Source organism: Fringilla coelebs (genome assembly GCF_963513975.1).
Source record: "Fringilla coelebs genome assembly, chromosome: 10".
NCBI classification, from domain to species: domain Eukaryota; kingdom Metazoa; phylum Chordata; class Aves; order Passeriformes; family Fringillidae; genus Fringilla; species Fringilla coelebs.
The window spans coordinates 12,051,398-12,122,314 of record NC_140036.1 but is presented as its reverse complement, the minus strand read 5'-3'; the positions used below and the strand labels follow the sequence as shown (position 1 = coordinate 12,122,314).

At 41.1% G+C, this 70,917-nt stretch overlaps 2 protein-coding genes across 4 annotated transcripts in view; both read left to right on the top strand.

Annotated features, from left to right (window-relative positions):
- The window catches only part of LOC311157513 (phospholipid scramblase 1-like), an 11,638-nt gene extending 7,464 nt beyond the window's left edge, over positions 1-4,174 (top strand). The window contains exons 8-10 of the mRNA XM_084212243.1: positions 597-758; positions 1,775-1,936; positions 3,131-4,174. Coding sequence (XP_084068369.1) covers positions 597-758; positions 1,775-1,936; positions 3,131-3,163 — 357 coding nt within the window. The 3' untranslated portion in view covers positions 3,164-4,174. The remainder of the gene's footprint in view (positions 1-596; positions 759-1,774; positions 1,937-3,130) is intronic.
- Positions 4,175-22,720: 18,546 nt separating this feature from the next.
- PLOD2 (procollagen-lysine,2-oxoglutarate 5-dioxygenase 2) lies at positions 22,721-67,369 on the top strand. 3 transcript variants are annotated; one of them, XM_084212365.1, is made up of 21 exons: positions 22,721-23,017; positions 37,746-37,837; positions 39,277-39,413; positions 43,974-44,137; positions 45,206-45,318; positions 47,202-47,265; positions 48,001-48,098; positions 48,619-48,720; positions 53,002-53,127; positions 54,295-54,416; positions 57,786-57,890; positions 58,150-58,275; positions 59,464-59,605; positions 60,807-60,871; positions 61,343-61,379; positions 62,166-62,279; positions 62,679-62,744; positions 63,218-63,322; positions 64,658-64,804; positions 65,029-65,154; positions 66,178-67,369. In XM_084212365.1, exons 1-21 carry the CDS (start codon positions 22,921-22,923, stop codon positions 66,331-66,333), a joined length of 2,304 nt encoding a protein of 767 aa, XP_084068491.1. In that variant the 5' UTR covers positions 22,721-22,920; the 3' UTR covers positions 66,334-67,369. The 3 variants fall into 3 exon arrangements, with proteins under 3 accessions (XP_084068491.1, XP_084068492.1, XP_084068493.1); XM_084212366.1 differs by lacking the exon at positions 61,343-61,379 and having other exon boundaries at positions 22,722-23,017; positions 60,807-60,869; XM_084212367.1 differs by lacking the exons at positions 60,807-60,871; positions 61,343-61,379 and having other exon boundaries at positions 22,723-23,017.
- Positions 67,370-70,917: the final 3,548 nt, after the last annotated feature.

The following is a 70,917-nucleotide window of genomic DNA, read 5'->3' as shown; positions in this document are numbered from 1 at the left end:
GGTCTGGGCAGGAGGGAGCGTGCTGCAGCTCTGATGGTGGGAATGGAAAACCTGATGGAGCAGCATGTCCGGGAACTTGTGGCTGGTGCTGGAATCTGCACTTGGAATGGAAGAGTAAGGCAGCAGCTTTCACAGAGTTACAGCCAGAGTTTTCATTTTACTGCTCTGAATGCTATAGTGGAATTCAACATAGGAGATCATGAGGTTTTTTAAATATTAACATAATTCTGGAATGATAAAACTTCTGAAACTCTACATCTTACTCCTGCTGAGGCATTTCTAGTAGCTGCACCCTATAATGCCTTCACTGAATATTCACTGCCTTTCTTTCACTGGACTTTGGTCTTTATATTGTAGATGCATAGTTTGTGTGCTCCAGAGCCTTAGCAGTCATTACTGTTTTCTTGAAGGCAGAAGCTGAATAAGAGGTCTTCAGTCTGAGTGGTCTTCTGAAAACACTCACAGCAAAATGCTTTGTAAGGCCAGATTGTTGTGAAAAAATAGGTTGTTTTTCATTTGTGTGCTGGTGTGGGTTTTGTCTCACTAGCATATGAAAGCGTGCTCATTCATTTGGAGGTTTTCTCTTCCCTGTGAAGCTGGAAGTCCAGGCACCTCCAGGAACAACGGTTGGTTATGTTGTCCAGAACTGGCATGTGTGCCTGCCAAAGTTTACCATTCAAGATGAGAAAAGAAGGGACATTCTGAAAATCAATGGCCCGTGTGTTGTGTGCCGGTGTTGTGAGGACGTTCATTTTGAGGTAGGCAATGTAAATATTGTTTGCATGTTTCTGTTTTCAGATGTAGTTTGGTATTAGTTTGTTGTTCAACTTACTACCTATCAATTGAATTGTATATATTAGGTAATTTCTACATCGTCTTTTAATGCTGGTATAATCAAATGACTTCTCTAGATACCTAAATGTCTCTAGATAAACCAGAGAAATTTCCAGAAATTACATGTTAAAGCAATCATCAGCTGAGAATTCTGTGTGGCTGCACACAAATAACTTAATTGATATATTTAGCAGCAAAATCTTTTTGAATCTGTTATGTCAGGCTCTAAGGAAAATATAGTAAACCGTATCAGGTATTTATTAAAATGACTTCCTTCAACCCTTCATTTAATCATCTATTAATCATTCAATGAACTAGTAAGTTAATTTAGACTTGAAATACAGAGTTGAATGAAGAGTTACAACTTTCCTTTTAAAATAATATTGGTTAATGCAACATTGTTTTTGTGGACATTAAGTAAAAGATATATAAGGCTACAATTTAATGTTTAAAATGATGTTGCAAATAGTTACTACAGAGAATTTTTATAATTTTATTTTGGAAACTAATCTTGCACATGACCCAGAAGACTGGCTCTAACTTAAAAAACGTAATGTTGCCAGAGGGCTAACCTCTGCTTTTGAGCAAAAGAATGTAATTTGTTTAATTTTCACTTGAGCAGCTCCTGATGCGTGGCAGGAGAAACTAATTCACTGTCTTGGCTAAAAGACACCACTTCCAGCAGAGAGTGTATCCCAGCACATCAAGGAACTGATTCAGAATTCAGAATCAAGTTTCAGATTCAGAATCAAGTTCATGCCTCTAATACTTTAGACCAGCTTTCTGATAGTCCGATTGCCTTTCGGTACAAACCCTTGCACTAAAAACTGTATTCATTAAAATAACAGTCTGAAGCTTTTAAATGGATCTATTCCAAAATGGATTTGGGAATGTCATGAATGTTTGATGATGCTTTAAAAAATTTTCTATTAAACTCTAGGTGACGTCTCTGGATGAGACTTGTCCTGTTGGGAGGATTTCTAAGCAGTGGACTGGACTTGTGCGGGAAATGTTTACAGATACAGATAACTTTGGAATCTCATTCCCAATGGACCTTGATGTGAAAATGAAAGCTGTCATGATTGGGGCTTGCTTCCTGATTGTAAGTTGTTCACTAATACATCACCATAAACTAACTTTTTCATCTCCATGTTTAAATTGTGATGGTAAAGGAGTTAATTTTGAGCTCCTTCAAGTGGGCAACAGCTTGTGAACTTCTGTGTGTGAAACTGACCACAAAAGGCAACACAGAAGTATTTTGGACAATAAGCTTACTGTAGACTACATGCAGTGCTAATTGTATTTAATAAGAGTTTCATATTTGGTGGGACTGAAAAAAGGAAAAGGGAAGACTTCTTACAGACTCATTGGCAGAGGAAAGCAAATTTATGGATGGTGAAACCAGAAAAATGCAGATTAGCAATAGCCAAGAGGCCCATCCAAAGCCTGAGCAGCCCCCTGGGCTGGTGGACAGCTGAATGCTGCAGCCACTGCCTCCCAGCTGTCTTTGGGAGCATGTGAGGCACTGAGCTGAGCAGGATTGATGCTCTCAGAGCAGTAATTTCCAAATGGAGGGACTGCTGTGGAGGCTAAGCTCATTGAACTTGTCAGAGCCCTTCTCAGCAATAGCCAACAGTGCAGAGCAGCTCCGTGTCCTGTTTGAAAACAGTGTGGGACACGCTCCTGTTTCCACCTGAGTGTGCAATTCTGCATCAAGGTGCTGTTTCAGAGCACTGCTACTGTGCTGGCTGGGCTGCTGAGGGGCAGGAGAGGGGCATGTGAAGCACCTTAAGTTTGGAAAGGTCTCTCCAACCTCTGAGAGCCCTGAGCATGAGCAGGGTTTTGTTTAGCTGTGTGTGTTCCTGGGCTCCCGAGTGCTTCAAGTGCAGCATTGGTGAGTGGGAGCAACCTGGGCTTTCAGGCACAGAAATGGGCCCCACCAGTAACTAAAGATAGCCATTATTGTGATGGACTCCAGTCTGAGAGGGAATAGGTCAGGTTGAACAAAGTCAGGCAGAAATCCAGAGTAAAGGAAGCATAGCTTTGGCTAGTGATAAATTATAAGTTCCCAAGTTGGTCTTTCGCTGTCTTTCTGTCTCTGTGGATGTGCCATTCTGAGAGACCCAGGTGGTGAGGGCATGGCAAATGTGCCTCCCCCTTCCTCTCACCCTTTCAGGTTTGTGAGAGGAAGGTGTGCATCAGGTGCAATGCAGCCAGGGGATCTCGGGACTAAGAACCACATTTAAGAATTGTAATTATTTGTTTTGTTTGCCTTTTTTTTTTTTTGTCCCCTTAGGACTTCATGTTTTTTGAGCATAGTGGTAATTAAGCATCAGCAAGCAGAAGTTTGGTAATGAAATCTAGATGCTCTCTATGGGAGGAAGAAGAACATGGATCTCCCAACTTTCCAATGAATTGCAGACCTCCAGTAAGAATATGAGAAATGTACATGTTATAGTTACATTTCTGTAAGCTGAAAGATTCATGGTCTTATCTATTATTTTTTAATATGGTGAAATAATTTGTAATATTCAAATAAGGGCTCTTTATCTGCAGAGATCAATAATATCATTTAGAGAAATATATAGCTACCTTTTTTTTCCCCAAGAACTCAGTAATTTTAAAGTAACTACTCATAGTAGTTATTTATAACTACTATAATAATACTTTGCTTCCTAAAAAAGAGGACTACTTCTATATTCAATATTAATAATAACCTAAGCCTAATAAGGAGCCACTGATATTTTTCCTGGGTATTCTTCATTGGTAGTTTTGCCTCGTTCACCTTCTGTTTCCCTCTTCCTATCAAATGCATCAAATGTATCCATTGAGAGCAAAGGATTGCATTTGAACAGAACTATCTGAAATGAGTGTAAAATGTTGTTACTCTCTGTGCTGCTGGCTGTGTGTGAGCTGGAGCTCCTTTCCCCAGCAGCCCTCCCAGAGCTGTGCTTTGCCCTGCTAGAGCCCAGCAGTGTTTTGGTGCAGCTGAGCAGTGCTGGCCCAGCAGCAGCTCTGTCTCTCCAGCATCCCACCTGCCTTGAGTAGCTGGGGGTGGGCAGGGTGCTGGCAGGGGACACAGCCAGGCCAGCTGGCACAACTTCACCATATGGACATTCCACCCCGTATGCCATCAGCTCAGATCTCAGAGATAGGAAAGGGAGGAAGGTGTTGCATTCAGTTTTACAGTGTCTGCCTTCCCATGCTGATGCCCTGCTTCCCAGGAAGTGGCTGGGCATTGCCTGCTCATGGGAAGTGCAGAATTAAATTTCTCTTTTTTTTTACTCATTTATGCACGCGCAAACTTTTGCTTTTCTTTTAGTAAACTGCTTTATCTTAACCTATAAGTTGTTTTGTGTCTTATTTTATCTCCCCTGTCCCTCTGGGAAGGGGAGGCATGGAGTGGCTTGGTGGGCACCTGGCACCCAGCCAGGGTCACCCACCACATCTAGTGATGGGCATGTTCTCAAATATGACTCCTCCCGAGGGTGACCTAGTTTTCTTGTTTGGGCTGCTCTGAAACTGAAGGCTTGCATGTTCATCAACAGAAGTGTAGAGGTGACAGGAAATAAAACTGTGCCTACTTCTGTTTCGTAATCCTCTAGTTATTGCCTTGTGCAGGAGTGTGCCCTGAGGCAAGGAAAAAACTCTTTAGTTACTTCTCAGTTTCTCCAGTCGTCTTTGCTCCTCGTTTACTCCACAGTTTTCACAGACTGGGAGTCTGTCTGTTGTTTTGAGGGCAGGGAATAAACAGAAGTGTTCTGCATAAACAGAGCAGTTTCACTTCAAAAGCAGACACATGGAATGGCAGGTCAACTTCTTAGCATTTATAGCTTTATTAAAATATTTTATTTAAATGTCCAAGCAATGGATGAGTTGCAGTTTCTTACCCCTGCACACAAGCACCTGCACAATATGGTTCTGGGCATCCAGCTATGGGGAGAAGTCCTTGCCAGTATTTTCAGTTGCATTCTAGTCCTGCTGAAGAGTCCTTCTGTTCAGTATTTTCAATTTATTGGTTGCTTCTGGCCAGGAAAGAAGCAAAAGAAAAGGGAAATGCCATTGCTGCTGTCTACCTGGATTCTCTTTGATGTTGGAATAATTGTGCAAATTTGGGACAACAGTCCAGACTGTTCTGAAAGTCTTTAAATTGTATATTATTCCGTGTTAAATTTGCTTCTGCTGCTAAATTTCCTTGTATATGGAGTTGCTGGAGGTGCATTTTTGATTCATCAGCACTATTCTTAGGGAATTAATTTAATTAATTGTTATAAATGAGAAAAAATATTTTGTGCTTTACTGACCATCTGTTAATGAGAAAATCCAATCTTGCTAAAATCTGCTAAAAGCTTCTGGCTAGTTGAGTTAAGAGTAGAAGGTACACGTGTTAGACACCAGACCTGTCCTCTAGGGATTCACATGGCCAAGTCCATCATTATTATTTTTCCTGCAAGGGGTGGCACACAGCTTCATTTCTGCCTGTAGCTCCTAAGTCCCAGGCTCAAGCATATTTGATCCCTGCATTTCAGCAGTTATTCAAATATTTTTATAAACGTTGTTTGGGAGTATTTGAAAATACTTATTTACTTCCATGGCAGGTGCTGCATGGAATTTAAATTTGCAATTTGCATTAGAGTGAGGTCCATGGCTGTTTGAGGGATGGATGGAATAACATTTTGCAAGTAGACAAAACAGGGATACCTTTGCCTTTGGTGAAAAGGATCTTGTATTATAAATTCACCTGCTGACAATAAACTGGGGAGGGTATGCAAATTTAAGTGAGGTGTTAGGAGATTGGCCTAATAGGACATAACCAGGAGACTGTTTTCATTCCTCCAAGTAATTAAAATTTTTTCATTCAATTTTTTTTCTTAGTTATTTGCCCTAAGTCCTGGAAGCATCATTGCTCCAATAACCTTGCATACAAAATTACAGGAAAAAATTAATGTACATCTCTGTAGGGCAGTAAGGGAAGAATGATAGAATGCAAATCATTAAGAATGACCAACTTCACATCAAGATGTGTAGGAAAACAAGGAGAATTTCAGTTGCAAGAAGTAACAATTGTGTGAAGACTAATCAAAGCAAAACACAGGTTTCTCAAATACAGTGAAATCCAACAGTGAAGTTGTCTAAGTTTTCCTGTTGCCCATTTAGTTTTTTTTGATTTTATGCTGCTCAGGTTTAGTGGTCAGATTGCTGCAGTTTATTCCTTTGCCATGTATTTAGCAAAATTAGTAAATAAGGTGAAAATTTAGATAGCCTGAGAGAATAAGTGAATCCAGCTAAAGAGTAAGAAGTGGCATTTAAGTATCTTAGATTTGCCAGAGTTGTGGTAAGAACTGGAAAGAAGTTCTGCAGCCTCAGATCATAAAACAACAGAGAGAGCATTGGACTTGGAGGAGCTTCCCTTCAGCTGGGGAACTGGATAACTGACACTGGTTACACAGCTCATAAACTTTTGTCTTGTGGAGCAGTTCACACTCTCTCATGAGGGCAAAAATATTGCATGGGAATCCTAACTAAAGCTGTCCAGGGCTAACTCTCTAGTTACCCAACCAGTATCTCATTGCCTTTCTCAGCTCACTTTTTTTCTGTTACTGTTTAATTGAAAAATGGTTAATCCTTAAATTTTTCAAGAACTTCTAGAGACTTGCTCATTTCTGAAACTGTATTAAATGAGAATAAATCATTCTTTGAGCTTTTTTTTTTCATTTTGAAAGAATCATAACAGCATCCATATTTAATGAATCACCAGTCCAGAACTCTCTACTCTTCATCCTTCAGACAATAAGCAATACAATGATTTAACCCCCTGCCCATAAATCCAGGCTGTGCAAAGCATTAGAAGATTTCCAGCATGCTGCCTGTTATTCAATAGCATCTCAGTGAGATTGAGCTGTTACATAAAACCCTTCACAGAGTGAGATTTGCAGATGGATTTCTCTACCTCTGTTAATGACCTTTCCATCTGTGCCATCCTGGTAAGTTTTTCATCTCTAGTTGCAGAGGAGATGGAGATGCAGTTGCAGTTGAAACCCTGGGGTCCATGTAGCACACAAACCCATCATTTATATGATGTTTCTCAATAGAAAAGGGTAATTCTACTTTCCATAAAACAAAGTTATAAATGTTTAAAAAAAGTGATTTACCACTTAAGCAAGGTTGGGTTTTTGCTAGCAACCTAGCTAATTGGAAAGAGGAAGGAGCATTGTTTTACAGTATTAAAGTGTAACAGTTTGCCTTTTAAAATCATTTTAATTCATGTCTGCAAAGTTCATAAAAAGCTCTCCTTGGGTCGTTTTGTTGGCCCAAGGACAGCCTTTACATCCCTCATGTGCCTCGTGCTGGCTTTACTAACAAGAATAACTTTGCCCAGAAGGTGAGAGTGGGAGCAGGGCTGCACAGCCAAAGGGAGTTAGGGAAGGAGAGAGCAGCTGGTTTCCTGAGCTGAATTAACTCTCTCTACTGTTGGTGCAGGGGTAACTCTTGGGAAATGCAAGAGATAATAAAGGAAATCAAATCTTTGTGCAAGGGAATTTATTGTAAAACTGCATGGTTCAAGTGTCTCACTGCTAATGGCCGTTGTATGATATGGATGTTAATTATTTGCAAGAGGAAATGGTGGAAGCGTGATTCGGGGAAGAAGTTGTGAAACCAGAGACACTTGAAGATAAGGAAACCCACAAGCAAGGCAAGGAAACAACCATGGGTGTCACCAAGGGGAAACCACCACTCCACCACAAGGTAAAGAGCCATGTTAAGGAAAAAGCAGCCATGGGGTTTGGTCTTAACATCAGCGAGGCAGGAGATAACAAAGGTACGAGAACTGCAGAGAAAATAGCAAGAGGTCAGAGGGAGATTCTCCCTCTAACAAAGGAAACTCTGCCAGGGTGGAGGGAAGAGCCCAGCTGGTGGAATTCTGTTGGGTCAGGGCTCTATATGTACTCTCATGATGTATATGGTTACACATGTCATGTTTGTGTGCTGGGGTTCAGTAGCTCCCTGTCCCCATTCACAGGGAGACTTCTGTGTGTTACTGGGTTTGCTCTGGAGAGGATTTATCTTCTGGTTTATAGCTACGTTTGACCTACCACTTAGGTTTAGTTTATTTACAATTTTTACCTGATGACATTACATTATTAAAGACAGCAATGAGGAGAAAATATCCATGAAAACACTGCAGCATACCAAAGAGGAAGAAGAGAGGAAAACAGGGACATACAATGACTCTGCCTCTTATTTTTCGATGGGTGGCAGTGTTAGCACAGAAATTATCTTTCCACTGCTTAAACCTGGCTTTGAGATCTACAGGCAGTTTCCTTAGATGTCAATCTGATTTTCTCAGTGGAGGAATTTCACATTACACTATCTCCAAAGTATGTATTCCCTACATGAGTGTGGAAAGCTAGATGTGTCTTTCCCACCAAAGCAGCAAAATCCTAAGCTTCAAATGAAATTACACACCACTAGGAAAATTAAAAAATGTGCATGGGCATGTTAAACCATAATTGATTTAAAATACTAAAACAAAGTTCTGTGTAATGTCCTTAAAGTTGCATTGGTAAATGGTATGATTTGGAATTGGGCTATGATTTCTTTCAGAATTTACTACAGAAAGCAAAAAGTTATTAATATATCACAGCAGGGTACATCAAGGAAACAGGCTGATTTCATTGCTGGTTTGAAGTCACAGATTTATGTCTAAGGTGCATTTAGCCTCCTAAATATGAGATGGCTCACTGTGAATGGCTGTGACGTGGATTGCTGACTCCCTCAGCTTTGGTTTTGTTTTTGTCTCTTTTTTTTTTTTTTTTTTAATTTTGTTAAATTTAAACTGGCTGCTTATGCCTGAGCTGGTTTAACCTTTAGCTGGCCTAGTTATTGAACCAGGGCAGCTGGTGGCATCCGAGGCAGTCGATATTTCTCCTTTGCTGCTTGCCTTTTCCAAGGAGCAGGCAGACAGTGGTGGGAGGCTGAGCACCAGCACGGAGCTGTGAGCACCAGGATCTTGTACCTCCCACTGCCCCAATGCACAACCACCCTCAGTCCCAAGGGCTAATGCATGCAAAAAAGAGATGGGGCAGTGTGCTAGTGCAGGGCAGGTGCCCCTGGTCAGGAGCCTCCAGCTCCCTGACTCACGTGCTGCAGAGGGAATGCCATGGAGGTGCTCAGCCTCAGGAAAATTCCCGTGCCACTGCACTCACTGCATGGACAGAGGAGCAGTTCAAAGGTAAGTGTGCAGCCCTGCCGTGGGGCTGGCAGGAGGGCTGGCACCGTGGTGCTTCACTGAGCTGGCAGGAGCCCCAGGACAGAGCTGTGGGCAGCAATGCTGCATGGAAACTCCCAGGCTAACTGAGGCTTGTGCTGAAGGCTGTAATTAAAGCTATTCATAAAAAGAGAAGTATAAACAAAAGGTAACTTGCTAATTTAAATGACCCAGTCATATGTTTTGGCCCTGAAGACACTCAGGACTTTGGGGCTGCTTTGACCTTGAGCATTTTGCTGGAATTGTGTATGACCAGCTCATCAGTACAGTAGTGTTTTCTAATTGAGGTCCTGGCTGCACGTTCCTGCTCTGAAGTGTAATCCTGCTCTTGTGGAAGTGTACAGTTTCTCCTGAACGTGGGGATTTTTGTGCACAATTTGAACAGCAGAACCTCCCAGGGTATCTGACCTTGCACAAGCATTTCTTTGTGCTGCTCTGCTTTCTGTTTGGTTGTAGCCTGCTGTACAACCGAGCTGTCGTGTACATCGTCGAGGAGCTCCCTCCAGCAGTCTGTACGTGCTGCAAGTTGTTCCTGTGGTTCTTTATGATCTTTCCCAAGCTCAGGCAGAATTTCAGCTCCAGTTCAGTCTCCTGCTCTTACTGTGGCTCTCTCCAGCCACACATAACCACACAGAGCAACACTTGCTCTGGGGAATTTCAACAAAATGAATCCTCATACTGCAAGAGTGTGTATGTCTGGCAAAGTCCTATGCATGAACACCTAAATCCTGCTTTCCTTTGCTCCTGCAGCCAATCTTGCTTTTTAACTGGTATAAAACTTTTTTTTTTTCTTGATCCCACTGCATATGACTGTAGGAAGGGACTGAGGCACACTGTTTTATAATCTATTTTTCTGAGAGCAGAATTTGTGGCTCGTGGAAAATATAGGTCTTTCAGCAGACTGAAGCTGAGCTTCCCGACACTGTTTATGCCTGTATTCTGCTTGGTGCCAGACTGGGACAGAAAAGAAATACAAGCAAAGTTGTTCAGCACAGACAAGGGCTCACTGTGCCCTGTCCTTTCCACTGAGCAAACTTTGGAAGGGCTATTAGAGGTGGTAAGCTAATATTAGGTTCCACCAAGAATTAAAGGCAGCCATTGAAATGAACAAGAACTTACCTATGTTGCAGAACATAAAAAAAAAAAAAGAAAAGAAAGGAAAATAAAAGAAAAAGAGAATTAGTTAATGTGGTAGAGAAGAGAGCAAGACACAGGAGGGCAAAATCTGTTGAATAAAGCAACCAAATTTTTGTACAGTGCTTGTGCTCCATTTATAGTGTTCAACTTCTTAAGCAATATGCATAGCTGAATAAAATATTTGTGCAAAATTGCATATTAATGAAAAGGAATGAAAATAAATTTTAAAAATTCAGTGGTTATGCATGCTCTAAGGAAGATACTACAATTTGATGCCAGAGTAAAACACCAACTAATCAGCATCTCTTAAGCTGCAAATATGAAATCTTTTTGGCAAATTGTTTTTCCTGGGGATTTGCACTTCAGTAATTATGTGGTGAACTTTAGCAAAAGTTCTCACTATCAGAGGAACTCCAACCAAATTTGCAGAGAGAAGTGTGCACAGGTGAAGTTTTTATCTTTTCAGAAAGAGGTATTGAGGTGTAAACATCTACAAAACATGTTTGACTTCAAAATCCTTTGATCCAAGATTTGACTTCAAAGTCCTTTGAGCCAAATCCTTTGCCTTTTGGGCAAAGTCAAAGGCAAGGAGCTACCTGGTCTGGAGGCCACCTAACACCACTGATAAATCTCTGCATCCCAGCTCAGATCCAGCCAGAGCAGTATTTCTATCCAGGTACATTTTGGGGGATTTTTCACTAATCTACATTTATTATTAGAATTTGACTACTTAAAAATGCAAATATACCTGCTGACAAAGAGAAAAAGCAAGAAAATGATGCTAAAAATATCAAGGCTTGAAATCTCAGCTGAGTAATCGAGCTGCAGTCTGGAGTGACTGGATAAAAGAGCATGATGAGAGCTTTCTGTGGAGGTGTGCTGCCTGATTACAGGTAAAAATGGGAAAACTCTTGGAATTCCTGAGGCTTCATTCCTTCCCTGAGACTGTTAGCTTCCACCCCAGACAGTTCCTGAGCTGCCTCCCTGCAATTCATTTTGATTCAGGTGCTTTTTCTTTGGCTAGGAGGAAGAATAAGGCATTTTGCACCCAGGCTGCAACAAGTGGTGCTGTCTGTCCTTTTGCTGCTGAGGTAAATGTGTATTGATAAAGCATTTGCAGATGCCTTCCTGCAGGCTCCCACTGCAATTCTGGTGATAGCTGATGGCTGTTAAGGGGCTGTCAGCATGGCATCCACAGTTTACTCTGCTGAGGAGCAAAATGTTTTAATCTAACACATGTTTGTGTTTGGATGCAATGAGTGTAAGAAAGAGAAATGCAGTGAGTGTGGCATTCTGATCAGAACACCTGATCAAGTTTTTCTTCTCATGTTAAAATATAAGAACTATATTTCTTTTTATTCCCCCCAAAGAAAGAAAAAAAAAAGCAGCGAGGTAGAATAATGAGGATACTCCTGTTAATCTAGCAATTTTGTGTTTAATGTTTTTGTATGTGATGGAATTCTCTAAATAATGATCCTTGAATTAATGATTATATTAGATTTAGTTAGACAGTGCCCTGTTTGTTGGAGATTTCTGTGACTGTGGGGCAGTAGCTGAGTTTCTTCCAAGTCCCATCAGTGCCATGCTATTAATGGAACAGATCACAAGTGCAAAAGATTACTTTGGTTTGAAAGTTTACATATGCAGCTCCCAAAGGTGTTTTGGTGCAAGATTAAGAATTCATTCAATAAATTTAAAACCTGTAGAAGTCTGGAAAGCATTTAAATCCTTAAGAGTAGCATTCTCTTCCTCATCACCCCAGGAAAGGCACAGGGTCCCCTGCAGCACTGCTCTAGGGCGGTGCAGGGGGGCTGGGGTCCCATTGCCAGGGACCCCTGCTGTCCCCCAGGGAGCTGCCACCAACAGGCACCTCAGGCACAGCACACATGCAGAAACAAAGCATATTTGCTGCTACCTGCTTTCTGCATCTTTGCTTGCTGCCAAATATTTTCCAGTGGGTTGTGGGGAGACCACGCCACAGAGCAGTGTTGCTTCCTTGCTCTCGTCCACCCACCATCTAAATTAGGTGTTTTATAAATATTTAATGGCCAAAGTACCCAAGTCTTTGCCCAGTCATGCTCTCTGGTGATGGAACCCCAAAATGATGGGAATCACAGGCTGAAGTTTGCCTGGAGTTAGAAGTGAATGGACAAATTCAGGATGAAGCCTCCTCCATAATGACAGATTGATAAATCACGTCTGTTTTCTTTTACGATACAAAGAGGGAAAAAGCAAAAGAATGACCTAATTTAGTCATGGAGATGAATGGTGTGACAGGAGAGTGTTCCTAAAAACACACATGAAATGTAAATCCTCCTTTCCTGTGAGTGCCTGGGCAGCAGTTGACTTCTGTGACTCACTTTAAAGAAATTCCATGGGAAAAGGTTTGGCTTTCTCTGGGATGAAAAGAACAAGAGTAAGTGATATAAACGGTGATTGTAAAGAAAATTCCTGCCTAATATCCCCTGTCTGCACTATATGGAAAATAAACACAGCCAGTGAAGTTTTGATTGCTGCAGCAAGTTCCTTGTCTTTGGAGAGGTGAGGAGGACAGGCTCCTCAAACAGAGCTGCAAGGCTTTGAAGGTTGCCTGGAGAGGGCAGATCTCTTTCAGAAGAGAAAAGGAGTGCAGATCTCACCTGAGATTCCTGGTGTGCTGACATTGAGCCAGTAGCTTTTTCCTCACTCCAGTTGGCCATTGGTGTGACGTGGAATCAGCCACAGGGGAGTCACAGCCAAAACAACTTCCCCAACTGGATGCAGGGAGAAAGAGTCAGAGTGGAAAAAGTGTGTGGATGGCCTACGTGCAGCTGAGCTCCAACTCACAGCGTCTGTTTATGGAAGTTTATATTTTATTCAGCTACATACATCATCAGCTGTCTCAATTGCACTCATAGGGCAGAGGGGGAATAAAAAGCTAGAATTGTGTTTGAGAACTGGAGAGTTATTTGTAATAACTCAGCAGAACAAATGTATATTGATAAACAGCAATGCTTCTGCTCATGAACAGCAGAAGGGAGAGATGAAGAGCAGGATTAAATGGCCTGGACTTAATACAAGAACAAGAATCTTCATTCTCTCTGATACTCATTTGGAAAAAAACACAAGAGGTAACAGGAACAAAACAAGGCTCCCACTGAGATTTTGCAGAAGCCTGACTTCAGCAGTGTAAAAATTTTCTTGCATATCTGTTATTTAGAGGGGAATTTTTTTCTGCCTTTATATTGTCTTCGATAGGTGTTGGAAATGGTGTCTTAGAGCTCTCTCTGGCTTTGGTAGCTATTTGAGCAGGGTCCAATTTAAAGATTCTATTTTGTTTTGGAAGCAAGTGATTCCCATTCTTTAGACTGGAAAGCTGGGGATGTTATCACTATTACTCTTGGGGAGGGGTGAACCTTTAAATTGGGTAGTATGAATAGCCTGTAGCAATAAGAATACCTCACAATAGCTTTATACAGTGATTTGAGGAGTCCTGATGCTCAGTAAATATCTAGCAACAGTCTCATCATCATTCAAACTGCTAGCCCCCTGCTAGCCCAGGTGGTGCTCAGTAGGCTTTTGCAGTACAATACTGTGCACAATGACCCCTCTCTGGAGCCAAACTGATACCCATAGTAAAATCTAATTAATGATAATCTGCTAAGATTACCTAATGTTCCTGCTGAGGAAAGATGTTTACTAAATACTTTTTATCTTCAAAAAACTTCTATCAAGAAGCATCTTGAAAATGAGGATACATGGAAGGGAAAGAATATGGTAATAGCTGATATAAAGGTAATTTTTTGTTTATAATTTATATCACATATCTCTGGTTAGGAAGAATTTAGTGGGTTAACACAAATGTCTATGTATCTTTTCCAAGCAGAGTAACAGAAGCAGTATTACTGACCTCAGTATTTCCTGAATCACATGTACAAATCCCGCTCTAGGAACCTGAATGCAAGTAATAATCAGTATTCTCACTACATGTGGGGAGCATTATAGCTGAGCCACAGTGAGTTCTGCAGTCACATTTTCAGCTAAATTCTAAATTGTAGCAGGCAGAATGTAAGCACAATGGGACAGCCACATTAATAAGACTTTCCTGTACGTAAGGGTTTTGGAGATGTGATAATTTGCTAGATAGCTGCCTGCCAGAGTTAGAGACAGGGGCTAGAGGTTTTTCTTTATTTCATTCTGGCTTTATCAAAGAACACTGTTACTGTGTAAATGTCTCAAAGGCCAGCATAGCCTTACATTGGTACAGGGATACAAGGAAAAGGAACTTGTGTCAACCCCTTTTCTTTGCCATGACAACAGTTTGGCTTTTTCCTGGCCATTTAGTGGGAGCCTCCTGGGGATGTGTGCTCTGTGCCTGCTGAGTCTCCCTCCTCCTTGAGTACCTTGGAGCAGAGGCTGCCTGCACAGTTTGTCTGAGGGTACTTGAGTACTGTAATTTTCAATCCTCTAAACTCCACAAAAGTGATTTTGGCTACAGCATTTTATACTGCACATATCCTCTTGATGGAGTGAAAAAAGACCAAGAAAGAGGGAAAAGCAGAGCAAGATAGAGACCCAGGTAGGTCAGCACCTGATATTCAGTTTATGTGCCATTTTTTCCACTTTCTTAATTCTGCCTGGAACTTTATGAGCAGCCATTCAGAATGCTGGGGCACTGCAGGGCTACCTGGGACTTCTGCTGTTTATCCATCATAATTTTCTCCCCACTCTGGAGGATAATGCTGCCTTCCAATACATACAGTTAGTTTAGTTTTCTTTAAAGAGAAAGGAATTTCTTTCCATCATGTTCCCTAATGCAGAATCAATCTGTATGTTGCCTTGAACACCACAGGCTTAGGATTGTCTGGATGTGAAGAGTCAGATCACCCCTGAAACTACCCTCCTAGAGCCAGAACCAAATGTACTGCCAATGTCAGGTTTTGCCAATCTTGACAAGTCATCAGAATTATTTTAGTTAGAGACTTCATCTTCTTGAGCATCCAAACTAAATAAGCACAAATTGCAGTCTCTGAATGCAAAGCAGCCATCCTCCTGGATTCTGTTGAGTGATGTGCTAAAAAATAATTAAATTTCAAAATCTCTTGAAAAGAGTTCCTTGAGGTTCTGTGGGAAGTTCTGAATTTATTTCAGTCTCTCTGTGTACAGTAGACAGGTGAGTTGTCTTGAACACAGAGTGGATGACATTCATCAGAACTGTGCTGCTATTCACAGTTTGCCTCCTCTGTGCCCCTTCCTGTGTAAGCTGAGAACAGTGAAGCTCCCAGCCTTAAAAAAAAAAAAGGATTTGTGCTTTTACTCACTGGCCTAAAAGATACAACAGAGAAGAACCATTCAGGCTGGATGCATTTCCCTTTCCCAGCACACAGACTGTAACCTAACACTTTTTTTCATCCCCTCAGTAACTCCTGGCCATTTCAGTGCTAAAGCTCTGAATCTGTTTTGCTCTCACACTTGCCCTCTCAGCCACTGAGTGAAGTGATGGAGTAGACAAGTGTGAGCTAACAGCTGGGATGCCTGCTCTGCAGAGAGAGCTTTTAGGAGTGATCTGAACCTAACACCCTTCATATCCCCTCTTAACAAAAAAAGCTATGTACACACACAGTGCAAGATGGGAGAAGAGGATGAGAAAGAACCCTCAAAGGTGTAAAGCTCCTAAATGTTTCTAAGTTTGAAAGCACACTCCCCTACTGATTGAGTCATGAGATTTTCTTGCTTCCTTGCTTGTGCCAGGGACAGTGCTCACAACCTCAGCTTTCCTGGTAACTGTATTTAACTGTTCACTTAAATATGCTATTTTTGCTCTCCTTGTTTTTATTGGCTGCCACCTTTTTTCCCTGTCAAAGGTTTTTTTTGTCAAGAGGCAAAATAGTTGGGTATTGAAAAGCCATATAATATTTTGACCTGCCACTAAATTAAGAAAAATCTGTGGTTTTTAGCTTTCCTTCACCTTTCCTGAGGCTGCTCTTTTGCACACTGCCTGCTGAAAAGTGGGAGCTGAAAGGCTCAATGGAATGGGACTCTGCAGCAGCCAAATAATGGCCAGTCCATCTCCTTTCTTTTCTGTCTTGAATCTAGTGCTCCAGAAATGCTGCCAGAAGTTGTTTTCGAGCCATCTGGGATTCCTCATTTGCATCATACAGGAAGTAGGAATAAGACTAATTTAATGGCAGTTGTGTTATAAATCAAACTAAATTACTAAAAAAAACTACCTGTCAAAATTAGGACAGCAGTTTCTATTTACCTCAAACAACTCAGCTGGAGAGAATGAGATCATTGTGGATAGACAGAACAGACATAAAACTCCCAGAGCAGGGGAAGGAGGAAAAGAAATTTTGACCAAAACCATTTCAGTAACAGAGGGTATGAAATCTGATGTCTTCCCAGAGGGGAATACGTGTGGGACATGGTTCTCTGCTCCAGCGGTTTTCCCAAATTGCCACTAGAACCCTCCTCTGGGATTCTGAAATCACAAAAGTAGCCAGTTTTAGGGGAACTGTTGTAAAACCCATGGTGAGCTCCCCTCCCCTATGGAACACACGTGTGACACCCCTCAGCCTGCTCACCACCACAGGCTCCCTTCACTGGAACGCCTCTTCAGGGATGGGGCTTGGACAGACACAAAACTCCAATCGCTTCCCAGCTCCAGAAAATTTCTTAAAGGCATTTTTTCTACTGGTTTCTATTAATTCCACACAGCAAATGTTTAAAATTATTTTTCTTTTGCCAGTTTTCTTGAATGTTGCTTCCTTTTCTATTATATTCTTTTCTGCATCCCCAAACTAGAACAAAAGCAACACTGTAGTCATGTTGATGAATTGTGCATTTCAGCACCTCTCATTTGAGGCTCTGGGAAGTATTTTATAGTTTATTGGGTGATGGGAGTGAAATCTTTACGAGATCAACCATGATCAGCAGGGATTACTCTGCAGGATTTAATTCTCAGTTTCTTTGCTTATATAAATCACATAAAAAGGAATGCAATGGAAGTGAAACATGAGGATCAGACCTTTGTGTCCACTAGAAGCAGTACCAGAGGACTAATGCATCCAGGCCAGATCAGCAGGATTAACACTCTCATGGTGCTCACTGACTTCTGTACCACAGGATGGGCCCTTGAGGCTGGAGCAACCATGTCCTAAATGCTAAAGGGTGGACCACAGACAAAAACTTAGCAGGGCTTTTCATGGGTATTCATGTTTTTCTGCTCCCATCTCAGTAAAAGAATGCAACTCTCCTTGTAATTTCAAAGCCACTCGTTCAATCTCTTTGAGTAATTATGGGATGACAGCCGATTATACCCTGGAAATGCTTGCTAGCCCTATTAATCTTTTGCTCCTATGAGCTGTTTATAGCTAAAATTACAAACAAGTGAATGAAATGAAGTCATTTCTGATTGGGTGGTTTGGGAAAGAAACCCTGACTACAAGCCAAAGGTTTGGAGTCTGCTCCACAGTGAAAGGTGCTGAGCATCCCTGGGAATCAGCGGGGGCTCAGCATCCCCCAGGAGCACTCGGCAGCTCTTGGCCATGGTGGGATCACACCCATACTCACACCACTGGGGCAGCACCTCAGAGAAATATTCTGGTTGAAATTGAGGTTAAATTAAAGGGAGGCAACCAAAGAGAAAGTATTTTCAGAGAGCAAGACTAGAATTTCAGTGCCATTGAGCCTGATTCTTAGGAAATAATTTGTCTACAGAAGAGTTCTTATTAGGGTTGAAGTACTTAATAGGCCTTATTACAGGCTTGCACCACATACTCAGTCAGACAGTGTGATCCACAGTTTAATGCCATCTTCTTGCCAGATGGACTTTCACATCCCTGTTGATATCTTTTTTGAAAAAGAAGAAAAGTTAATTATAATTTAATGCTAGTGTTTCATTGGCTTGTGGTCAAATTTAAACAGCTTCAGGCACCAAAACTAAATATACCTGAAGAAATTTTTTTCCTATGACTGACAAGGGGTTTTTATTTTTTTAAATTAATTTGGAATGTCAATTCCTATTAGTATTATTCTCTAATAGCAAACATCTATTTTCAGCTACCTCCAACTCATGTGAAATACTGATATGTGTTTAATTTATAATTCAAAACTAGTATTTTCTTTTTAGAAATTCCACTAGGTAAATAATCTAACTGGAAAAATTGGTATGACTCAAAGGTCATACCAATCTCAAAGGTCTTTTACAAATCTAGTTTCAAAAATGAACTCATGTAACTGCTTTGATTAATAAATTAGATTCATGATATAAGCAAGAAGTCAAAACCTTTTATTTAATTTTATAGTTTATATCCACTTGACCCAGGCAGTGAAATCACTGTTATGGAATTACTGCTGTAACACACAGAGAGGACAAAATTTATGAAACAAGAAAGACATTTGAGAGGAAAATCTGGATTAGGAGATGAATCAATTTGTTCTTTATGGTGAATAACTGCTGCTATTCAAAATACATGGGGAATATCTGATTTTGCCCAGACAAAATTTTATGATCTGTTAGAAAACTATGATCTTTGCTGAGGTTAGGGACTTGGGATCCTTGCATGATTATTTTATTTTATTCTTGGAATGCTGCTGCTGGGGAACTGTTGAAAATTTCTTCTGTCTGTGGCTTTCCACTCATCAATCTTGTTATTTGTCATTTGTTTTAATTAATGTATAATGAATAATTTTAGTGTTACAAGATTAGGGAAGGAAGTTCATGTCACCAACACATCTCCATTTTAGCATTTGTGGAAAAAGGTAATCTAGTGGGGCTCTAGAATAAAAGAATGGTTTTGAGGCCCAGATGCAAGGTGAGGTAAATTCAGGGAGAGGAAAAGCACTGCAGCTGCACACACTGGTTCTTGTTTTAAGGACAGTGAGATGAAGAGTAATTAGAGGATGTGAAAAAGGTCTCCTAAGAAGCTCCTGTGGTTTAGAAGGCTTTCTGCAACAGGACCTCCCTGCCTTTGACTGCAGTGGTGGGCTGGTACTGCAGTGAACTTTGTTTCCATTCCACGTGGCATTGGCTCCATGCGTTTTGAAATAGGACATTGGTGGTGGTTTGGGTAAGATGGGTTTCTAACCTCACAATAACTTCCTACAGACAATTAGGAGACAGGGAAAAGGAGGTGCAGATGGGCAGATACAGACAGAGAGGTACTGGGACTGTAAAAGATCTCTCTAAATATCGAGGAAGAGCTACCGAAGGAATTAGGGTTAGAAACAATTCAGGAAGCTGTTGTCTTCTGCAGAGGTCCTGTAGAATTTTTCCCAAATAGTTACCACCTTTATTTCAGATATTATTGCTGAGCTGTTGAAAATACACAGGGTCTGAAAAATAAATAAATTTGGTAACCGGTTATGAGATTAGGAAATAACTTTACATAGTTAATTTTGGAAGTGAGGACTGCTTGCAGTTGCTCTCATTCTGAGTTTTCCTCACTACTGCTCTAGTTTTAGGACAAAAAAAATATTTGGGCTCCCATGTTCAAGGCCTCACAACTAAAACTCTCTGTCATCCTCCATGTGTACTTAAGAAAATGTATTCATTTCTTATGAAGAAATGCCTTGTTGCAGAGGAAAGGGAAAAAGGCTCAATAAAGTAAAAAATCAAAGGAACAAATAGTGAGAATAGCAAGATTGTGAGCCTGTTTCTTGGAACATCCATAGGAATTGCTTCAGGAGTTAACCTCTGTAGCTTAACAGGCATACTTTGACATTTCACTCAATACTGTCTAAGTTATTCTTTAAAATTGTTTTGGTTTGAGGGTAAGTTTCAGCTTAGGAGCTATAACATTTAAATGTTTCAAGTGTTGCAGGTGCTACACCAGCAATACAGTCCTGAAGCAGCCTGCAAAAGCATCAGGAGAGCCGAAGACCCTGCTAACCACCAGCTGCCAGTTCAGGCCTTGAAGTTGGTATTTGTGCAGAAAAGCAGCATTTCCAACCCAAGTGTCTGTGAAGGCAAGAGAGAGCCCCTGGGCACTGCACAGCTGGTGCAGCTCAGCTCTGGAGTTTCACAAGCATTTTCCTTTCCATCAGCCAATGTCCGAGTGAAGCCTCTGGGGGTAGGAGAAGTCTTGACCACATCTGTCACTCTGAAAGCAGTATTTTGGGCAGCTTTCAGCTCTGTTTTCTCTCTGGGGACAAAGCTTGCATTTTCTAAGAGAAGTCTAAAATTGAAACTAGCCTTCAAGAGACCATGGAAAATAACAAGAATATGCATAAATTTCTAGTCCAAGTCTGGGCTTGCGCTTACAGGTATGAGCTTGTGTTTATATCACAGTCCCCTCAACCCATTTTCCTCCTACTTTAGAAATCTGTCTTTGCCAGCTATTTCCTTTCCTTTCACTCTTGCATATTTACAGAGTTCTTTCACCAATTCTTTTCATTCTTCCCTGCTACTGTTTACTTGTACATTTTGATAACAAAATGCCTCCTAGGATTCCTCTCGGACACTCTCTCCTCTTCCTGCCCATTAGTTTCCACCTAACAGAGTTGTTTCAGGACCTGTGTGTTTTCTCTGGTGACAGGAGCTGCTTTTGGCTGTGATTTCTCAAAGCACTGGGTATGTACGTGACCATCAGCCACTGATTTTACTCTCAAGTCTAGGGGCTGAAGCTTTGTCTGATTTCCATTCCATCCCTGGGAGCCATGACATCATCTCCATGGTATTCTGAAATTATACCCAATGGTCCTGTTTTTTCCTCTCAGACTTTATTGAAGAAATCTGTGATTTCTTTCAGGGTTGATGGTACTAAGTGTGTTCTACATGTCTTTAGTGATTTATTCTCAATTTTTTTTTTCAGCTTTGCAATTACACTTTCTGTCTCTTAGTACAAGTGATGCCATTAAGCTGTACTGGATCAGAGGTGAGATTTGATCTGTGGAGGACCTCTTTTGAAATGCTTGTTTAAACTGTTTTCTACCTTAACACTACAGCTGTGATAGATTAACTATTTTTTCCATCTTCATTTTCCATTAGCCAAATTTCTTGAACTAGTTTATTGAAAAAACAAACCTGAAGATAGATGTACTTGTAGGATTATCCCGGTCATGGCATTGCTGGTTTTCAGCTAATGTGGTGAGGTGATCAGCAGCAGTGGTGCTGCTTCTTGGAGGAATGAGCAGAGGCTGTTCATGGATGTGTGCAGTGATGTGGTCATACTGTCTGCATTCAAAACATATTTGTTCTGTGGTGTGCCTGGAAGAGGTGGGAGGAAAAAGAACATAATGAGTAATTTCCCAAGAACTGGAGGATCGTTTTTGTTTCTCCATCAATTGCATAATTACATTTTTAGTTCCCAGCTGCTGCTTTCATGAGCCTCTACCTTGCAGAAGCTCCTTCAGACCAAGGACCCGGTCTTTTTATTTGGTGTGCTCTCCATCTCTGCTATCTGCACAGTCTGATCCAGAAAGAATGAGCTCTTCCAATCAACCATAAAGGCATCTGGGAGAATAATGCAGGCTGTGATTTCTGCCCTTGGTTCCAAATAACAGCACACACTTAGAGCCATAGTAGCCCAGGGCAAGTTTTCCCTTTCTTTCCCCCTTTTTAAGTTCCCTGTTCTTAATAGGTCCAAAAAAGAACATCTGTTAAGCCCATAGAGACATTTGGGATAAAAATGAGGTGTCTATTTGATGGTTATAGACATGGAACTCAAATACATGAATCTTACTTTCACCACTAATTTTTGTTTTGGATTATGCCTTGGGTCTTCAAATAGTATTTCCAAGGTGTAAATCTACACTGATTCCAATAGGTTGACATCTGCTTTTAAAATTTTATGTCACTTTTAAACATTTATGGTATTGAATATTCTTGGTATGTCACTTTTTAACATTTATGGTATAGAGTATGCTTTTTTAATGTCACTTTTAAACATTTGTGGTATTTATTTGAATATGCTTTGTATCACAATAAGAAAAAGAGTGAAGGTGGGCCAGTACACTTTATCATCACCGATCTTGTCTGCAGTGATTTTTGGGCTATTATTTATTGGTAAAAACGTAGCAGTCTTGTGTGTTTTGATTAGACAAACGAACCAAGTCAGCTGAATGCCGAGGTGATGGAGGTTTTGACAGACGCGTCCTCCTCAAGCAGAGCGGATGGGCAGCGCGCTCCCGGTGCCACCGGGGCACACCGGCGGAAGGCTCGCGTCGTTTCTATGGGCTCACGGCGGAGCGGCTTCAGGTACTCCCGCTCTCCCAACAAAATCACAGCTTTGGGAATACGTGTATCGACCCGTAATGGTCCTGAGCAAGCGTCTGGCGGGGCAGGCGAGTGTAAGCGCTGGCAGGCGCACAGCACCCGGCTGGCCCGGCCGAGCCCCCGGCCCGCCGCCCCATCCCCGGGGCCGCGCCTGTGCAGCGCCGCGCCCGCGGCGGCGGCGGGGCCGAGGCGGGGCTTGGCCGCTCGCCCCTCCCCGGCGGCGGCGGCGGCACCGTGCGCCGACAGCGGCTCCTGTTGCGCCGCCGGTGCCCGGGCTGCGCCGGCCCTCCCACCGCCGTATAAAGCCCGGCGCGGGGGGAGCGGCCGCGGCTGCTGCCCGCCGCGGAGGAGGAGGAGCAGGAGCAGCGCTGTCTGCCCGCCGCGGTCCCCAGGCGCCTTCTCCCCTCTCCTTTTGCACGCCCGCCCCTTTCCCCCGCTGCCGGGGGCTGGTGGCGCGGCCAGGCCGGCGGTGCGGAGGGCGAAGATGGCGAGGAGCGGCGCCCGGTGGCCGCGGCTCCTGCTGCCGGCGCTGCTCGCCCTGGCGCTGCCGGCGGCGGCGGAGCGGCGCCCCGGCCCCGCAGGTGAGCGCGGTGCGGGGGCCGGGATGCGGTGCGGGGGCCGGGATGCGGTGCGGGGGCCGGGATGCGGTGCGGGGGCCGGGATGCGGTGCGGGGGCCGGGATGCGGCGGCCGTGCCCGCGGGAGGTGTGTGTGGGCGGCGGGGATGCGCTGCTGGCCGGGCGACATCGGCCGCTTTGTGCCTGGCGGCTCGGCAACATCCGCCAGGAAGGGAACGCTGGGACCCGCCGCTTGGCCGGGTTATTTATTTGTTTCTTTCTTTATTTCCCACCGGCCCGTCCCTGACCCGCACCGTAACGCGGAGCGGCTCGGCGCTGGAGGAAGGCGCCGCCGGGGCAGCGCTCCCCAGGTTGTTGTCGAGACGAACAGCACGGCTGAAAGTGTCTTAACCCGCCCAGGAGTTCATAGATGCTTAATTCCATTTAAGGAAAAAAAAAAAAAAAAAAAAAAAAAAAAGAAAAGGATTCCTTAAGGGGAATTGGGGAATTGAGACTCCTAAACGTTCTCGTTGCCCGTTCCCCCGCCCTTTTTCTCCCGTCTCCACGAGGCAAGGTGTTGATGAACATATTTTTCCAGTGCTCGGAAAAGCATTAGCATTAAAAGCAGTAGCATCAGTCACTGCTTCTCTGAACTTCAGCAACCGCTGATGAGGTTTCCGACTTCGTGCAAAAGTCAGCCGGAGCCTCCAGCACGCTTTCCCATCCTGCAGAGCCTTCCCTGCCTTTCACTCGTGTAGTGGTGTTTGCTTCAAGGAGCCAGGATGTAAAAAGAAATTTTATCTTCAGCATGTAAAATAAAGAAATGTATACAGGAAATTCCCTCAGAGAGAAGTGTCCAAGCACATGTATATCCAGCCATATGCCAAAACCTATTTTTTGCTCTACTGCTGTTTAGAGTCGGTACTTCTGATTTCTATTCTAGGCATACAAAGGTATTTCATCCCACCACATTATTATCACATGAAATCCAAAATAGTTTCATTTCTTTGCTTGTTTTCTCAAGAGTTATCGAGTTATTTTAATATCTAGCTTAATTTCTTCTGGGGTGAATTAAGGAGGCTTCTTTATTTGAGCAGCAAGTTTTGTCAGCAGGTTCTAATTTTGATATCAAAGCTACTGCTTTAGTTGATAAGTAGTATAAAAAGTTAAAATAATTTTAAAAACCCAAAACTGTTGAAGAATACCAGACCACTCAATGAAGTTCTAACTTCCAGTTTTTGTAATATTTTGCTGCTTTTGGTCATTCAGAGTATTTCTCTGAAGGCTGTGGTGTGGTTGCTGTGTGTTGGGTGTGAGCATTGCCCTTCAGCCTTTGCTGCCCCTTGGAATGCACCCCAAGGGACAGGTTGGAGCAAAAAGCTGAGCTTCTATTCCTATTTTCAGGGTAATGAGATTGTAAGTTGAATTTATTTGGAAATTAGTTATGGTAAACGGTTATTCTCGCAAACATATCTGTTCAAATGATGTTTTGTTTTAACTGCACTTGAAATGTGGGCTCTCAGTGTAAACTAACAGCTGACATGGTAAGGATTCTTCTTTAATCCTTCAGCTTTTTAAATGTGTGCAAAGCAGAGTTCCTATTCCAGACAGCAATGTATGATTCAGCAGCCCAAAAATAGACTGCTTTGTCTATGTCAATAATAAAACTGATTCTACACAAGTTACAGTGCGAGAAAGCACTGGTAGGTTTATATAAGGTGTTCATGCAGGAAGATCTTAATTCTTTTTAATTTAGACACGAGCAGCCTGAGTTGTAGCAATTCTCTGCTGAACTGAAACCACTCTGAGAGCAGTTTCTTGACCTCAGACACTGCCTGCTGTGTTACTTGTTTTTATTCGTTTTAACCCTTAAATGCTTTCCCTAAGTCTGTGCTGTATTACTAGAAGAAGTAATACAGTAAACAGACCTTATGGTGCCTCTATTTCTAGAAATCTGTTTTTCAATTTCTAGTCTCTTGATACTTTGTACAATTCAGCGTAAAACAGCCGGTGAAGGCACAATTTCCATGTCAGTTTTTACTGCAGTCCATTAGTGTTGCTTACTTGCAACAAAAGCTCTAACAAGACTGTCTGGAGCCAACTGCCAAGCTGCGTCTTTATTTCTTAATCAGACCTTCCTCAGAAAGGTTTGGAAAAGTGATTTTGGGAGAGCTGCCTGTTGCACAGCGCTGCTTGCGGGGAGCAGTCAGTGCGGTCCTGTGGCCAAGAGTGTTGCAGAAATCCCTCCGCTCCTTCCTTGGCTGCAGGGTTGTGTTTCAGGCAGTCACAGAGAAGAGCACTGTTGGGCTCTCAAACACTGGCTCCTGTGTGGTGGAGATGCAAAAGCTTCTGTGTTAAAACATCAGCGCTGAAATATTTTCATTGCACCGCGGTTGCCGCTTGCAGATTGCTTATCGTGACGCACAGAAAGTCAGTGGAAACAACATTTGTGATTGTGTGAGAGGCAGACACTCTCTTGGCAGCAGATGTAAATGATGTTCTCACCTAGGATGTTTTATCAATCAGCTGTTTGCAGGAAAATGGCTTTGCAGACTTTGAGTCCGCTCCCCAGAGCGGCTGCGGCGGCTTGGCCGGAGCCGCGCCGAGGCGTCGGGGCCCAGGTTGTGATGGAGGCTGTCAGGAGGAGGTTGAAGTGGGCCCCATGGTTTGTGGCTGTCTGTGTGCCCTCCCAAAGCAGGAGGGGTGGCCTGGGGGGCTCCAGCAGCGTGGGTGGCTTTCCAGAGCAGCCGGGCTGGGAGGTGTGGCGGCTCAGCTGGCTGTGGAGCACTGAGCCACTCACTGGGCTCTCCTCCACCCCAGCATCCCTCAAGTGCTGGTCACAAATGATTCAAGCAGTAACTGCTGGCTGGTCTAGCTCTGCAAGGACTGGCTTTGAGATAGAGCACGTACTGCTGCCATTTCTGTTGATCTGGGCTCAGCCCGAGTGGTCGCAGTGACAGCGATCGATAAGCCTTTCCTTCTGGTCACCTGTGGTGCCCAAACAAGGAAATGTAGTCATTCAACCATCCTGACATACTTAATAGTAACAGGGAGGAGAGGCCATGAGCACAGCTCTCTGTGCCTGCCTCTGTCTCTCTGCCCTGTTTTCTGTCTCTTGCCTCTTTTCTGGTGCCACTTCTGTCTCCCCTTGTCACCAGAGTACCTGAAACTGCTACTTAGACCTGTGCTGTGGAAAAACCTCCTGGAGATCTCTTGGGAGTTCTGTACCCTTTTTGTGAGGGCTGTATGAAAAAGCTGCTCCTCAGAGGAGAAGAGCAGAGGGGGATGAAGGCAGAACTGGCTGTGCAGTCGGCAGTGCTTGGGTTACCTGTGTCTGGGGCACATCACGCAGCTTCCACCAGTGTGTACCACTCAGATGGAATTACCTACCCATGGAGATATCTTTAGCTTCCAGCTTTGAAATAAATAGTGAATGACAAATGAAACTGTGTAGTGGTAGGTTTGGGAGTTTGGAAGTTAGTTAAAAATGAGCAAACATTGCGGTAGAGTTGCAGAGCAGTGAAGTTGTGCTTTCATCATGTATTGTTTCTTGGGAAATACTCATCCTTGAAGATACCCAAGGTTTGCAGTCTGAATTCTCCGTAGCACTTGGGTTAGAGGCTGCACAGTGCCAGTCTCTTTGGCTAAAAACAAACAAAAAAACCCCGTAGATTTATTTCTTTTCATAGGTGAAGGTAATAATTAAGCTGTGGAAGTACACCACAAGGTTGGATGTGTCAAAGCCTTGTTCTGATATACGGTGGGGTTACTGCAACTTTGATTGTAAAATGCATTTTCAGTTAAAGCAAGGAGAAGTGAAGCAGTTGTGACCTTTTTCATCAGCACTGGATGCTGTAAATTGCACTGAAGGGGCACAGTGGAATGACTGCTATATTTATCTGAGCCAGGAGTGGTTTGTGTGAAATGTGTTTGTTTCTGTCAAGGATCTAAACTAACATTATTTCTCGGGGTTTTCTTTAGGTTGGTGGCATATTCTGGGGAGTTTTCATTTATGGGCAAGTTTTTAGCTTTTTCCTTCACTGCTGCTTACTTAAGCATAAGTGACTTTGTCTTTTCATGGGGAAATGTTTAGTTTGTCTGTTGAATTAGCACTATTGCACTGTGTAATCAAAAGCAGTATCTTTCCATTTGTGTAGAGCTGCCAGTCTGAATTACAAATTAATTGACATGCTGTTTAAGTGAATTCCCTTGGCATGGGGAGCAAGCATGCTCACAGTAAGGGCATTTTTTTTTTCATTTGTAATGTTAATTTTTTATTGTTTTTTGAGGGACCAATTGCAAACAGATTGGAAAGGGAAGAATATTTTGATCCCTCTTAATTTGAACAGTAGCAGGATTCTCTCCAGCACAAAAACCAACGTAATCAAAAAGATTAGCAGCAGGTTTGTGTATTATGTGTGGTAATGTAGCTCTAGAGAATAAATGACACTTAACTCTCAAGGAATACATGCTACAAGTAGCTTTAGGATTAATAGAACTGCTTCTCAATTTTTTCCTTAAGGTGAGTTTGATTTTAAAAATATGGATTATAGTAATGATAAGGAGACTAAATACATAAAGTCACAGTTTTATCCCAGATATCTGTTTGTGTAAAGAAAGAGAAAGTTTATTTTTAAAGCTGCAGTATTTGTAATAAATGGAAACATACTGTAAGGAAACAAAGACAAGAAAAAGCTAAACAAAAATAGGCTTGTCATTTAAGTGCCACTCCTCTGAGAATGGATTCTGTACGTGTGGTTCTGCGTTAATGTGCCGAATTAGCCCATTCTTGCTCAAATCAGCTGTGTAGAAACTAGTCAACATCTGATAGCATTTTTAATTTTTTTCTAAGTAAAAATAGATTGTTTAATTTTGTAATTCACATAAAACTTTAATACAGTGTCTTTGTAAGCATTTTATTTAATTTTGCCTTACTTCACTGTAAAGCCATTGCGTTGGATCAGAACCAGGCCCATAACTTTAATATCCAAAGCTGCTAGGTGAAATGTATGATGTTAAAACCACCTTTAAATATACATCATACATGCCATGTCGTGGTGTCTTGTGTCACAGAATTTTTATTTCACGATTTGAAGGACTGAGTTGTACAGGATGGGGCACAAGTGTGGAGGGAGTTAGAATTTCTTGTTCACACAGAAAAGGGAACTTCGAAAAGTATGGGATTTTTTTTTTTTTACTTTATTTCTGGGGTAGTGTAACTTGTGTGTGTGAAGAATTTTATTGTCCAATGTTTGGACACAGGGCCAGATGTGAAGCTGTAGGGCAGCTTTTTCAAATGAGCTGACTGATCTGGGTGGTAGCATCTGCTCACAGCATGAACCACAGTGCAGGCACGAAGGACAGCTCTGGGTCTTCAGGATGGCCCCACTTCCAGCTCAATTCCTCTCTGTTTTCTTGTTTTTAAAGACTAGTTGAAGGAGAAACTATAATTGCAAATCTTAACTGCTGAGTTTCATCAATGGATTGATTAGCTGTCAGAAGACTGACTTCAGCAATGCCTGGGGCTATGCGCGACCGCTCGTGTTTAAACAGCTGGGTTTGTTAAACAGCAGCCCAAGAAGGGAGCGTGCTCTTCTGCAGATACATATTTATGAGAGAGACAAGAGAGGGCAAGGCTGCAAACAGGCAGAAGCTGAGTAAACTTTCTCACTTAGCCAGCTGATGCTAATTGTGTCCTGCTCTCAGCTGCACAGCCCTGATGACAGTTTATAGCGTGGCTGTCCAAGCCGTGCGTTCAGGCAAGACACAGCCTGTGCCATGACTCCATCCACTTCCTCTCAAGATGTTTGTGGTTTCATTTCTCTTTGGGCACCCATAAACAGCTGCAACCTGATCTGTTCCCCATTTGTCAGGAAGTTAGGCAGCTAGGAGTTCCTTCATGCATGGCAGTGATGTCATTTACAAGGAGTGGATTTTAATTTTTTTCTTAGTTTGGGAACTAAGGCGCACGTCTTATCTTTGCTTTACTGCAGAATAGCTGACTCAGTATGCAGAGTCTCATCCAAGTCCTCTGAAGCTGATGGAAAAGCACTTTACTGCTGCTTGTATTTGGCTTTGTCTAACTATCAAAACAAGGAAATCTTGCATTAGAGTGAGTGCAGGCCTGAGCACTGGCCAGGGCTGCGCTCGGGGCTGACGTGCGTGATTGATGAGTGCACATACAGTTCTTAATGAGCTCTTGTTGACTATATATTCAATACCAGTGAATTAAAAGAAAGTAAGTTAAGAGCTGAGATGTAATCAGCTTTCAAATGTTTTCTGAAATCAGTTGTATATTGGGAGTTCCTGCTAACCCCTGAAAGTGCATGTAGGTATGGATAAACATACACAGAAGGAGCTGTGAATTGTTTGTCAAGAATTTTTATTTAATTGGTCTTGAACTGGCTCTGTTCAACATTTGACCATTTTAATGTAACTGTTTAAGCTGCTGTATTGGTGACAGCAGAAACAGTGTGATAGAAGACAGCAGTGAGCAGCAGCTCTGTACACTTGCCATTGGAGTCAATCTGCACGGGAGAGGAAAGTGCCTGCTCACACCACTGCATGCTGTGAATTAAAGCCTGAGGGAATTTCAGTTTGTAGAAAAGAAAAGAAAAAAAAAAATTTGTGGTGTCCTGTCCAGGGGCTGTGTGTTAGCAAGTGCTAATCTGACATAGATTCTCTTCTGTGAGAAAATTGAGAGCAGCTCCTGCTTAGTGCAAGGGTGTGTTTGTTAACTCAGCTTCTCTGTTCCTGTGGAACGCAGGAGAAGAGGGAGAGCCCTGTAACAGGCAGTGTGTGCTGGGGCTGAGGGAGCTGCAACAGTGCCAGCTATTTGGAACTGGGAAATGATACTTGGTACATTTCTTTCCCTAGAGAGCTCCTGTAAGCTTCTCCCCATTATAAGGTCTATTCCCTGTCCTGGCACAGTGTTGGCAGCTTCAATACCAGCAGCTATAAGATTTACAGCTAACATGGAAGAGCACAGGAAGGATTATCCATAGACAGCCCATGCATTGAGTGATCATGATAAATGCCAGTAATGATCATAAATGCCAGTTGTGGTTATAAACTTTTTTTTTCCCTTTTTTTTCTGCAGGTTAAACCAGTATAAAGAGCAGGTGGTAGCAGAGGTGATACCTACCTCTATTAGTTCTATAGATAGCTATAACTTTATGCCATCAAAATAGATTTTTACAAATCTGTTAGTAGCTGGCCAAGAAGAATCTCGTAAGTTTTTGGAAATTACAAAAGTGATGTTTGTGTTACCGTCTGTATTTTGCAGCAAGACCTGTATGCATAGAAGTGCAGTGATTAAAGGGAGGTTTGTCATACAGAGGAAACCAGATCAAACTGAGGTCTCTGCAGTAAGGTCAGTTTCTTCAAATTCTGGCCTTTAAAGGCATCGGTTCCTAGAAAACCTTCTCTCTCACACAAGAATTGCATTGGTATAGAAAATATATCAGTATGTACTGGGTGCTTGGCAATCCATGACTGCTCTTAACTTGCTATCTTTTATTTCTGATTTTATAATTTATTTTAACTTGTACCGTTTTCTGATCTTTCATGAGATTTTCAAGCATATTTTGTCTCCCATCCTAGGATAGTTTTTAGCATCAATCCAACCATGCTACTGAACTGCAGAGAATCCAATCTTATTATGTGACCATGGCTATGGTTAGTGGGCCTTTGAAGCCAGTCTGCCTCTCGAGGAAGCAGTGAAGTGTGGGATGAGTGGAGGCATGCAGCAGTGTTCTGAACTGAGCATTGTATAAAGAGCAGATTAAAAAAAACTTCAGGACTCCCAAGTATGAAGTAGTATTGTTTTATGCCCCAGTCATCTTTCCCCCTCCTGCAGTGTAATGCACATTTATTTCCTGAGAAAAGAAGATGACCATGTTTGCTATTTCAGCACATTGTTGTGTTTCTAAAGAATCCTAGGGGGAAAATAAACAGCTGTTGGATGGCTCTGTCTTTTCTCTCTTTATGCCAAAACTTTTATTTGACCAGAAACTCTTCTGTTGGCTTACTGCTTTATTTGAGCATATGTACATCAGAAGCTCTCACTGGATATGTGTGTGTATATATATGAAAATATATACACACACACACACAGTTTGTGTTTTTCTCATTGTGAACTTAAGATCTTTGTTTGCTGCTGGATTACAGTAACCAAGCATGTGTCTATAGGTATAACTTATAATCATGGTTACATTGTATATGATGGGTTTTTCCCATCTCCAGCTGTTTGACATCTTTACAGAGGATGCGGATTTTCAAATATTTTGACACAGAATCCTAAGTTTAGGCAATAACTCCTATTTATAGTGGAAAATCCAAATTCCTTTTTGTAAAGTCTAATATTGCCTTTGTCAGTGATAAGTGTAAGATTGTATTGTGCTTAAAGATCTGGATTTTGAAAGTGCTCTGTGATATTTTAGCTGTCTTAATGGTTCTTGGGATTTTGAGCATACAGGCTGAGTCCATATCAATGGGGAAGTTGATGTTGGCACCACTGGTGATTCTCTAGTTATCTGTAGAGCTTCAGCTTGAAAGCATGTGGAAAAATTGGGTTTTGTGCTCATCAAGTTCAACAAGAGGAATCCATGCTGAAAACAGTTTTTTAGTTGTGTTGAGCTTTAGTGCATTTCTCCAATGATAAAGAGGCATGCTTCTACGAGTGTCAAGGCATGCTCAATCAAATCTTTGCTATGCTTGGAGTTTGTTTGGGGTTTTTTTCCTTCCTTTTAATTTTTTTTTCTTTTTTTTTTTTTTTTTTTTTTTTTTTTTTTTTTTTTGTTTTTGTTTTTGTTTTTGTGGGAAACTGTATTCTGTTGGTTTCCCGCATTACCAGAGATTCAGGAGACATAGTAGATAATTACACAGTTTATCAATGAGCCTGGATACATCCATGTGCTTCTTCCAGGTATCTGTTCAGCCTATACTTTAGTACTACCAGACCTCCTTTTTCCATTTTGTGTGGGTTTTTTTTTCCTTAAACCAACAGAAATATTCCTAGTATCCTTCCAGTTTCCAAGCTTTTTCTGTGATATCTAGCGACTCACTTATTAATTTGCTGTTGATTTTTTTTTGCATATTGTAATGACTGACTGTGGATATCAGTCTTTCCATTAAATGAGCACTCATTCCTGTGTTGAGCAGCTCAGGGTGGGATGTAATCTGCAAACAGCAAAGTAGGCTGTTTTATGTAGACACTAGAATAGGGATAAAAATGTATTACAAGTACCAAACATCATTTGTTTACCATTATAAGCCACTAGTTTTAAAGATAGAGATAGATTTTAATGTCATAATGTGGTACCATGAACAGATGTCTTTTGATCTTGCAGCTCACTTCTGCTCCAGAGAAGTCTGTAGTAGAATCCAAGGACGAATGTCAGCTTCTGTGTGGCTGTGAGCAATATCCTCAGTTTTGGCTGCTCTGAAGCTACTATACCAGTGCCCACAACCCCTGGTAGAAATTATGTAGTAATCTCTGAGAGTGTTCATTCAAGATAAATAAGAACCATGTGGGTGTGTGAGGAATGACTGTAGTTCTTTGCATGCTTCTTTGCCAGGATAGAGGAGAAAGGTCACCGCTACTTAAAGCGGTCCTGCCCCAGCAATTCCTGGCTTAGACCTGGCCAGGCAATTCACTGAAGGCAAAGCCTCTGGTTTATTGATCTTCTTTCTGGAAATAAATATTTATGATGCAGTCAGGTCTCTGATGGTAGCAGCAGAAAAAGACTAGAAGTGGGTTGTTTTGCTAAACTTTCACTGGATTTCCTAACGCGCTGCGTGTGCTCTGTGTGCAGTGTTGTTGTCTTTCACAACTTGTGTGCTAGAGGGTTTCTAATTTGCATGTGAAAATGAATTCTGTTAGTCACTGGATATACTTTTCTTGGCTAAACTCGTGCCCTCTCAGGCTTGTTTTCAAAACAGAGCAGCTGTTTTGTGGGTGTAACTATCGGAAATCTGTCTGACACAATTTCATCCTAGTAACTGAGCACATACCTGGCATGGAGCTCTTGGGAGATTTTTTTTTCGTGCCTTCCTGTTGAACTTCAGCATAGGGTTTACATTTCCTTTTTACACCAACTGACTCGTGGAAATAAATGCCAAGCTCAGCAATGCCCTGGGTGCGTGCCAGGGTGCCTCTGGCAGGCTGTGTGCGGGGGAGCCGCCAGCCCCTGCCCTCCGTGGCACCTCAGCACCCTGCCAGAGCCAGCAGGGACCCACCTGCTGTGCTCCTGCTCTCATGGAAGCTGTCTTAATGGCTCTTGGGACTTTGAGCATACAGGCTGAGTCCATATCAGTGGGGAAGTTGCTGTTGGCACCACTGGTGATTCTCTGGTTATCTGCAGAGCTTCAGCTTGTCTTGAAAACACGTGGAAAAACTGGGTTTTGTGCTCTTCAGTTTGTGCACTTTGAGGATGCTGTTCCTGTTGGAAGACACTCCCAAGATTGTACTGGTCCCTGTGTGGGGTGGATAGTCAGGCTGAACTGCAGAGCTGGAGCCTGTGTGTAAGCTCACACAGCAGAGCTCCTTGGGGTGCACACCTCAGTGGAGGTGGGGGTTTGTGGAGGGCATGGGGAAGCAGCAATGGTGTCTAGCTGCAGCTGGAATTCCTTGTGGGGATTTTGCAGTTTTGGTACTCCCTGGGGAGTTCCAGGCTGCAGTGGCAGCTTGGGGTCTGAGTAATTGCAGGCATGCTTCCACTGCTGTGTCTGGGTCTTCACTGCACAGCTGGAGACAGGGATGCTGCTGGGGGCTCACTCAGCCTCTGTGCAGCCCTGACCCTCTGCACTCCAGGGCATCCTGGGGCCAGACCTGCACCGTGCTCAGGGACACTGTGAGCGGTAGCAGCTGAAACAGCTGAGCACATCCTGAAATGGAAATGACACTTGGATACACTTACTGCCTTGGGAATGTTGTGCTTCACATTGACACTCCTGTGAGATCATGAAAGTCACTGGATCCATGTATCCACACAACTGGGATAAGTGTTCCAAGAAGTTGTTGAAAATGCAGTAAGTGAGGAATAGATTTTTCAAAGTGAATGAAGTCGAAAAGGTTGAAAAGAAATTAGCAGAAGTGTTTAGTGGTCAGAAGCATTCTCTTCACTCACTTCCCCTGGAAGAAACAAACATCTCCCCTGCTATGTTTAGTGGAAATCTGCCAGCGAAACTGTTCAAGTTGTCGCATCTAAATATAACCACGGCAACCTACAGGAACTAGGTGAATATTTTTATTAGCTGGAGGAGAATGGTTCTGCTTTTCTCATTTGGTTAATAATACCCTCTATAATGTGCCAAGGTAACTATCATTTACTGTAGTTTCCATTGTCTCTCTATTTATACTATATATAGAATAAAAGCATGTTTCTCTGCTCTTTGGTCAGACACAGCTTAAAAAAAACCAAACCACCACAAAAACCAAACAAACCAAAACAAAAGAGGCCCCAGTGAAAACTAAGTAATCTAGAAAGAAACTCTAATTCTAAGGGGACTTCAAATGCTATAATTACAGTTCTGCTGCACTTAAAAAATTATTTAAGTACCACCTGCACTTAAAAGTCACTGGTGCAACAAAGACATAAAATAAAGCCTCTTCTTCAAGTGTAAATAAAAGACCATGGGTAAGCATGTTAAAAGGAAAACATTTTCCATGTAAATAGTACCTTTAAAATAGCTTTCTTTTGTTCTGTGGCCGTTTGCAAACCCCAGTCTGGCAGCCCATTTAGATTGCTTCATTGTCTGGTGGTGCAGTACAGGCTCTTTTACCATTTCATATCAGTATAAACTGTATTATTTGCCTGCTCAGCTTTCTTCATTTTGTATAGTTCAGGTTGAAATCCCTTATGATTTGGCACATTATTCTCTTTCCTCCTGTTCCACAAAAGTCAAGTAACATACCAGACTCCATAGTGAGTCTTGAAATACATGAATAATGTGTATTCCATTAAGAGAGAGTAACAATATCCCATAAAGAACAGTGGATTATTTTTTGCTTGCCAAACCGTGCTTGTATGTTAGTTTAAACTTTCCTTGACTTAGTAACTGTGGAAGGAATCTGGTGCAGCCCACATTCTGTCATTTACATCATGTTGTCAAGTACAGATTTTTGAGATCTTTGCTGTTAGCATTTTGTAGCAATGTGTTGGTGTGAAATATGCCTTCTTCAAACCAAATTCCTTGGTTATATCAGTGAGCTGGTCACCTAGGAAACTTTTAATAATGGATCCAGTTGGCTTAATGATGCAATTCTGCTATGATCAGATTTTTCCAGTTCCCAGTAATTTGAAAATGTAGTGCTTGAACAAAAAGTAGTCTTAATTTCCTTCTTAAAGGAAAACCCTCCTCTGCCTTCAGTTCTGTTTTAGTTACAGTCTAAGACACAATGCTCTTTATTCATTTTGTGGTGATTTCAGTAGAATTACTTGATGATCTTTGTAGTGAACTGTTTGGAAGGTATTGAGCCATTATTGCTCTGTTTCTGTCTCTTTGTGAGTCCATGTGATCTCGTTGCACTGTGAGGTCCTCCTGTTCTGTTGAGATGTATTTGGAGGATTTTCTTTTGATTCTTTGCTACAAAAGTCTGCTAGCACTGAATGGGGGTAAAAAGGTGGAGCAAATTATCTTCCAAATCTGGCTTTCCAAAATTTTTGGATGTTGAAGTTGAGTTGTAGGAAGAATTGACAATATTTTGAGTTTCTTCTTTGCTGCATATTGTATTGCAGGAGTGTCCGGTTTGATAGAGCTGGCAGTTTAAATTGTCTCTAGGACCTGTGAGGAGAAGGATTGTGTCTTGCCCCCTTGTTCACAGACATGCCTCCCAGACCTCCCCACCCAAGGGAAAAAAAAAAAAAAAAAGACAGCAGCAGGATGTGAGAGAAATCCACAGGATTGTGTGGTGGGGAGGGCAGGTAGAGGTGTCATCTGCAGCTGAGGAACTTGGGCAGTGTCAGATAAAATTGCAGGAGCCCAGTTCAAGGCACAGGTTGGTTTTGGTGGTGTAGGTACTGGGCACAGGGGGCTGTCACTGCTTAAAGTTACACTTGTTCAAGGAGTGTCTGGGGAAGGGCAAGGTGACAAAGCAGATCAAGTGTTCTGCAATTTGCAGAAGCACCACCTGAGTCAGGAACACCCTTAAACTGAGAGCAGTAGCAAAAGCAGAGCCAGTATCACGTGTGCTCGTCTTGTCCCTGCTCTACCCCATGAGCACCAGTGGAGCTGCTGGTGAGGATGGAGCAGCCAGACCCCTGTCACACCTGGCAGGATGCTCTGGAGGTGACCAGGGCTGAATCTGAGGTGCATTTCAGTGAAAACAGTACGAGTGCCACCTGAGACTGGTCTGCAGAGTGTGTCTGCTGTGGGTGCTTCAGACAGACTTGAATTTCATTAGAGCAGGGGGTTTTGTTCTGTTCTACAAACTGTATCTGTATTCTGACAGGTATTTCTGCCTGACTGGTCAATACACTGAAGTATTGGCTGCAGAGCATTGCATGAGCGAGCTGCAAGGTGAATTTCTTCTACAGCATGGGAACTGGGTCATCATCTTTTGTGTTAACTTTTGCTGGTGTCACATAAAACAAAATGGGAAGTGGTGAGTGGTTTGAATACACCCAGGATGATGTTCTGGCTGTCTGAGGGCTGCTGGGCCTGTGGTGGTGGACGAGGCTGAAGAAGTAATAGGAATATTTTCTATAGCAGACACTTCTTGCACATGTTACTGGATTAAGGAAGGTAAATCCAGAAGATGTTTTTTTGGCAAGTAATGCAGTAACAGGCACTCGGTCTGGAATACTCATCATAGGTGATTAATTTTATTTTATTGGAAGGATTGATCTCATGGGCTCTGGTTAGAGCACAGCTATTGCCTGAACTTGGTGGGGAAGCTGCCATGTACTCTGACATCCAGGCTGATCTGATTAAATACTTGATTTTAGGTAGGGATGAAACCTTCTCATAGCTTCAAATGATTTAGTTTCGTTATGCAGCATATTGCATAGGGTTCTAAATGTGTTTCAGTAGTTTAATTGGGAAGCTATTTAGGGGAAATTCATGGCCCCATTTGAACTGTGTTAAAAGCTCTGGAATGTAAGGAGGAAAGTGGTTGCATGGTCACTTGCCTTTGTGCAATAAGGGGGCAAAATTAGCAGTGCTCTAATGTACCTATGCTCTGGATTAAAAAAACAACCAAGCAAACTTCTTGATCTTTTGTCTTTTCCCAAGGATTTAAAAGCATTAAACACTGTTTGTTGGGGGATTGGTTTCATTGGTTGGGTTTTGTTTACTTATTTTGATGAAGAGTATGCACTGTTGACTTTCAGGGGAGCTACTGGGGTTGGGTGAAATTCTCTTACCACCACTCAGTCCTGTGATAAGAGCAACAGGATTAGCTCAGACTGAAAAGTACTAAGTTATTTTTGTTTTGAAGATTTCTTCTTGTCCAGTAGTCACACTAGCTTTGTTTTTGTGTCTTGAACTATTTGTTTACAGAGTAGATAGAGTTGTTTGCTTTGTCTTCCAGAGGATAATTTTAAACACAGCACCTTGCCTGTGGCAGTTGTTGTTTGGTGATGTCTCACACCTGTACTGTGGCAGTGTATTTGCCTCCTCTCTTTGAATGAGATGCAGAAAGTCATAGAGCCCCCTGAGCCAGTGCTGCTGTTCATTGCATTTTCTGTCACAAACTGTGCCCTGAAAGCATATTAATATATTAATACCTGTTCTTTCATTTTCTTCCCCAGATAAACTCCTAGTCTTTACTGTAGCAACTAAAGAAACCGATGGCTTTCACCGGTTCATGCGAACTGCGAAGCATTTCAACTACACAGTGAAGGTATTGTGTCTTTTGTACCAAATGTTTGTGCTGTCCATGCTGTCAAACAGGACCAGGAAATGGTAGCTGACCCTGCCTTTGCCCCATTGTGTGCAGGGACAGGGAAACAACGCAGAGCTGGGGGGCAGGAAGGGCACTTGCTGCTCTCCCTGCCGCTTACCTGCCCTCTGAGCCACCATGGGAGGGAGGTGCTCCCACTGCCCTTGGAGCTGCTTCAGGGCTTTGCAGCTATCATGGTCAGCATCCTCCTCCCTCACAGGTTCTGGCACGATTTATCACAGAGCCTTGTTTTGCAGTGTGGCCCATTTTGTTTGTATGAGCACTTCTGGGAGCTGTGCTGCACTCAAGGGCTTTGGATTGTTTTCCTTAAGCAAGGCTGCAACACTGCTGCAAGGGAGGAGGAAGGCTCATGACTGAAAATTTCTCTGTGTTTCCCAGGAGCCTGTAATTTCTGAGAGGACAATGTGTTTCTATCATTCTTTCCAGCCTTTGCTGCCTTGCTCCATGCCTCTATATGTCACGTACTTAGGTTGGCCTCTGCATGACCTTGGGATAAAGGGAGGGCACTAGCCTTCTAAACTTGCCCCAAAATTGGTTCTGCCAAGAGAAAATCCAGGAATTCAGATGCTGTTATGAAATTTTTCTTCTTACTTACCACAGTGCCTGCACTATAAATAGGAAACTATTTGGGTCTTTGACTTCTACCGCTGAATTTAGAGGAGTGAGAGAACCTTTCCTAATATGATAAAGCTGTAGTAGAGCACCTGAGCAGCCTGAGCTCTGGATACATCTTTTAGCTTTGCAGATTTGTCCAAAACATCATGCAATGTAGTTCTTCCAGGCTTTATGTTCCAAAAACCTTATGTTCAAAACACATAAAGAGCTTTTTTACTTTTTTCCTTTTTTGACATGTAATCTGCTATAGTACTTGGCTGGGGAGGAGTTTTATGTTTAACTCAGTTTTAGCAGCAAGCTGTGTACTGGAAAACCTATCCTTTCCTTTTTGTACAAAAAAGCTTGCAATTTGAATTAGTTGTACCCTGATCCACCCAGGTCTTTTGTGCCTCCTGTTCCTAAAGGGATGTTATTGAATTTTAAAGGTCTCATTCAGAATGTTTTTCCAATACAGATTTTGAAACAATCCTTAGCTTTCTTCCTATTTTTTTTTCCTGAAGGAGACACTTCTGAGTAAATGGCAGTAGCAGGCAATTGCTTGATTCTTATTTGGTTGAGAAATGTCTCTCTCATGTTTTTGTAGTGATGTCATTGTGCTGAATGTTGCTTCAGACATGGAAAACCTAGGATGCTGGAAGTGCTGCCTTGCTATGCTTTAATGTGTTGCTTCTGCTTTAGCATCTGTTTTCAATAAGGGTCTGCTTTCAAAAGCCTCATGGGTTTGGGTACCAGCAAAAAGTGCTTTTATTCCCCTCTAATGGCAGGTTCTTGGCAAAGGTGAAGAATGGAAAGGTGGTGAGCTGCCCAACTCTATTGGCGGAGGGCAGAAAGTTCGGCTGCTGAAAGAGGGCATTGAAAGCTACGCTGATCAAGAGGACTTGGTTGTGCTGTTTGTGGAATGGTGAGCAAACCTGGCTTCTTGACTTTGTGTTTTAGTTTGGACAGACATGCAAAACTAGCTCCTGTGACATGCTGAAAGTCGCACGGTGCTTTTTGTTCTTCGCTGTTTTGTTTGAGAGAGTCGGCGTCTTTTTTTCTTCATTCATAAAAATAGTGGATTGCTTCTGAGGCAATCGTTACTTTTTAACAGATTTACAGATGTAAGAGCTGTTCATAGTTCTGCTGCCTCGAGGGGGTAAAAAAATGTGGGAGCTGACAGGCTTTTGGGCAAGCATTTGTCCTCTCCCTGTCCAGCTGCAGTGAGAGCAGGATGTGGCTGCAGGCTGGGAGTGTGGATGGGAGGGGGAGCAAAAGCAGCTCCAGAAATAGTGTCCAGTAGGGACCAGGGACATAATCTTGTTCCATGAAGTAACAGTGATATGGAGGAAGCTGGAAAGTGGCTCCCTGAGGAAAGCATTTAACAGGAGGATGTCTGTGTGTTAGAGAGCTGAAACAAGAGTGTCAGATGTAGCCTGGTGCCTGTGCTCTCTGTGTGATGGAAGCAGGGAGAGACAGTGCTGCTGCAGGTGCCAGATCATAGCTCACAGCACAGCTATGCTTGAGCATCCTCCCTGCAGGCCAGATAGGCTTCTCCTGACACAGAGAGCACAGAGCTCAGACGTGTTCAAAACACACTTTCTCTGATGCTTCCCTCTGCTTTTTCTCTTCCTCTTGTTTTCCTCCTGTGACAGCAGCATGACCAGAGCAGCTCAGAATCCAGCTTGCAGCAGATACCAGGCTCTTCCACATTGATGTTAACCAGAGCAGGGTCACAGCTCTGAAATAATCACTGCAAGGAAGGTTGGGACCAGGTCTGGCATCAGGGACAGGCAGCCTTGGAGAGGGGCAGCTGAGTGTGGGCTTGGAGAGAGGCGTGGATGGGTTCGGCCGTGCTGCTGTAACCGCGTCACGCTGGAATGTCTGCACCAGAATTCTCTGTCAACTTTTAACCTGCTTTGTGCATTTAAAACTTGACAGTTGAAGAAACTTTGGGCACTTCTCTAAGGCTTGTCAGGTTTTGCACAGCAGACATCATCACAAGGCAGGGTGGCTGGACTCTGGCAATTTATGGAAAGTTAATTTGTTTTGCATAAGTTAACTCTTTGGGAAGGTTGGAGTAGCCATTAAACTGATAGTGAATTCAAATATGTTACTGAATTTTCTGTTCCGATTTTACCTCTTGTGATGAGTAAAAGAAATACCTAGAAAGCAAAAAATTAAATAATTGTCACTAATTTATAAAAAAGCATTATAAGGGATGCTTATTATGCTGAATATTTTTTATGCATGCTTAGGTCTGCAAAGTTACCTAGTTTGGCAATACACATCCAGTTTTTGAATTTCTTTTTTTATTGACTTGTTCAATTTTGCATTTGCTCAATGGAAAAACAATCTTTCTAAAAGTAAATACATTATGTGTTTGTTCATAGTGTTGTCCTACTAATCATACAAGAACTGAAACTTTCAAAGGTTAATTTCAAAGATTTTGTTCTGTGCTAAAGCTTGGATAAACCAAGCATTTCCCAAATGTTTTCTACTTGCATTGAATTTCTTTGTTTCTGAATTCATTACCCTAATTCATAACTATTTTCTTCCTGTGTGGTAAAGTATGCAAATTTATTATCACATTGGTACAGAGGTCTAGCTCAAATTTTTCTCCACCATAATTTGCTCTCTGGAGGGGCAGGCTGTCTGCTGGCACAGATGGGAGACTACAGAGGACCATGTGTGTTGAAGTGCAAAAGCCATAATCTTTCTTCCCATGAAAAATCACAAGATTCAAGGCCTCCCAAGTTCCTGAAGTCCAAAATCCCAAGTACATATTTGTTTAAAGCTGGTGGAACTGATTCCAGATAGGAGAGAAAAAAACAGTTTGCTGAGTCTAGCATTATATTTTAATTCTAACGAGCTTTTGCTTTTCCAGGAATGCTGGTTTGCAATTTAAACACTGATCAATGTAGCAGTAAGTTTGGAAAAGACAAATGTCATGAACTTCCTTTCTTCTTCAAGTGTTTTTTATTATATTCATTGTGAAGCATTTGGAATATTAATCTTGGGGGGTGGGGAAAGGAAATGTCTGGTTTTCTTACTGTAACTAGGAAAGTAATTTCTAGGGAGCTGTTTACTTAACAAACTTAGTTCCTTGGCTTGTTTTTTTTTTTTTTTTCAGCAGTTTTTAATATGGCTCAGAATTCTGGAAATAGTTTGATCTTCTTGTGTGTACAGCTTGTGCCTATGTGTAGATAGCAAAATGCCTGCAGATGGAACACTATTTAAATTAGGCTTGTTTCTGCTTGAGCCAGCTTCTGGTTAGTTTTGGACCATTTCAGATTGAACTGGCTAATGGCCAATGTAGACTGGATAAATTGGTTGGTGCTGTGACTGTTCATCCAGAACTCTCACAGACATCTCTTTGTATCATGGAAGAAATTTGAAGCGTCTCAGTTTGTTGTTTGTTTTGTTGTATTTTTTTTTTAACATTCATCAGAAACTAAGGGATAATTGTATTTTCTGTGTATCTCAGAATGGTTCAGGTGTGGTCCTGGTGGGGACACAGTCTAAGTGACAGAATAGTGCCTAGTAGTGACTAGCAATGTCACAAACAGACACGAAACTGTCTTGAATTGAGAGCTCTCACCCTGCAGCTCCATTAGTAGCAAGTTCTGGTTGTTGAAGCTGTGGATGCAAAACTTGCATGGTCAGTTCTAGAGCACCTGGGTCTCTGCTGCAGTTCCCTGTGTTGCTGGGAGTGCAGGGTGCATAGCCAGGATGCTTTGCTGCTGCAAAAGAGAGGGAGGGAGGGAGGGGTGGATTCCAGTCCCAAGCATCTGCCATCTGGGAGCTTCAGGAAATGGGATTAGGTTGTGGAAACTTTCTGGGGTTTTTTTGTTTTTTTTTTTTTTTTTTCTTCATGCTTTCTACCTAATTGAAGGATTTATGAAGAATAAATAAAAGAGTCTCTGAGCTGTTCCTGCTTGCCAGGGAAGCCTGATTTTTCCTGGATATGTCCAGACTGTTTTTCCCTGTCAAATTTTGAAGTCTTGTTTAAACTAAGTCATTGTGTTACCCCTAATAACAGTATAAACTGTCAAGGGTAATCTTGGGACCTGCTTTATGATGGTTTTAGTGGTGTAGAACTGAAGTGAATCCCCCCTCACAGCAGGAGGTGGGGTCTCACTGTGCTGAATGTAATCTGACAGAGCAGGTAAACAAAGCAAATGCTGCATTTACAGGTGTTAAGAAGTTTTCCTTTCCGTGGAGAGGAAAGTGGGAGCCTCATAAAGCAGCTGATGAGGGTGCTGTCAGCAAGGTGGAGGTCCTGCCCAGGAAGAGGTGTGGTGACAGGAAGGACAAGAGGGCCCTGGCCATTAATGGATTAACAGAGCTGCATGATATCCATTGCAGTTTAGCAGCTCAGCTCTGGGTTTAGGATTATAAACTCTGCTCTATTGAGCAGCATATCCCTTTCAGGAGCAGAGCCTGTGGCTGGCCCAGCCTGTTGCTCAACTTTGGCTTTCTTTCACAGGATGACAGACCTTGGCAGCAATGTTCCAGGGGTTTGGTTCCTTCCTGCAGCTGTAAGTCCCTAGCAGCAGCAGCAGCACTCCCCTGATCAGGGAGGAGAAGCACAGCCTGCCGTGAGCTGTTGAGTTCAAGGCTCACACAGATCTCTTTTTGTCCGTCTTCAATGTGTCTCCTGTTTCTTGTGTGCTCTGCAGGCTTGGCCTGGCATTGAGTGAGGCTGCAGACATTGAATGGAAAAGGGAGTGAAATGTATTCCTGTAAATTTGGGCAGAAACAGGCATCTTTTTTAAAACTGGGGAAGGTCCAAAATGTACAATTTCTTTCATGCGTTCTTCTGCCAAAGTTGCAGGAAAACATAACAGTTTTCAGAAAACCACTTACTTATATAGACTACATAACACAGTTCCTCTCCAGGGTTTATACTTTGCTTTGTGGTGAAAGTATTTTTTTACATTTGTGAGCCAGCTGTTGTTCAGTTCTCTTAGGCCAATTTCATGAAATCCTCTTTGAAGAAATGACATCTTGAATAATTTCAGAACTGTAATAAAGGAGGACCATAGGTCAGTAATGGTTGATCTGTTGGCACTATTGCTGGGGAATCCATTGCAATGCAAAATATTTTGTGTACTGCAGGTGGGGATGCTGCTGTCCTAGTTAGCCTAGTCCAGCTAAAAGGCTTTGTTGTTCTTAAAAACATAAGCAAAATACTTGAAATAGGAAATTCAATTTCAGATAAACAAAGAATGAAGAAAAAAAGAATGTCCAAAATGTGGAAGACTAAAATGCAGAAGGAGAAACTGCTTTGGATAAGTAGTACTGATTGAAGTTTCTCTCCTAGAAGGGTATAGAATATTTACATGGTGGTTAAATATGATTTAATTGAGTAATTTTTCAGAATGAAAGGGCTGTTTGATTTTTAAATTTGAATAGTCCAGTTTTGAACACAGAAACATTAAAAGGAAACCAACCTAACGGATGTATTTTCTTTCCTTTGAAGCTATGATGTTATCTTTGCTGGGGGCCCTGAAGAGCTGCTAAAGAAATTTCAGGAAACTAACCACAAAGTGGTGTTTGCAGCAGATGGACTCATTTGGCCAGATAAAAGGCTGGCTGACAAATACCCTGTTGTCCGGAGTGGGAAACGATTCCTGAACTCAGGAGGCAAGTGGGATCCTCAAACACTTGACCTTGAGCATGACCCATCTCTGTTATCTGTTCTGTGTTCTTGCTGCATCTGGAGCTGTTCCTGAATTACCCAAGTACAAAACTGATGACTGCATGTGCTGCCATCTCCCTCCCCTCCCCACCTTGAACAGCTCCTCCTCTCTGCTCAGGCACGGTTTGCATTCAAATTTGCACGGTGTGTGTGTGACAGTAACTTGTGAAAAGCAGATAAATAGGGTCAGGGTCTAGCAAGCAGCTGTGCATGGCAGCTGTGCAAGGATGAGCCCATTGCTGCAGAAACAGTGCAGTGCACAAGCCCAGCAGAGCAGCACGTGCTGTTTATAGCCTGGTGACAGAATTCCCAAACTCTGGAGATCTCTGCACACAGGGTGGATGTGCTGGCAGCTCCGCCTGGCCTGGCTTACACAGCTCCTTCTACAAGGAGTGGGAGCTACTCCCTGTAATCTCAATGACAGATGAATTCTGAAATCCTCCTTGAAATGCCAGCTTTGCTAAGAATTTAGCCCTTGATTAATATGTGCACTGATGCTGTGTAGAAGCCATTGAGTGTGTCATTTCTGTGTCACATTACAGTGTGTACAGCTGGGAGTATCCCTGTTTATTTCCCTCACCTATCTGTCCCATCTTTTTGTATTTTGGTGTATATTGATTTTGAGTTGAATTCTCATTGTATTTCTGGCAGTATTAGATTCAGGCATCTCTGCCAGTAAGAAGTGATTGATGAAAAGGAAACTTTTTCCACAGATGGGCTTCTTGGGAAAGTGATAGTCTGATATCATGCTTTGGTGTTCTCAGAACTATCCTGGGCAGACCTGATTTAGTTTTTTTCCTTAAAATACCATTAGTATAAAAATAGCCAATAATTATTTACTTTTTGAAACAGACCTGTTTCATACCTCAGGAAGAAGATTGGATTTTGAGCCAAGTTTCATAAGTTTCATAGTTTTTCTTTACTGGCAGCACTCAGAATGAAGTCCCTGGTTGCTGGACAGTGTTGGCAGGGTAGTGTTTTTATGGAAATAACCTATGTGTGTGATGTTGCAGGATTTATTGGTTATGCTCCATCCATAAATCGCATTGTGCAGCAATGGAATCTGCAGGATAACGATGATGACCAGCTGTTTTACACCAAAATCTATGTTGACCCATTGGCAAGGGTAGGTAGTAACTCGCTTTCTCTTTTCTTTCTGCTTGAAATAACATGCTGCTCCTCATAAAACACCAGGAGATGAAAAGACAAGGAATGCTGTCTGTACTGGAGTGCCATGTTGACAGTTGTTTGTTCTCCTGAGGTTCCTACTGCTGGAATGATGAACAGGCTCCCAAAGGGTCATGGCTTGATATATCATTTCAGGCTGTCTTCAGCCCCAGGCAGGTTGTGCTTCATTGGTAGAAATAACAGCTCTGAGGTATCTGATCAGACACATTTATCTCAATGAGGGTCCCACGTACTTGGCAGTTTGACGGCCAGAGAATGTGGCATTTTGCCAGGGTGTCACTGAACTGCTTGCTGATCCAGTGTTTTATACTTTGGCTTGCTGCCATTTCAGATCCTGCCTTCAGCTTTCTGTGCAAATAGTTCAATAAAGCTGCATTGTAAATTTTAGGTGAAGCCCTCACTTAACAAAGTTCTCTGCTGAGTTGCAGTGTTGAAGCATGATGGGTGTTAGAGGCGTGTCCCTCATGCTGGAAAAAGAGGAGTAAGGGAAGTTAACAATATACTGATGCAAAAAGACTTTAGAAGCTGATATAGAAGAATTTTGAGAAGGATTTTGGTAATTTGTATGCTCAAGGCAGATGCAAAGTTTTTGAAATATATGCATGTTGTTTCTGGCATAACTCAATGGAAAATCAGGCCTGTTTGGATACAGATTCAGAGACAGAATAGAGTATTTCTGTTGGAAGGGCCCTACAGTGATCTAGTCTGACTGGCTGACCAATATGGGCCTGACCTAAAGCTAAAGTGTGTTGCTAAGCTCGTTGCCCAAATGCTTTTTAAGCACTTGACAGGCTGGAGGTATTGACAACCTCTCTAGGAACTGATCCTGGCTTTGACCACCCTGTTCATAAAGAAATGCTTCCAAAGGTCCAGTCTGAACCTTCCCTGGTGCAGCTTTGAGCCATCCCCACCAGCTCAGCACCTCCCTCTGCCCTTGCCCTCCTCAGGAGGCTGCACAGAGGGGTCCCTCAGCCTGCTCCTCTGAACTGGACACACCTCAGCTGCTCCTCTTGGCAAACTCCCTCCAGCCCCTAGTGACTGAGTTGCTTACATGCAAGTTCAGCAGATGCCAGGCATGCAACTGAAGAGACAGGGTGTAGAGATATTAAAGCTGATTCTGCATCCAAGTCAGAAGGAACATAATTGGTTGTCCAAATGGATTGTGTTCTGGACCAAAGCTGTGTTCTGCAGAGCACTGCTGCACCCTGATTCAAAACAGCTTCATGGTGCTTACTGTGCATCACCACTGACTCTCTGTGCAGCAATAATGTGCCCAGTGCTGAAGAATGTGTAAGAAGATCTTGGAAGACCAAAACAAAGGATGTCATCTGTTTTAAAGTGTGTTTTAAATGTTGCATCCTTGAATCGGCATTTTCAAAATGGTAAAGCATGGTATTTCAAGTAAGCTGGGATTAGTAATACAACATTAGGAACATGCTTTAAAACCACCAGTGTTTTCTATCCTGACATGATACTTAAATTTGACTTTTATATTTTTGTGACTCTGAAACACAGCATGTTTTGTTTCTTGGCCAAGACTAGTTAATTTTTGTTTTTTTTTAAGACACAAATTTTCTTTGGCTTATACTGCAAAATTGCAGTTCCTGTGGAGAGTTATGACCTTTACCCTTCAAGTTTAAAGTTTCTGCATATGCAAAACTGATTGCTGTGGAACTGCCCAACTTGGGAATACAGACAGATATACCAATTTGAAGAACACATTTTCCCTGATTCCTTGCTGCCACTGTGGTATAATTGCAGTGTTGCTGTAAAAACATTGGCTTTTAGAACACCTCAACAGCTTTGGTTCTTTGATTTCAGGAGAGCATTAACATTACTTTGGACCACAAATGTACAATTTTCCAGACCCTAAATGGAGCTGTTGGTAAGTGTAGGATTGGCACATTGTGTGTTTCATTAACTGTTATTAACACTTCTTTTTCTGCTTAACCATGAATGTAGCTCTTTAAACATGTGCTTATTTTAAGGAAGTGTTTGGTATGAGTAAAGCTGATCACCAGATTAGTTACAGGTCTTTTGGGTTGATTGTTCATTGAATTATCTCATTGTAAAATATTTGATTTAAAATGGAAAAAATAGTTTTAAATAAATGAAGTTGTCAGTAAATATAGAGTTAAGGATAATTTTTCTATTTGCCTTTCCAAAACTTAATTACAGCAGTAAGATTAGTAATTAAAATTGCATTTTAGATGTTCTCAAGCAAACAGCTATATTTAATGAAGTTGAATAATGTAGACTTTCCTTTATTTAACTGTCATGAACTTAAATGGAAAAATGCATCTGTGCAAATTTCCTTTCTTACATCTGACTTTTAATTTTGGAACAACTTTTTTGTAGTCAGTTCATATCTGAAATAACTGATTTCTGTATAAATAGCAGTGCTGAAGCTGCTGATGAGAAACTATGAAGTTTGATGTCACCTTTTTTATCATAAGGAGCTTGGAATTCAAGATCTAGTAAAAAAAAGTGAACAAAAGGTTCTGAATTAATAACACTGACAATGATAGCAACAGCAAGGTATATTGTATCATCAAGGATTTAAAAACTCTGAAGTTTTAGCTTTTTAATGAAATTACTGTACTGTTTTGTTGATTTGCAGATGAAGTCCTTTTGAAATTTGAAGAAGGAAAAGTAAGAGCAAGGAATTCAGTGTATGACACCCTGCCAGTCACCATTCATGGAAATGGTCCAACTAAAGTGAGTGACAGTTTGGTTTTATTTTCATGTAAAACCAAGACATCCATGAAGGCAAAAAATAAAATAGTAGAGGAGTATGAAACAGTCATAGCACACTACCAGTGCACATTTGCATTTGATGTTATTAGGAATTGAGAGGATAAAAGCCCCCTTTGAATTCATGTTAGTCTGCTGTCACTGTAACTTGATATTGCTGCTGAAACAACTAATTTTGCTCCCAAATTCACCATAGTATGGGATATTAGAGGCAAGCAAGCTTTAGTTATTTTTTTTCACTAGAACAGAGCTGTTCTTGAAGCCAGGGAAATACTCATTTTTATAGACTTCATGGTACATATGTAATCTGTTTTTTCAACAAAAAGAACGAGATAAACTTTTTACCTGCTATTTTTTATGTTTGTTTCTTGTCAGTTGCCTTCAGTTACAAGTGATTGAATGGGTAAACCTGAATTGTTTGAAATGTACAGAGCATCCTTTGCATGCATCTTTCATTAATTTAAATTCTTCATTTATGCATCAGATTCACCTGAATTATTTGGGAAACTATATTCCCAATGCTTGGACCCGGGAAACTGGCTGCAGTGTTTGTGATTTGGACTTACTGGACCTGTCAGCAGTCAAGGTGAGAGCACTCTGCCCTGGAGCAAGGCCCTTGTGGTGCAGCTGACAGGGTTTCAGTGACTCCTGAGGCCAAGTGGCTTCTTCATGCAATAGGTTTTACCACTTCCAGGAATATTTTTATACATGTATTTTAATATAGGTTTGCACAGTGCTGAAGATGATGCCATACCCAAAAGACCTCCAGATTTCACCTCTGTTCAGTGAGGGTGAATGAAAAATTTCTGAATTGTGCAAGGTTCTAGGGAGTAATTAGAATTTTGGAAGAGGTAGAAAAACTCTAGGTATTTCAGATTTTTTGACTTACTAAACAATCAGTATGCATCATTTGAGCAACCTCTGTTGCAAATAGAGTTTAATAGTTAACTCACATGATTACAATTGCTATTTTCTGAGATTAAGCAGTCCAAAACTGCTTTGCCTCGTAGAAGAAAATGCAAATATTTGTATTATGTCAGCAAATGTGTTTCTGTAGAAGAAGATCTGGATTTCAGTACAGCTTTCAGCATTCTTGGAGGACAAATACACACATACACATGGCACGTGTGTATATCCAGGACTTGGCAGCTTTGGCTCCTCCACTCCAAGCATGATGTGTTTCATGTCTCTGTAAATACTTCAGCTTGTACACAGTAAATTTGAGGCAGAGTAAATACTGACCTCTACCATGTGGAATTGTAAGACTTGGATAAAAAAGTAAATTCTGATTATGTCCAACAGGATCTTTCCAGCAGATGTTTCATTTCTGTTCTGTATTGAAGATTTGAATGAGAAGAGGTCTTTGGAAGATCATGTTAAGGATAGCATGAAAGAAATAGTGGCTTGTTATCTTTGTAATGAAAGGAAAAGGTGAAAGAATTTCCGGGCAATAAGAAGCTAATGGACTGTAATATAAACTAAAAAGGTTTTTGCTGGAATTTTAATAACTTTCAGATTCTTTCTCTGTTTTTAAATTTTATTTTCTCTTTTAAGATAAACATTTGAATGGTGTTATAATTAGATAGTGTTTGCACTCCCATTATAAATTTTACTTGAGGAAAATATGTAGATTTTTTTCCAGTGATGTTGGTGTTTAAGATGGGGTTTTGGAGCAGTGAAATCTGAAAGCCAGTAAGGGGGATGCAATGATTTACTGGATAGCTTCCTATAGTTGATGTACATCTGCTTGGAATGTGTCTTCTTTACTGTAGTGCATTCTTTGGAGTTCATGCCTCACTCACTGCCAGAGGAAATAACAAGGCTTTTCCTTGGCCTCAGTGGAGGTGTTTTCTTCAGGCATTTCTAAGTACCAGCAGGATTTAGTTTTCTGAACGTGCTCTCTGCTCAGGCCAGTCTGGTTGCTGCTTAATAAGAAATTTTCAGTGAAAAGAGCAGTTCCTGTTCTGTGCCTCTAATAATTTTCTCCATATTGTTTTATTTACCTGCCTGCATTTATACATTCATATCTTCTGAGGATTTTGCCTTTTTTCCTTGGGATTGCCTACAAAGGAGCTCAGAGGTACACATGCAAGGTCTTCTGCTCAGTCCTTGTCCTTCTGACAGAAACGGGATCTCCTGGGCTGCAGTCATGACTGAGGTGTGGGAAAACTCAGTAACTGCTCTCTTCTGGTAATGTCAGCAGCCTGTGCCTCCCCCAGTTAGCCACCTCTTCAGGTAGAAGCAGCATAATGGAAAATAAGTTGAAGAGGGCACCTGGACTCAATAAGTGCAAATTGTTGCTACTTTGTTAAGGATTTTCTGGGTGTTTTTTTTTTGTTTTTTTGGCCTTTTTTTTCCCTGAATCCCAAATTAAGTTGTTGCCCAACTTTACCTCCTTAGAAATGCTTTTAAATTCTAAAGCTTCTTACTGGTATGGAGACTTTCCAATGTGGCTGAAAAGGATGATCTCACTCTTCTTCTCATTTCACTGGCAACTCTTGTGGCAAGAGATCCTGGACTTTGCTCTGTGCAATTGTACTGAGACATTGTCCTGTGTTTCTTCCAAAAATTGTCTTACACTCAACTACTGTTTATTAAAAAGGAAACTTTAAAAGTCAAATACATGACCTCACTGAAAATGAGAAAATCTGTCAGAGAAAATGCAACATCTGGGTGCAGACTGGGTATTCCCAAAGAGGTTTACTGAGAGGCAACTTCTGGTTTCACATGCTCAGAATGCTCATTGTGACCTAGATTCAGATCATGCAGTGACAACTCTTTGTGGCAAACCAAGGTCTGAATTGATGACCTCTGTGCTTTGAGGAGATGCAGTTCACAGGAATTTTTCCCCCTAATTTTTTAAACACCATTGTGCTTTGGTCACACTGAGATCTCAGTGTGGAGCCAAGCAGTTCATGTTTCAGTGTAATGAAGCAGTGTCAGTAATTCCTCATTGTCCCCACAGCCTTTGCACATCCAGCCTGAACCTCTGTCTGTTTTCCCTGGAGAACAAGGGGAGAATGGCTCTGAGTCAGGAACATTACAGGGTGCAGTGGCTGCAGAGCTGTAGCTCAGTGGTGGCTCAGCCTGGGCAGCTTTCCTTGTCCCTGGCCATCAGTGGCACTGTGCCAGCTGTAAGACCTCAGCACACCTCTCCTGACATCCAGAGCTACCCAGAGAACCCTTGAGAAGCTGGAAAGCCTTGGAATGTTGCCAAAAGTACCTAGTAGCTCAACTTTAACCCTTTGAGAGATGTACCACCTGTATATAGAGCTAGAAGAATCACTGGTGTTTAAAAGATACAGAAATAGCACAATTACGAGTCAAAGCACGGATTTTAAGATTTTAGTACAGAGAAGTTAGAAAAACAAGATAGAGAGAGTTGAAGCCTGCCACATAGCTCTTCTTCATGTCTTCCATTTTCTGTGTGATGTAGATATTTTTGATAAGTTCTTACTAAAGGTACACTTAGTAATAAAAATGATAAGTATTAGGGACAAAAGATAAATATATTTTATGTAGGTTTTGTTATAAAAAGATGCGACCGCCCTGTGGGCAGTCAGAGTGCCTTTGGCTGCCTTGCTAGTCAGACCCTGGCTGGGCAGAAAAGAAAACTTTGTAGATAAGAAATAATAAACAACCTTGAAGAGCGAACCTGAGAGTCCAGCCTCGTCCTTTGGAGCCTGGGGAGCGAGCCCATCTCCCCCTTGTCTGGGCAGAGACAGACAAACAGCCAGCCCGGACAGCAGCCTCAGCAGTGCCACCAGAGCGGGCACAGCTGTTCTGCAGTCACTGGGTGTCCGTGGGGCTGTGCTGTCCCTGCAGCAGGATGAGGTTTGCAGCTGGCAGGCCAACCCTGGGTGTTTCTGGGCTCCCATGCAGACAGGGATCTGAAACCTCAGCATGTGTTGATGCTTTATCCAGACACTTCTCAAGAGGGTGTTGGCCTGCTTAGAAAGCTAGCTGGCAGCCTTTTATGCTCATATAAGGTTTCTCTCCGAGCCTTGTAATGGATTAGATTTTTATAGTAATTGTCTGGTTTAGAGATGGAAACAATTTTTAGTCAGTGTATTTCTTTGTGTAGGAGTTGAGGCCTTTGAAGGTTAAATTTTTTTTGTCTTGCAAACTGCAGTAACGCACTTCAGGACTACAAAAAGTGCTGTCTGTGTTTCTTTTAGTGGTCATGGTCTCTATTAAACCCATACAAAGCAGCCATATACCATCAAAAAGATGTGAATTCACTTTAAAATAAGGTCCATGAAAGTTCAGTATTCTTGGATGTAAGGATAGCAGCTCTGTGAGTTTATTAAAGATCTTTCTAAAATCAGTGAGTAGGGAAGGAATGCAGGGCCCAGTTAAAATGAATGGGGAGAAATAGTGGACATACATTTATAGAAGGGTATTGCAGTCTTTGGCTAAAAGTACAGCTGAGTGAAATATTTTGTGGTATTTATTCTTTAACTATTTTTAAAAAAACTGCTCTCCTCTGTATTTTCATGTAAATGGAATCTGTGTCTGTACCTTGTTTAAAAAAAAATGAATTTGCCATTCTGTTCTAGGTGTATTTCCTTAAATGATTCTTTTGCTGTTTTAGTGGGTTTTTTGAAAGAAAGAATTTTAAAACCATATCACAGTATTTTCTACTTCCAGTGTCTGCTTCATACCAATATTAAATCCATTATCTTTGCTTATTTTGTGAAGCCAGTGGAAATAAATGGGGTGCATAGCACTTCTGAGCCCACTGGTTTTGATTGTTTGAAAGCTGTGTGCACTAAGTTTACTACATGCCATTAGTTGCTCTTTACTATAACTGATTTTAGAAAAGAGGCAAGTCTTATTGGTTGTATCAAAATATCATTTTTTTTAGGAATATCCAAGAGTAAAAATTGGTGTTTTCATTGAACAACCCACTCCTTTCCTAACTAAATTTTTAGACAGACTGTTGACTCTGGACTACCCACGGGAGGCACTCAGTATCTTTGTTCATAATAATGTAAGTATGACTTTATCACTGTACAAAGCTTCAATTTTGGAAATTATACAATGAATCAGAGTGGGGAGTAGATGGATTTGGTATAAGAACGCAGTTAAAATGCATAGGGAGAGATAATCCTTCAGAATTTAGTATGCAGAGCTGGAAAAATGCAATGAAATTGTGTCAGGACTTACTGAGGACTTACTGAGCCTGCTCCAATGGAAGCTGGCCCTGCCCAAGGCAGGGGGGTTGGAAGGAGATGATATTTAAAGTCCTTTCCAACCCAAACAATTCTGTGATCTTAATGAGTGAGGTGTCACATGTTTGCAATTATTTTGGAAAAAAAAAATGAGGCTGGAAGAGAAATGGGAGTAAAATGTAGTTGTGCTCCTTTTCAGTGTGCATGCATTGCTGTTGGTATGACAGCAAAAAGGGAATCAGTAATGGAAGTAGAGCTTATCTCTAAGTGTTCATTGTGGTTTGCAAGGGGATTTTGAGGGGATAGATGTGATGGGCACATGGGAATTGTAGGCTGCGTTGGTTTTGTAGCTTCAGCCAGAAGTTTTATGGTGTTTGAAATGGAATTTAAAGACTGAACAGCTTTTTATTATAGAGGGGGCAAACCCCTACCCAATATTTCAATTATTCTAATGACAGCCATAATGGGCAAAAGCTACAATGAGGGCACAGGTTTGGAATGATTGCCTGCAGCTGAGAGCTCTTAAATTGAGATAAACAGAAAGGGAAGGAGGAGGGTAAACAGAAATTAGAGGAACAATCAGTGGGACTGCATTTTAAAGAAACAATGGCTGTGCCTGTACAATTGGTACAGGTTCAGCTCCCTCTCTAAAGTGATTCTGGAGAGGCTCCTGCATGATGCCACTGAGGTTGTAGGATGGGTTTTAAAGACTGCAACATATATATCCTGAAAAATAGTGCATAGCTAGTTTGTGAATCTTGCATTGTTATACAGCTTTGATTAATACTGCTGATGTGTTGCATTATTTTCCTAAAGTTTTGGACAGAGGAGGTTCATTTTAATGACAGATATACTGGAATATCTTCCAACACTGTTTAGCATCTGTTTCTTTAGGACAGAATACAGGGTGTTCTTGGACACTGTGTTTATGATTCATAGCTATCGGTGCCTTGCATTTGCAATAAAAAATGTTTACATGATTACAGGAGGTTTACCATGAAAAGCACATCAAGAAATTCTGGGAAAAAGCCAAGAACATTATCAGAAATATTAAAATTGTTGGACCTGAAGAAAACCTGAGTCAAGCAGAAGCCCGGAACATGGGAATGTAGGTTCTAATTTATAAATCTGCTACATTGATGCATACATTCACATTTTTTCATCTTGCCACGTGTATTATTTTGTGCCTTTAATGTTTACATCTTCACTTGTGAAAATGGGAGTTTTTGTGGTAGAAAAGATCTAGACATAAGACATGAATTGTCAAGTGTTTTATGGTTTCTGTATAATATAAAAAGCTGTAGATCATTGTGAAAAAATCTCTCTGGTTTGGGCTACTTCAGTGGTCTGTCATCTTGTCTTGTGATGATGGCCTAGACAACGCATAGTATTTTTTTTATTTTCCAGCTACCTTACTGCAGATTTTTTTTCATTTTTGCATTGGATATGCTTTTAACAGTTGCTCTTTTGTTGTCCTAGTTCTTACTCTTTTTTCTTTTTTCTAAAGTGACATTATATTTAAGTAAAGATATGGTTAAAGCTTGACCTGGATGTGCAGGTGACTGAATTCTCTTTCCTCCTGTGGCTCAAAGAGGCAGGAATATCCTTCAGAAGTGCTCAAGCAGAAGTTTCTCACAAAGACAACTGACTTCATCTTGTGTTTGGTCTCGCTTTTTTGTTTTGTTCTTATTAGAGTATTGAAAACTTTATCTTTTTAACCTGGCACTTTCTGTGCCCGAAGGTGAGCCCTGGAGTTTGCATCCCTTGCCAGCCCTGCCTGTCACAGGGTCTCTTAGTGCTGCAGCTGGCTCCTGCAGAGTGGCTCCTGGCTCTCCATCAGCCCCATGATGGAGTTTCTCTGCAAGACCAGGAGTTTCCCACCAAGACCAGGAGCACCTTGCTGTGGCCCTGCACCAGGATTCATCCCAGGATGAACGACTCACTCCTCTGCCCCATCTTCCCTGAGTGTCAGAGCAGAGAAGTTCATTTCAAAAGGCCATTTCTGTTCAGAGGTTGAGCAAAGGCTGTCCATGGCCTCAGCTGAAGGAATGAAGGTCTTGAGTCGCTGTGGTGTTCTTGGAGATTTGTTTGAATGGGCCTTGTTGTGCTGGAGCCATGGAAGGCTGATCTCTGGCTGAGGTCCACGCCGCTCCCCTCGCTTTCTAGGAAACGCTGCAGATGTCCAGTGGCAGTCCAAGCACCCATTTGTGTTTATAAATCATCCTTTCTCTGTTTCTAATGCTCTCTAAAGCAGATGTACATGATAAACTCTTTTTGGTGCATGTTATGTGTAACTGAGGTGGAGTTCCTGGAGTTGCCTTTTCCTTTTTGCTGTTATATGGACAACATAAGGCAGAATCTTCAGTGCCATCAATATCTACAGTAATACTAAATCTCACCCAAGGACCTGGAAACCTGTCATCTTTTGGTAGATCCTACTGACTTATAGCAACACTTGAAACACTTGAGTGGCATTTCTTTTTTAACCTTTTTTACAAAGGTTAAAAAAAAAAGCCAACTAAGGTATGAGTTCTTACCGTTAGTTTTTTTTTTCTTGAAGGAAAAATCATCTTTGTTTTTGCCTTGGTTGCAGATGAGATTTCAGCCAGCTGTTAGAGAATTTGTTATGACAGAAAACATGAAAAGCAATTAAATATGTTCAAGTAATAACAGAAAGTTGGGAAATATTCACTTCTGAGCTTTTATTTATAAAAAGTATGTTTTTCATAATATTATTTCTCCTGGTACTTACAGCCTTCAGGATTTCTCTTTTGGGGTAGTTGGTTCTTTTTTGTTCCTCCCTCGAAAATATTAGTAACAGAGCAGGGTAGGAATTTTCCAAAACTTTATAAAAAATGTCATTTATCTCAGCTTTTAAGTGGGGATGTGCACATTGTGGCAGTCTGGAGAGATGCAAAATGTAACCCTAAATGGCAGGACATGTCACCCAGGCTTTTGGTTGCAGACTTGTATCTGGAACACCTTTTCTTTCAGAGGTCTGTCAAATGATTGAAGTGTTCTCCCTCTGGGTTTGCAGTCCGTATTTGGAATTGTATTTCCAAACTGAGAGGTCTGAAAATGATAACTTGATTAATTTCAAGTTCAAACTATGTCTTAAAAAAAGAGAGATGGCTCAATGGTAGAGAAATTGGGTGTACAGTATGTCTCTGTCACAACCAAGCAGACCCTTGGACTATCTCAGTGGAAAGTGTGATGAAGGGAAGAGCTGTGACATTCTTCCATTTTCAGATGAGGTCACTGTTCCAGATGGACTTGTGGTTTGTAAACTCAGTCAGACATCACTCTGATTGCAAAATACTTTAAACTGATCTGCTGAGCTTCACTTCACACTGCCAGCCAAAAATCTTGGCTTTCTTCTGAACTGTTGTTAATTGCTGCACTGAAATTGCTCTTAGTGATGTACAAGGGCTGCTTTCTTTTCAACATTTGGTCTTACTTCAGAGCAGGTGGGGTGGAAAGCAAGTAGATTGAAGAGTTCAGCCTTGGAATGTAGATAAGGAAGCATTTTACACATGAGCTTTGCCAGAAAGCACTTTCCATGTGTTCCTTGGAGTGACCTGGATATGCATACAAATAGTTCCACATACACTCTGGGATTTCTGCATCTGGAGAGGTCAGCGTGGGCTGCAGGAGTGTAATCCTCTAAAGCATGGGAATATCAAGGGTTACATTTATTTCCTTGGGCAAAGCTACTGGGCAACACTGGAAGCCTAAAGAGAAGTAGTTTTCTTTGTCTTTCTCTTCAAGGCATGGGAATTTGTGCAGTTTATTCTTCTGAGATCAAAATCACAACTGATAGAAATAGTGTTTGGAGACATGCAGTTATTTTCTCCAGCATAAATTCACTGCCTTTGCAATTGGTTTATATTTCTCTTTACAAACTTTGTCGTTCTTGTAGGTCAAAAAGACAAAGACGAGGTCTTCAAATATATGTTTTTTATAAAAGTTTATAAGTTTTTGTCTTACACTCTCCATAAGGTTTTAATTACCATTCAGATTGTATCTGTGGAATCCTTTTCCAAAGACTGCATTACAGCCACTTGCTAGAGGAGCTTACTAAATAAGGTCACATTTCACTGTTAAGTGATTGTACTGATACCCAGCTCTATAAATTAATGGCATGTTCCCCCTGCCCCATTTCCTATTGGGACATTCTACAGAAAGTATTACAGAACTTGGTAAAAGCCACTTAGTTAATTAAAAGAAAAGTATAAGGCACCTAATCCATGTATCTTAATCTTCTAGTTAATGAAACTCCTGTGGTCTAAAGACACCTTTCTTTACAATACTGTGTTGCAGAGGACTTTTAGTGCAAGGAATCAGTTCAGTTCTTGCTTGTGGTTTGGGGTTTTTTCTTTAAATATTTTTGTTTGTTTTGTTTGTGATTTTTTTCTGGACATGTGTCCATTTGGATACTATTATTAACATGAGTTAATAATTCTTTTTTGTCTTTTAGGGACCTTTGTCGCCAGGATAAAACGTGTGAATATTACTTAAGCATAGACGCAGATGTCGTGCTGACAAACCCAAAAACTTTAAGAATACTGATAGAACAGAACAGGTATAGTAAATCTCTTATTTTGTAGAATTTCCTCTAAATTGAAAGGATTCTCTGGGGTCTGTCCAGAGAAAATAAGATCCTGCTTGTTTTTGCAGAGTTAAATCCTTTTTGTTTACTTGTGGTATTTCATTGCCATAGTTCATAACAGGCTCGGGTGCCAACAATTCACAAAGCATTTTGTTCCTGTCAAACAGCAATTCCTGATGTGAATTTCAATTTCAGATTCTCATGTTTTCTTATTCAATATGTCACTTCACAGGAAGATAATTGCTCCACTAGTAACTCGCCATGGGAAGCTTTGGTCCAATTTCTGGGGTGCTCTGAGCCCTGATGGTTATTATGCTCGATCAGAAGATTATGTGGACATTGTCCAAGGGAACAGAGTGTGAGTAACTGTGAACTAATTGTTAAAGTCAGGGCACCCAGGATGGTTATTAGCAGCACATTGCATGAAGATATATGCATATGGTATTGCTCCTGGAGAGATGAGGTTAGGTATCTTGTTTTGTGTTTTCTGTTTCATAGAAATTCGCTTGTTTATTCCCACTCACAACTTGATAAAAAAAGCCAAGTGTTTAACGGGATGAGCTGGTGTTAGGTCTGGACACAGCCATCACTGGTACCTGTCTGATGGTGTCTGGTTGCTCTACCAGTGGTACAGAAAAAGGCAAGATAAAGACATAGCAAACCCAAAACTCTGCATCCCTGGAACCTCAGGCAAAAGGAATGGTTGTTGTATGCATTAAATGACTTTGTCATCTCCTTGGGGCAAATGCTTAATCCATGGAACAGCTATAACTTCTTTGTGTGCTTCATCCTGTACATGATGTCACATATATCTTGAGGAGTTCTTCAGCAATACTTGTGTCAAGGCTAAACTTTTGGGTTTATCTCTCCCCTAAATATAAGTTGTTCTAAGCTTGACTGTTCCATATGGGGATGCCTTTTCTTTGCTCTGGAAGAACAAAAGGTTCTGAAACAGACTGCTTGAATAGGGCTGGCTTGTTTTCAGTCCTACTGTACTAAAAGATGTGCTTGTGGCACTGAGAGGGGGGGAATCTGCAGAGGGAGCATTTTGAAAGCAATGCTTTTGTGTTGATATTGGCCCAGCTCACATAAATACATGGCCTGCTGTGGTCTGTGGGTATTTGTGTGAGGAGGTCAGACCAGCTGTGTGGAGTCTCACTGAAGTCTTTAAACTCGTTTAAAAATCTGTTTTGGAGTTACTTTCTCCATCTGGTATTGTAAAATAATATTAAAAGAGAATTTGACTGATGGCCTTAACTATGGAAGCATGAAGTACATGTGTAGTTAAAATTCCATAGAGAATTTGACCTTGCAATATTTTTATAACAGTATTTCATAAAAATTGAATTACTGCCTACGCCTACTTTTGAGATGTCCAGATGTAGTTTTCCAAGTGTCTTGGGAACCTTTCAGCTTCTTCTCCTTGCAACTTGCTTAGTCTTGTCAGCAAATACAGAGATGCTGATTTAATAGAATAGGCAACAAATTAGTTTTCACAGCTTTAAACTATTTTTGTGTTGGTTTTTCTTTTTCTTATTTTCAACAGAGGAGTGTGGAACATCCCTTATATGGCTAATATATACTTAATTAAGGGACAGACTCTGAGATCTGAGATGAAAGAAAAGAACTACTTCATGCGTGATAAGTTGGATCCTGATATGGCACTCTGCAGGAATGCCAGGGAGATGGTAAGGTGTATCTGTAACAGCTTGCTTTCCAACACACACATTCCTTTGTGTCCTGCTCTACTCATAGACTGCCTCACTTGATTGATCTTGGGTATTATATGTTACTTCTAATTCAAAGTACTGGCCAATTTTTGTGTGATAAAACTCTTCAGGTACATTTTTTTAAATTGTTGAGAACAGATTTTTTTTTCAAGGCCAATGCAATGATGCAATGACTGCATGGTGTTTTCTAGTTAAATTCCCAGAAAATTTCTCTTGAGGTTAAAATGCCTTTCTCCGTGGCACAGCCTCAGTAGATGAGAGGGCTCAACTGCTCTGCTGTGTATGACTCAAAATTTACCAATGCATTTGGATCATCTCTCTTGTACATATTTTTATACAGTGTGAAACTTTCAGAGTTGGAATATTTTGCCATTTTTTATGAAGTAGATATATATTGGAACTAAAGATGGGCAGTGCTAAATAAAAAGCCTAGGTGATTCAAGAAATGGTAGGAATCTTCATAGGGAGCATAAATTACTCATTAATTTTTCTAGATAGATTAAAACTGTATCAGATAAATGCTACTTGTGTTAACCTGGAAGTAATGAGAGAACTTATTTGTACTGTAAAGTTATGAATCTGTAAATCCATATTTCTACTGATATTTACACTAGTTTCAGCACAGAGACAAATAAGACCTAAACCAGACCTATTTCCAGACACTATAGCTTTGAAAAATATTTTTGCTGAATTGAACAAGAAAAGTTGGCAAGTATTAATTTTTTTATTCCCTCGTAACAAGGCATGACCTCCTCTGTTTGTACTGATTCTCCAGAACATCCCCGTCCAGTCCCGTTGTATTCAAACCTCCTCCTCAGCACCAGTTCCTGCCAAACCTCTGCTTTCCATGTGCTCATTGAACTAATCTGACTGGCTCATGAGAAAATTGCTTCCTCTTTTCCTCTTTGTCAGTCTGGGCTGTAGGAGGGTTTGGTACCTGCTTGTTTTTGTCTTGCAGCAGATAAGAAGGGGCTGGTGGAAACAGCTTTGACATGTGTATGAAGAGCTTTGCTTGGAGATGCATGTTGTCTGTAAAGGCATATCAGCTTTGGTCAAAGGCTGCTGTTCCCCTGATGTACCTGTGGAAACCTAAAACTAGTTGGGAAAAGAGAAAGAGATTGTGTCAGAAAACTGATGTGATGATTCTCCTTCATTTTAGACTTTACAAAGGGAAAAAGACTCCCCTTCTTCGGAAACATTCCATATGCTCAGAGCCCCAAAGGTGTTGCTTTATTTGTTTTTTATTCATTAGTTATTATTACATGCAGTATCATTCTACCACAGGAAGTTACTTCTCCTCTGTCCACTTCCTCTGATGAAATACTGCTCTGGCTTTCTCTTCAGTCTGCTAAGGTTCAGGTTTTTGCCAGGCACAGGTTTTTCATGCCCAGCTGAAAGCATCTCAGGGAGGCTCTTTGTTTCATCAGGGGGTTTCTCAGTGCCTGTAAGTTCAAGGTGTGCTGACACTGCTTCTGTAGCTCAATTGGGTGGAGCAGTCCTAGGAAGGAGTAAAGCTTAGATCACTTGTAGGTCTGCCAGGCCCCCTCAGTGACCACATTGTCACTTCAAGCTGGTTTTTTTCACCCAGGCCCTCCTTATTCTCCCTGCTGCAGGTATTTTATGATTTGCTAAGTGCCCAGAACTGGGCATGTTTAACATAATCATTATCTTTCTAACAGTTTAACTCTTTTTCAGACAAAAACATAGACAGAAGTACCAAAGTGCCCAAATGGTAATGTCTTCATCTGCTTCAAATCCAAAAGTCACAAATATTTCAGAAAAAAAGTTTTAGTCTGAAAAATAAACTAAGAAAAATCCCATAGGACCTAAGTTCCTTTTTAAAAATTCTTTTTTCTGCTACTACTTCTAATCAAGAAAGTACTGTTAATGCCTTCTGTTAATAGCTTGATAATAAAGCTGTATCTGACTTGATATCTTGCATATAATTACATGAACAGACTTCAGAGTGGATGCTGATCCGAATATTCTTGTGTGCTGTATTTGCCAATACCTTTTTATTTCAGGCCAATTCACCAGGTGAATCATGTAGTGAATACTCTGAAATAAGTTTCTTGTTCTGACTCTCATGAACCCTTGGATTGTTAGTGTATTCTTTCAGATTTTAATTTGAAACTAAACCCTAGATGTTGGTATTCTTGTGTGTGAGCATTTTCAGGTTGAGATCAGATTCTTTCAGCGTGTCTGCTTGTGTTTTCTGGAAAGCAAATTGACCAATCACTCCTCTGCTTTTTCCTTTCTATTACTCTACATGTGTTCTCAACAATATCTGCTTTGGTTTAATGTGTTTAGAAAATAAATGCAAGTAAATGCTTGTAAACGAGAAGTTATGAAGAGTAGTTGGTGATTCGAGTCAACCCTTTGAAAATTAGGATGCACTTTTACAATATATGTGTACAAATGTGTGGTTATATTTTATAAAAGCACAATCATGAAAACCTTTTTAAAGCTTTGCTAAGATGGACAGTTTTGCTAATGATGCTTTCTCTAATTGGTATAGGGTGTTTTCATGTACATTACCAACAGACATGAATTTGGAAGACTTCTTTCTACAGCCAATTACAATACTTCCCACTACAACAATGACCTCTGGCAGATATTTGAGAATCCTGTGGTATGCATCTAATTATTGCTAAAAAGTTATTTCATTTTTTAAGAAGTATAAATTTATATCTTGCAAGGATGTGAAATTAAAGGCTTTATGTGGAGACCTTTTGTTTACTATGTGCTAAATATTGATCATGTGCTAAAAGGTGTTCTTACCCATCTAAGCAAATGACAGTATATCATATCAGCAAGCCAGCTGGTGACCAGAGCATGAAATTGGAGGTAGGGCCCTGAGGTAACAGGTTTCATGATTTTTGACATGATGGGAATGAATTTGTTTGAGAAGAAGAAGTTTTTAAATTGTTTCTGGTGCTTTCAGTAAAGCAAATGAATAGAGTATAAATAATTTTTTATCACTTGCAAATGTCATTGTTCTGTTGTAATATTTTAAAATAATTATTTCCAGGATTGGAAGGAAACTTACATAAATCCAAACTACTCAAAGATATTCACTGATAACATAGTAGAACAGGTGAGTATAAGTAGTTTTTTAGAAATTTGTGTGACTGATAATAAATTGACATGAAGTAAATATTTTCATGCAAATGCTGTTTTGGTCTGTGACTAAGCAGTTTTTTGATATCAGAGCTGAAGTTTTGCCATTTGATAGAGGCTGCTTGCTTTTATGCAACTGATCTGGACAGAGCACTTGTGTTGGATGGTCAGCTGTGACAACTGGGGACAGTGATTTAATGAACATTGCCTCTCTAAAGAGCTGGGATAAGTTTTCTCTGTGTGAAGCAATGTTAAGTTTTAAGCTGTTTTCCCATATTAACCTGAAATGTGGAAGACCAGGGCTGTCATTAAGAGCCATAAGGCACAGAAGGTGTGGGTGCACTGACACACTCTTAGTGCTGGGTCAGGGCTTAGAATGTAGCTCAGTTTTTGCTGTTGTGAGAATGTGCTTGAGAATCAAGTTTTTAATTGTTTGGCGTTTTCTTGTAGCCCTGTCCAGATGTGTTTTGGTTTCCCATATTCTCTGACACTGCCTGTGATGAATTAGTAGAAGAAATGGAACATTTTGGGCAATGGTCTGGTGGAAAACACCAAGTAAGTGTCAGCATAAACATAATCTTTATGAGTGATCTTCACTACTTTTACAACAGTAGGTCACAGTGTACTGCAACAAACAAACATCCCAACAATTGCCAATGGTCTGAAACATCTGCTTTGTGCTGTGAAGTGCTTAGTTTAGTATACCATGTAGCTGCTCCTTCAGTAGACTTAGAGGCATTCTTCAATTAATTTTGTGGTGGATGCCAGGCACCCACCAAAGTCACTCTGTCACCGCCCTCAACTGGACAGGAGAGGGAAAGTAAAAAAAAAAAAATGGACTTGAGAGATAAGGACAGAGAGAGATCATTCTGTAGCCAGCACAGGGCAAAACAGACTCAGTTTGAGGAAATTAGTCTACTTTCTGCTCTGGTTCAATTGGTAATACAATGAGCAATGAAACCACATTTTAAAAACACCTTTCCCCCACTTATCCCCTTTCTTAGAGGCACAGAGATGCTGTCTCTGTCACTGCTGGGCTCAGCCTTGGCAGTGGCAGTTGTCTTGCAGTGGCTGGCATTGCTCCACAGGAGAAGTTTCCAGGAGCTTCTCACCCCTGCAGCCCCTCTGCTGCCCGAGCTGTGCCACATAACCCCAGTGCCACATAACCCCAGTGCCACATAACCCCAGTGCCACATAACCCCAGTGCAGGCTCGGGATCAGCAGATCAGACCCCAACAGTGGTGCAGCTGCAGGTACCTGGCAGTCACACAAGGCTGATTTTGGATAGCTGTTGATAACTGTTCAGACAAGTTTTACTCATTTACCTCTGAAGTACTGATTTGTCAGGCTTGTCCCCCTGAGGACCTGAGTTACCTGGAAATGTTATGTCAACATTCTCAGAGAATTCAAGGTATTTATTAACTGCCACTAAAATCAGAGGAATGTTTCTCTTATTCACAAATGTGGTACCATGAAAAACTATAGTCATAATCGTTATGTAGGTAGGAGCCTCTGGAAAGAATTGTAACATACTTTTATCTTCAAATTATTTCATCATAAATTACCCTGTCAAGTTGAGGCCTGTAGTCTCTTGATCTGATAGAATTTCAGCTGCATCTGCAGCTCGATAAATAAAAATTATTATCCCAAGAAGCCCTTTTATTTACAGGTGGCACATCTGAATATTGGCTCATCCTATAAAAACTTTGAATTTTTGCCCTCAGCACACTCTTTTCCTTGACATTTAGCTGTGGAATTGCTGTACAGACAGCCCCTGAAACGTTGCTTTGTTGCAGTTCTGTGATTCTGCGGATTTCAAAAAAGTATTTGTTGGAATGTCAGAAACATCCCCTGTTCCTGTTTCCAAGCTGTTTGTGGTGTTTTCACTAGGACAGCCGCATTTCTGGAGGTTATGAAAATGTCCCAACCGATGACATTCACATGAAGCAAATAGGACTGGATAATGAATGGCTGCATTTCATACGAGAGTTCATTGCCCCAGTAACACTAAAAGTCTTTGCTGGCTACTACACCAAGGTATGGGTTAAAAGCTTTAGCAGAAATTACTCCATGGTGTGACTAAATTTAGGTATTTTAATGAATATATCTCTTTGGTTTGGTTGGGAGTTTATATAGCACAGCTGTAGTTAAAGATGAACATCGTTGATTTATTATTTTAACTCAGCTTTAAACAAAATCCCAGGAATCCTGTGTGTGACTTGGCAGTTCACAGCCTGAAGTCTGGCTGTGTTTTGTTGCAGGGCTATGCTCTGCTGAACTTTGTGGTAAAATACAGCCCTGACAGACAGCGCTCGCTCCGGCCTCACCACGACTCCTCTACCTTCACCATCAACATCGCCCTCAACAAAGTAGGAGAGGACTTCCAGGTGAGCTACTGGCCTAAAAACGTTGTCCTTTGAGTATCTAATATTAGAGCCCAGACACAAATACTTAGAGACCCAGCTGAGAAGGACAAGATGCACATCACAAATTGAGATACATTATGCCTTGTGGTTTTTTGACAAGCACTAAATTGCTCAACTCCAGGATCCCGAACTGTTGATCAGTCAGGCTGAACTGGGCAAACTGGTTTCAGATGGTGGGAGAGAAGGGGTTTGAGAAAAACTTAGGAGATGTTAGTCATCTCATTTTTAACATTTCTACTGTGAAATCCAGTTTTTCAAAAGAGTTTAAATTCTGCCAAGTTGACTCAAGTGGCTTCTTCTCTGTAGAATTTTTTAAATGGTTCTTTATTAGATCAGCCACAGAATGAAAATTTTTAACTCTTGTGTCTGTTTAGGTTTTTTCTGAGCTAAATTATTTTTTAGTCTGATATTGATTCAAATAAAACACTCCCCAGAGTGTGGAAGTAGGCAGGGCAGTGGCAATATACCCAACTTCTACTTACAGAGAAATTTAACCTGTTGTGTTTATAAGCCCTTATCATTCATAGTACTTAACACCAATAAATATGCTTGGCACACTTATTATTTTAGAAAGCACACCTTCAGAGTGAAATCAGCAGCCAGATGAATTCATTTAAGATTCATTTAAATGCAGTCCTGGGTAGGGGTGGAGTCCTGAAACAAGGCCTGTGAACACAATTTGCTTCTTTCTGGTAGAATGTATAGTGAAGTTATTGAAGATCTGTTTGTCAGATTTGTGGCTTGAATGAGTTGTTATCCAGTGAATGCTAAAGGAAGACAAGGGGAAATCTGATTGCAAATGCTTGTCTGTTAATTAATGCTCTAAAGATGGTGTCATGTAAACAACCTTGCTGAGGGATGGTAAAAGAAAAAAAAAACAGCCTAATAATAGCAAATTATTTGAAGTGATGGATATATGAAAAGGAATTTATTAAAGCACAAGATAAATGTTTGGGATTTCTTGTGTTTGTGTTTTTGCTGCAGGGAGGTGGATGTAAATTCCTTAGGTACAACTGCTCCATTGAGTCCCCCAGGAAAGGATGGAGCTTCATGCACCCAGGAAGACTTACGCATTTACACGAAGGACTTCCTATCTTGAATGGCACAAGATACATTGCAGTATCATTTATTGATCCTTAATTTTATTTTTCTTTGTCCTCTTCAACAGCAGTGTTCTTTACATAAACATTTATTTATAGATCTCTTCTGGAAGATGGTGATAGAAGAAACCAAGTTACTGTTACTACACAGCAGAGGTACTTTGGGCTGAAAGGAGGAATACAGAAAATGTTCTAATATTTTTGGAGATTTCTTGATATCTGCTCTGAGCCTTGAGTCCCAAAGTAAACATGTCCTACTTGTTTTTCCATTCTGCTGCCCTAAAGAGTGGGTAAGGAGAGAAAATGGAAAAGCACAGCGAACCCATTTCTTCGGTGAAAAAAACCCAAACCCCAAGGAATGCTAAATACAAAATCATCGGAAAAATTGGTGGTGGTTTTCATTCAGTTAAGTGACACAGCTAAAGTTTGGTGGTCTGTATATTTGGTGCCTACCAAAGAAAGGAAAATCACAGCATAAAAACAAAATCAAATGAATCTTGTTTACAGTTGTTTCTGGTAAGCAATAATTCCATATGCTGGTTTATACTGAAGGGAAAACGTCTCTGTAGCCTGGTGTCTTAATTCATTGTCAATACTGAAATGTACACCCTTAGAAGAAAAAAATAAATTAATTGCAGAGATGGAACGAGGATGAACTCCTTTATCTAAGGAGGAAAGGTTTTATCATTTGTTCTGGGATCTTATCCTGTTGAAAGCTTACTTTTCTTCAGCAAGTGACCTTTGTTTCAAAGTGAGTTATTTTTCTAAATGTGTAGTTGCACCCAATGGATACTGGAAATTTGATGCTTATTTTCAGAAGGCTGGTAAATTTTAATAGGATGTTTTATTGGGACAGTTTTCTACTCTTAAAATTACTTGAATTTTGTATCAGGAAAATGAAATGGTGGCAGTCTCTTTTAAAGCTAAGGGTCTTAACTTGACATTTATTTTGAAGAAATTGGTTTAAAATATTCCTACTGTATCTACTGTTTGTAATTTAAAGAAACTTGAAGCTGACTGTCTCAAAGCCTACCGTGCCAAAATGCACGACATGTTGGAAAACCTTGAGAAAAATAAAGGGTAATTTTAAATTAATGGAGCAGCTGTTACTTGACTGTATCAGGTAGTTTCTTTGCACTTGTGATTGTTCTTAAAATACTGATTTACTGACAAATATTTTTTAATGATCTGTAGGTGGGAGATGGGCATGTCAGATTTTGGGTTGTTTGCTATTGGAATTATTTCAGTGAGTGCCTGTGTACCAAACGTTGCATTACACTTCCAGAACGGCCCCAGCAGGGTGATGGTTCCTGGGTTTGTTTTCCTATGTTTTTCTATGTTTGATGGTCTAAACAGTACTTCACTTTTTAACTTTGTATTTTGAAGAAGCTTTATATCACATTTGCTAAACAGAAGCTCTATTTGCAGCTGACAGGATTAGGAGAGGGTTTCAAAGGTTTTTCTTTTACTGAAAATAACCACATTTGCTAATGTCCCTGCTCTGCAGTTTTGAGGAGTTTGAGTTTGAGCCATATTTAAAGTTGTGCTGAAGCAAATACATCGGACTGAATTAACCTCAGTAATATATTAAAATGGGCTGGCTTTGGACAGTAAATTTTTTGCTTTCTTTCAATTTCTCTTTACACTTTCAACTTTTTTTGCCTTTCAGGCTGATAATGGGGGGTTGCTATCCCTCAGCTTTGTTTCCTGGTTGTGGAACAGCTGTCTCAGTGTCTCTCTTACAAACCTTACAGATAAGAAGATCTTCAAGCATTCAGAATGAAAACAGCCTTTGTTAGTCATCTTTTTCTGAGCATTTGTATGTGGTCTCTTTGGCTAACTTAGAACAGAAAAATATATTTTACCATTGGATCAGTTAACAGGCAGTTTATTCTTTTGAGGAGATTTCTTGGAAAAAAATCACAAAAATACAATCCTGTAGCACAGGGGAGTTTCTGGATTTCTGCAGAATTTTTCCTCCCTCCCATAACTTGTATTTTAGTTATGTATTCTGTAATTATCAGCAAAAATTCTCTTTTTTTGTGTGTGTATTTTGTCTCAAGAAAACCCTGAGGGCTTTAATTACTGCTAAATTTTTTATGTTTGCAACTCTTAGTTCACTCTGTCACGTAGTGACAAGTAACTCTGTGCTTACTGTGCTGCACATTTGTTGGAAGGGAAAATGTGATTGCCATGCTTGCATTACTAACATCCTGTTATTCCTTCTTTCAATAAAGTATTTGCAGAGGGTGGCAGCTGCCTTTCAAGTGGGCAGCAACAGGTATGGAAGTGTTCTCATGCACTTCTTGGGAACTCACACGTGCCAGGAAAAGAATTTTTTTCTGCAGAGTTCACCTGAATTAGTTCTGAAAGCTTTGCCATGCTGTTGGCATGTGAGGATATGAAATCACATCGACTAAACAGAGGTGCCACTATTAGAAGATTCTCTCTCTATTTCATTACTTTTAAAAGCACTTAGACACTTGTGTCTCTTTAGCAAAGTTTGTTTTGGGGCATAGAAGGTACAGCAGCAGCCTAAATTCCAGCAGTGCATGAGAAACCTCAGGAGTACAGGGACACAAGGGTGCTCTGTAACAGATGAGGCATTTGTGAAGTATTTTGTTTGTTCTGCTTTCATCAGGCTTCACTTTTCAATGTTAAGTGCTTGGAGAGACTGTGGTGTGGGTAAGAGAACAATACATAGGCAATAGATTTCTGAATTCTCCTTTTGCTTAAAAATACTGAATGTAGCTTGGTTTTATTTCGTATTTGTGAACTATTCCAGCTGTACTCCTAAGAAATCTTCAGTGCTCTTGGTCGTGTTTTACACATTTAATCTTCTTTAACATCACTGTTCAACAAGTAATTCCAATATCCATTTGCCAGTTCATTTTCTTGTTCCCAAAGGATTACTGTTTCATGCTTACTGTGAGTGGGTAGGAGTAAGACTGACAAGCCCCAAAAGAATAGTTTTTTTCAGTCAGGCAATAATAATGAAATCTATTTGATTGTGCCTGTTTCTTTATAATGACTTTTCCCCCACATCTCCTTTATTCATGGACTAAATGCTAATTCCACAGCAGCTTCTCTTTTGCAGCAGATAAAGATATTAAAGAGACAGAAAATCTAGTAAGGACCCTTGTACTTCTTTCCTCCCACGTGTGTGTAACCAGTTTTGCTTTTGTTTCTCTGCTTGAAAGAAGTGGTTTAGATTTTTTTGTTCAGCTACTGCAGTGAGCTTTTTGAAGAACTTCAGTTTTATCTGATTTATTTCTGATATGGGCTTCAGTGGATTCAATTCTGCAATGAGTAAGTGTTTTTTTGAATCTTTGCCTCTGTGAATTCTCACTTTCTTGCATGGCAGAGTAAGCTGCTCTGCTATTTTTGAGAAGGGAAAACAATACCTGTCTCAGCAGCCCCTATGACTGAGGTGTCAAATAAATCACTTGACTTTTTTTTGGGTTGTTTTTTTTTGGATTCCACTGCAGACTATCAATTGGAGGGCAAAGCTTTCACAAAATACAGTTGTAGAATTGATATTGGTAGTTCTTAGAGATGAGATTTACACTGGTAGTGTTAACTGCAGAGTTGGATAAATAAGTAATTAATTTATGGCTGCTGGGATTTTGTTGTAATAGATGGGGGAAGTGCCCCTTAAATGGCTTTCCAACACAAATACTTTCTGTATCTTAATGTAAGAGGTTGGAATATAATAAAGCAGATAGTCTTGTACAGCAGTGCTGAAGAACCTAGGTCAAAATCTTAAATACAAATGGAAAGAGAAGCTTTTATTTTCTTCAGTGAAATATTTGGCACTTTGTCTCTCTTTTTTTTTTCTCTTCTGTGTGTAATTCTCTTCCTATTCGACATATGGGTCAAATCTGTATAAGTGCATCCCACTTACAGGGTGGTGGCTGTCATTTATTGTATTTCAGGGCTAGGGGGAGGGCAGAATGAGGAGGGGAAGGGTGGAAGTTCAGAATTCACCCCACGCAATTCCTTCCTCCTGCAGCTGTTTGCACAGAGCTGTGTTCCTACTAACAAGGAGCTCACAGCTAACAGGAGGAGGTCTGAGAAGCACTTGATATCCTGGCATGATGCAAAGGCTGTGAAATGCTGGATCATCTTTTTCTCTTGGCAATTTGTTGCTTCTGGAAAGTGAGTTTTCTGGATTAAGCTTCACTTCACAAGAGCTGTTTTGGCCGTGTCAGAGCAATGCCCCTCAGGATTATTTTGCACGAGGATCAAATGTAAGATCAGCTCTCTGATAAAATCATATTAGTCTTAAGATATTTAATAGAGTGTGGCAGGAGTTCAGCAGTAGGATTTCAGTCAGTGTGATTGCAGCCTGTGTTGGTATCAGTGCAGCTGCAGAAGCAGCAAAGCTGAGAGCCCGGCCAGCACCGAGGGTCTCAGCCTGGGGTGATGCTGTGCTCTTAGGCAGTGGAGAGAACTCTGCTTTCCTGAAAACACCTGCTTGTGTTGTGGGTCCTGTGCATCCCTTCGTACTTGCCTGCTCCACTTACTTGTGTTTGATGGTTATTGAATGTCTGAGTGCCTGAGGTTGGCAAGGGGGATGTATAGTCATATAGTAACAGACTCAGGAACTGCTCTGCTGGCCTCA

Coding starts and splice junctions, on each gene's coding strand:
- PLOD2 (XM_084212365.1), top strand. CDS start 22,921: ATGGCGAGGAGCGGCGCCCGGTGGCCGCGGCTCCTGCTGCCGGCGCTG. Junction 45,319..47,201: donor ATGTTGACCCATTGGCAAGG/GTAGGTAGTAAC, acceptor CTTTGATTTCAG/GAGAGCATTAACATTACTTT. Junction 48,721..53,001: donor TGGACCTGTCAGCAGTCAAG/GTGAGAGCACTC, acceptor CATTTTTTTTAG/GAATATCCAAGAGTAAAAAT.